This window comes from Blennius ocellaris (assembly GCF_963422515.1).
Source record: "Blennius ocellaris genome assembly, chromosome: 2".
Classification (NCBI taxonomy): Eukaryota; Metazoa; Chordata; class Actinopteri; order Blenniiformes; family Blenniidae; genus Blennius; species Blennius ocellaris.
The window spans coordinates 6,599,283-6,671,371 of record NC_137651.1 but is presented as its reverse complement, the minus strand read 5'-3'; the positions used below and the strand labels follow the sequence as shown (position 1 = coordinate 6,671,371).

Sequence of the window (72,089 nt, the reverse complement as noted above, 5' to 3'; positions counted from 1 at the left end):
GAAAGTAGAGAATTAAAGATTCCCACATTACTGTAATTTTGTTATATATAGGATAGTTGCAATTTCTTTAGACATATGGACAGCAGATGGATGAAACTAATTTGCTACTGAATGCACTCACAATTTGAATGCATATTCCAAAATTTTCATCTTTATTTTTGTATCCAGTAAGTTTTGTAAAAATTTGCTGGCAACAAAATTGATATATTGCCATTTTCATATACCTTTTTTTTTTTTATATTTCAGGTAAATAAAATATTATAATCCAATAAATCCAAACTACTTTGTAATTGTATTTTTCAACAATGATACCTTTACTTGTACTTGAATTTGCCAGTTAATAGTAGTAGTACTTGAGTACTAAATTTCATAATTATTTTCACCTGAATTCACCTCATACACATGTTTTTGGTCTGTGGCTTTGAAGAAATCAGACTGCAGAGAGAGAAAATGCAAGCAACCGATCATATTTGCACTTTCATTTCAAAGTACTAACTACTACACCACCATACCATGATTAATAAGTGGGGCAGAGTTGCTCATGCACTGAACTGCATTGATGAGAGTAAACCCCACAGAGAATACTCTGTGTGCTGATGAACCTTCTGAAAAGTTATAGCATGTGGCAGATAGAAGTGCATTACATGAAAAGTGTACCAACCTTTTGACTTAAACACCTTATGTCAATCACGTTTTGTTTTGTTTTTTTAATCACAAAATATTGTCGCTAAAAACATTTAGAACATTTTAAAAACCGTCCAAGAGAGTGAAGAGAACAACCTCATGATGATGCTTCTGGACAAGATTAAATGAAGTGAATTTTATGGCAAAGAGCAAAAGATATTGTGTGTTTTTGATCATTCTGATCTGATATAAAAGAAAACTCCTCCGACTTCACCACCTTACTTTGCTTCTCCTTCTCTCCCCAGATTCAGATGTGACTGACTCGTCTCTGCCCAACAGTGTCCATTCATCCATTTCCACCCTCTTGGATCTCCTCGGGCACAAACACGGCTCCTCTTTGGTGGAACGTGCCGTCTCCGTCCTCACGCTGTCTCGTGCCGGGCTCACCGATTCCGAGTTAACAGATCTGTTGTGCGGACAGAGCGGGAGTGAGGAGGCCCAAGTCGACGTGGAGCGACTCCTGTTAGATTTGAGAAGCTTCCTGGTGATGCGAACAGCTGCAGGTTCTCAGGTTCTCCAGTGGGTGAGCCGGCATTTCAAGCTGGTCGTGGCTAAAAGGTTTCTAGGCAGCGAGGAGGTGCGGAGAGAGATTCACACGGAGATGGCGGATTATTTCAGCGGGCGCCAGGTTCATGGAGGCAATGAATCCAACAGAAGTGATGCCTTTACCTCACAGGTAAACAAAGCATCCAGCCAAACGTTTGTGCTCACTGCTTTCAGTGATGCTGGCCAGGTGAGCTTGAGGAGAGTCGTAGAACTTCCTCATCACTTGAAACAAAGTGGGAAGTGGGAGGATCTGGAGAGCGGGCTGCTCATGTCGTTCAACTATCACCAGGCAATGGTTCAGGCTGGGCTTCTGGCAGAGCTGGCGGCCATGTTGGAGTCCTGCGAGGACCCGGCCCGGTCTGAGTTTGTAAGAGAACGACTCCTCCTGGCAAGCATTTTAAAATCCTCTGCTTGTTTCCTGCAGAGTTCACCTTTGCAGCTGTGTGCAGTGATGGAGTCGGGACTCCTCCCCTATCTGGAGGTCTTTCCCGCCCTAAAGGCTTACGTCAGAGACGTCAGACTGGACAGGAGGCGGAGAGGAAGTGGGTTAGGAATATCCCTTTGTCCCACTCCTTCCTCTGTTCTCCCCATCCAGTATTTAAAACTCAACAATAAAACCAAGGATCTTTGTGTGACTGAAACTGCTGTTGCAGGGCGCGGGGTCGTGGTACAGGTTTTAAGTGACGGTTCAGCTTGGATTTGGAAAGGCTGCAGTCGCGAACTAGCTAAACTGTCGCTGGCGTGGGAGGAGAGCGAGCTGAAGTTCGCAGGAGTGAAGAGCAGCGGAGATCTTCTTCTGCTGGCGACGCAATGCCACAAACTTTATGTGTGCGATGCAGTGGGTCCGGAGAGGTTTCAGAAGATTAAAATCCCTCTGAGGCCAGTGTCTGAATCAAACCATGAGTTGAATAAAATCCAAGGTTTTGTTGCTGGTCAGAAAAAGTTGCTCATGTGGTGGAAAGACGAGAGTTTTGTGAGTGTGTTTGACATTCACAGTGAGGCCACGACTTATCTCCAGTGTCAGAGCTCTGTGACCTGCGTGGTCGTCTCCTCTGATTGCCGCTGTGCGTACTGTGGGCAGGACGAAGGCACAGTGTCCATATTTGACTTGGAAAGCAACACTCTGATTGGCACCTGTTCAAACTCCAACCAAAGTGCGGTTGCATCAATAATCCTCAGGGAAGAAGATCACTTCGAGATGGCGTGTGTTGACAGGAGCGGGAGTGTAGCCCTGTGGGACGTGGCAGCCAAAACACAACCACCAAGACTTGTTAAGGAAATATGCAATCGAAAATCCAACGAAATCCTCGGTACAGATTATTCTCTGGAGACTGACACTCTTCTGTTGTGTCAAGCTGAACAGGTTACTCTGTATGATACTTGTAACTGGGAGCTATGGGACCAGTTCTTGGCTCCACAGAGCAGAGCCTTCAGTCAAGCCCTGCTCTCTCAGGATGGCCATCTTTTGCTGGCTCTTGTAGAAACCTGCACTCCCGTCCTGGTGTGGAGGATCACCTCCGGGGAGTGTGTCCTCTCCTTGGAAATGAACAAGTGGCCACACTCGCTCCTCAAGACGGCCACAGATTTCATCTCTGTCGCCCGTGACGGCTGTCTGACGGCGTGGGATTCTGAGATGATCGCCGCCGCGGGAACGAGTCCAAAAATGATGTGCGGCGTTAAAGCGGTGGCGGTCGAACCAAAAGGGAAGTGGTTCTACACTGCTGATGGGTCAGAGAGAGTGTGGCGATGGCGTTTAGACTCGAAACTTCCACACGGTCACTTCCTGCACGACGGTCCGGTGGAAAAACTGCTGCTTTCGCCAAACGGCGTCCACCTCGTGTCACTCTCTGCGGGAGAGATTTATGTTTGGCAGATAGAGGGCGGCAACAACGTTGTGCGTATCAGTGGCAGCAGGGCGACGAACATCCTCATCACACCAAACAGTCATTTTGGGGTGAGCATTTCTGAGCGAGGGCTCTCGCGGGTTTGGCGGTTGGCGCACGGGAGTATCGTGTGCAGCATCCACCTGTACCTGTCCGACGCTCAGGTGTCGCCCGAAGGCACCTTCCTCATTGGCCGCCGCTCCGGAGACCTGGTGGCTGCCAATCTGTGGTCGGGTTCCATCAGCAAGCGTTTCTCCTGCGTGGAAAGCTCGGAGCGCGTCGTTGCCTTCCACACAATCTCACAGCACCCAGATTACGTGCTGGTGATGGCTGCCTCGGGGGCGGTGTACACCTGGAATGTAGCCGAGGAAACGGCGTGCAGGCACTTCCAGCTGCCGGAAACATTTCTGTGTCAACCACAAGACTTCCAGATGTCCTCCGATAGCAGTTACGCTCTGCTGTCCATGGATAACGACACCATCAACCTCCTAGACCTTTCTCAGGTCAGACTGTGCAAGTTCAGAAGTGACGGGCGCATCATTAAAGCCTGTTTGGACAAAAATGGCCGCTTCGCTGTGTACATATCGCAACCACCCAGCCTGGAGGATAGCTGTACCTGTTTCCTGCACACAAGGCCCGTCCTGACTGTCGTCCGACTGTCTGATGGAGAAACAATCGGCAGCGTGAGTCTGTCAAAGAGCCCACTCACTGTGGTCGTCCGCGGACAGCATGTGTTTGTAGGTTTGGAAGACGGGTCTCTAGCTGTTTACTCCGTTTTCAACGTCAATGAGAAGGAGTTGTTCAGGAGCCAGGGAGATTCAAACGGTCAAGGCAAACAGTGTCTTTTTGATAAAGACTTAACCTGCTGGTTTCCTCGAGCCGCCGCCACTGTTATATGGAGTTAAGATTAGTGGAAAGGGACACATTGATGTATAAATAATGTTGGAATTCGTACCTGTGTTCCCCTGAATTCCTGCGTGTTCGTTTGATCCGGGAGAGGCAGAAAGAGAGTTAATTTCTTCAATAATGAATTTAATAATCACACAAACTAGAGATTACAAAAATGCATATCAGATTATACAATGCTACAAAATTCCATATATCAGAGTTTGCATTATACGAGCTCGGACCGTTCTTCCTTGCAGACCCAAGTATATAGGCCGGGTTTACAATGAAGAAGGGCCCCGTTGCAACGCGTGGTCCCTATTTATACATTTGCATATGACACCTCAACCTCACATTGGTCAGTTCCTCGTAATGTATGCGTTGCTATGGTGAAGTTGCCATTCCTTTGTCTCTAAAACTGCTTAAAACTGGTTCTTCTCAGAGCTTGACGTTCTGTGGGACCAAAGTGACCTCTGACCTCTCATCTGTTCCAATCTTACCTTAACCATGAATTGTGCAGAGTGGAGCACTGAGGAGACATCGCCAACCAACTTGGGATGTCCCTGAACATTAATTTATAGTTTTGTTTTTCCCAACTTTAGCAGTGGGAGAAATCCCAGCTGTGTAGGAAGATAACAATACAATGTGTTCAGTTGTCCCACAGAAATCAAATGTTTAACTTGTATATTCCTTCAATAGTATTGTTAGAAATAAATCTTTAAAAAAATGATTTGTCATTGAGTTTTTTTGTAACTTAAGGATGCTTTTTCAGTACGAAACTTGATAATATTAATATATTCAAGATTGATATTCTCGTTTCAGCTGATCTCACTCAGTCAAATATTATGATGTGTTTCACAATAACAACATAATAAGTGGGTCAGAAAGTGAGGGAAGAAAGTAGGTACAGAAGTGGCATATTTTGCTATCGGCGAAGTGCTACTGTCCAGAGCGCAAAACTCAACATGGGCACTCAGATACATCTTATGAGTCCGCCCTCTCATCTCCTTTATCTTTGATTACAGAAACAGTTCAGAGGAATTTATTTCTGTCAACAAATAGGCTGTTCGTTTAAAAGTGAAAAACCTTCATCACTCCTTGTTGCCAACTTACAACTAATAAACTAAACTAAACTATATTAACTCACTGCCGTATTTACATGAACTAAGCAACGAAAACACAACACAACACAATCCTGTTGTGAGATCGGGAAAACATAACAAGTCCTCCACTGGGTACAGAGATAAGTAAATAAGCTTATCTGCTCTAAGTTTCATTTCTGTGAAAACAAAACCTCTGCCTGGTTGCTCTGTGCCTCACTCGGAGTAGATCCAAGTATGGTTGTTTATGCTGTAAATCATGTTTTCTTGTACATAACAGATATTGTTTTCTTTTGAAATACATTGTTGTTGTTTGTGTTTGTAAACAACGTTGTGTTGGTGTATTTACATCATGTCTTTTGTTCTTGGGTTAATTGTTTTAAAATAGTTTACCTCTCAGAAAAGAGAATATTTTGTCTGTACATCATTTAATAAAACTTGTGCTTTTAAATATATTGACATGGTGCGATTTAAAAAAAAAGTATTATTATTATTATTATGTGGCGGCGATTGTCATGCTGCATTTCGGTCCACTTATGGAGCTCGGAAATGTGAACGTCTAAGGATTTTGCGTTGTTTTAAAAAATAAAAGTGTCACATTATTTTTAAAACATAATAGTATGGTCTTTTTAAGATAATCGGATTTTGTTTAAGTGATATTTCATGTATTAATATCACAAAATGAAGAGTTTTAATAAGTGCTTGAAAGGAACGACGTAATAATATCCGACAGCCCATGAAGGCAGCACTGGTTGATAAAACTTTCCTGAATCCTGATCTCGCCTCAGTCAGTGTGAAGCTCTGAAACATGCAGCTGTATTGTTGGGGAGACAGTTCCAGTGGACAGTTCGGTCCCCGGGGGGGTCTCAGCCCGGCGTCCTGGACTGTCCCCGGCATCATCACCAGCATCTCCTGCGGGGAGAGTCACACTTTATTCCTCAATGCCAATAGAGACGTCTTGTCATGTGGACATAACTCACAGGGTCAGCTGGGGAGGAGGAATACTGACGGAAAGAAACTGGGTGAGTAATTAAACATAATAATAATAATAGTCCTTCAGTTATTGTTGGAATTGCACATGTATGTATAGTTTATTGCCTCTTAAGTGTTTGATTTGACTGAAAATCAACCCATTTCACCTGTTTTGCTGCTCTGATGCCTGATGGGTTTGTTGCATCCTTCTAACATTGCGCAGTCTTATTTGTGGGCAGAGTTTCGGTTTCGTTTCATCCTCGGTGCCGGAATGAAAACTACCAGAGTCAGCCAGGAAAGAAACTTACACCGAGTTTGATCGTGGTTATTTGCAAATCAAATCAAATCTTTATTTTATATAATATTGGTAAATAGTCTTTGGAAGTACAACACTATATAGACATATAGTGAACAAATATATGAACGTTAATTATTCCATTAATCGAAGGTTATAAAAGATGAAAGACTTGATCTTAACCAAAAAGATCTAAACAGTTACTGATTTTATTCTACAACTTTATACTTTACTCTATTTTACACACACACGCTGAAGACTATTAAATCATTAGATCATTTTTAATCTACACTTAAACAGTTTCAATCTTATTTGGATTCTAATTGTGATGACTAGTGCCTCCATTTGAAAAAATACAAGAAAAATCGTCCAATCTTATAAAATAAAAATGTTCAAGATGATGTGTTTCTGATTTTTGTGACATAGAACATAAAGATAAAAATTTCAAAAAGGTGTTCATACATGGGGCTATAGCTACTGTCTTAACTGTTAATTAAGGCTGTCCCTCTTGTTTAAAAGAGTTTTCTCTCAGTCTGAAACTCTCTGGCGTTCCCCAAGGAAGTGACACAGGCCCACCCTTCATGACATCATCCAGAAAGCTCCTGTAGTGTTTTATTTATCTGACAATAGGGGCGTTTCCTTATTGAAAAAAATCCTGCAAGCCACTAACCAACACTTCCTGCTTCATGAATAACACACCTGCAAGTTCTCAGTGTCTGATCGTCCCAGTGGACCTTCTGATGTTCTCCGTCCGTCTTCTCCTGTAAGGTCATGTGGAAGGTCTGGGCAACGTGGTGGCGATCGCTTGCGGTCAGGACCATTGTCTGGCTGTGTGTGGATCTGGACAGGTTTTCTCCTGGGGGGCAGAAGGGGACGGACAGCGGGGGCTGCTGCCCAATGACCCAGCAGTCAGTTACAGACCATGGTAACAGCTCAGCTTCCGCTAGTTTCTCTACAAGTGCACTTCTGCAATCTATTTTTACAGCCGTGATCCATGTCCCACTGAGGTAACAACATGAACCTGTGTCATAAAAGCTTCAATTAAGCTGTGTGCTAATAATTTAGTATCTATTTAATTGAACCCAGTTACAATAATACAATAGGTAATTACTCTCAAGTTGAATACATTTTAGAGCAAAACTATTTTTAAAGTATTTTAACCATTTTTTTATCTCACCGTTATACAGTCAGGTCCCCATACAACTGCCCATTCCCATCATTCAGGTTGCCTGTGGAAACTCACACTCCTTGGCATTGACCAAAGGTAAGACTTCGATGGCGGGACATCTTTGAGACATGGACATACTGTATGTGCATGAGCTGGGAGCAAATATTGGAGTTACACCACCTCACCCCACCGCTTGTACAAATATGAGTCAACTTCATTGAACGCAGCAGTCGCTGTATACCATACAAAATGTATCAAATATTTTTTATTATTGTCATGACAAATAGGATACACAAGGAAAGGACATAAAAAAAACACCATATTACCTTGAATTTTATTAGTGAACATAGGCATCAATTGACCAACTTTGACAGATTATTCACTTTTCTCTGATTTTTTTCAGTCTTTTTTTCTCCTTTTTCTTGCTTTTTCTCATTTAAAACATTTTTTGGTCTTTTTTAATCTTGTTTTTTTTATGATGCTGATTATTCTCTTATGTCTATAATCAGCTGATAAAATTGCCCAATTAATCGGTCGGGCCCTAGTTTGCAGGTTCGAATCCCACAGCCGACGTGTCACCACTGTGAGTCCTCAGTGAGACTGATCCTAGAAAAACTTGGTCAAAATTGATCAGTGTAGAAAAAAATTGAATTTCCCCAACAGTATTAATAATGTATGATTATTGTAGTTTAGAATAGATGGCCTGAAATTACATACGTATGCGGTTTGAAAACTACTTTTATGAATGAATTACTGTAGAGTAAGACAAAGCATTACCTGAGTTTTCTGAGAGTTCATGTTGTTATTGTCCAGGAGGAGACGTCTTCTCGTGGGGTCTGAACAGTCACGGTCAGCTGGGCCTGGGGAAGGAGGTGACGTTGCAGTACATACCCGACCTGGTGTGCGCTCTGACCGGCGTGGCGGTGACACAGATCGCCGCCGGAGGGACCCACTCTCTGTTCCTCACTCTGCCGGGCCTGGTTTACTGCTGCGGGGCCAATAAGTCGGGCCAGCTGGGCCTCAACAGGGTGGATGAGAAAGGTAGACGTCGGTACTAAAAATTTAGTTTGCGTGTAAAGCCTTTTTTTATCCATCTGTTTCTGTGTTTGTGTTTGTCTTCAACAGGCAGGTTCAACGTCTGCATGGTTCCTGCTCTCAGACCTCTGGGCGTCTCCTTCGTAAGCTGTGGAGAGTCACACTCGGCCGTGTTGACAAAGGTTCAAGCAAATCTAAAACATTCAATGACATTCATTCCTGCCATTTCCAGAAAATGGATAATTATGTTGTACTCGGGGCCGTCCACACCAGGAAGCTGGTTAACCTAAATAAACTGTTTTTGCCCTGTCATCCACATGAGGGGGTGTTTTAGGAGTGTGAAAACAGGTTGTTTTTTTTTTTACACGGGTCCCAGAGTGGAGAAATTGTAAAACCCCAGCTCGTGCTGTTGGCAAAGACGATCATCTGTAGAAAAAAGATTACGCAATTGCCCCCCTCTCCCCCCACCGTGGTCCGCAATGTCATCAAATACCCACAACAATCAGGGACTACAAGCTAAGAGTTTTTGGTGTTTTTGGTAAGTCACAGCGCCTCTAAAGGCCTGGCATGTGTACTACATGCCCTTAAGCCTCGTGTTGAGCCGAGTTCATAGTCACGTGTGGACGAAGGTTTTTTTGGAGAAGGCTGGGGAGAAAAAAATATCTTTTTTTTTTGTCGTGTGGCTGTCTGAGGTTTTTAAAAAAAAAATTTTTTTAATGGTGCTTTGTGATTTCCAGGTGGGCAGAGTTTTCACGTTTGGAGAGGGCGGCCATGGTCAGCTCGGTCACAACTCCTCTGCGGATGAAGTGAGACCCAGACTGGTGGAAGGTCTGGACGGACCCGCCTGCCAGGTTGCATGTGGAAGGTGAGTGACGCTTTAGTGGAGACAGGGTTATTTGTTTCAGTTCAAAATCATTCAATCATATTTATCGTCACTTCAAGGAATCATATTATCCACCTTTTCAACACTTTGACGTGGGTCTTGTTGGTCCAAAAACATTGCATTCTCAGGTTATCGCCCCCAAATCCAGCTTTTCCTTGTTTTCTCCATTTGAATATTGGATCATAGGAGCTGCATTCAGAATCTGCTGTGTCTGTGTGAGCTGGACTGGCTCCGCCCACACATGCCCATCTTGGGAAGATGAGGAAGCACTTCCTCTCCTGGTGCCATGTGCCAGAGCAGAGCTGCCTGATTGTGAGAGGGTCAAAGGGAGGGTCTACCTTGATTGGGATTGATTAAACCCCCGATGACACTATATAGGGTTTGATTTCTGATTGGCTCGTTGAAGCAACACACTTTTTAAAAAATAAAAGGGAGAGAGATGACAGACTTTCTTCACATCTCGGGCATCACTCCAGGCTTGATGCATGTTACTGTTGGAGAACCATTAGGAAGTGAATTCAGTGAGTAAGACAGGATGTAAACAGATCTTTTTTTACTTAATTCACACATTTGTTGCCTCCCAGGCGTCACACGCTGGTTTTAGGCACCTCTGGCCAGCTGTGGGCTTTCGGCAACGCGTCCAAACGTCAACTTGGAAGCGGAACGACAGATTGCAGTCTGAGTCCTGTTCTGGTTCAGCTTCCCTGGACCGCCGACAGCTCAGCAGCCGTACCCACTGGTGCGTACGTGCTGAACACTGAGATGTTGGATTGTAATGAATCTAAATGGACACGACTTAACAGGCTTCATTCAAATTCACCAGACATGAAAATATCAGCTGGGTGGAACACAAACTTCACCTACTCTTCACCTGCACAGGTACAACACTTCATAGATTTTTACAGTGAATGATTATTAAAAGAAAAATATATATATATTTTTTTATTTATTAATTTTTTTCTTTCTTTCAAGGAAATAAATCACGAACAGATAATTGGTCGACTCGATCCAGCAAAACTGCAGAAATGGCTGACACTGAAACATGGCAACAACGAAGCAAAGAGGTGACCATTTCGTCTCGGCCTGCATTAAATATCTCCCACAACTGCCGGGTGTTCACAACATTTTGCTCATATTTTATGTGGCAGAGAAATCGCAGCAATGTTCTTCACAAGTTCAAGTCTGGTTGCAAGTTTCACAAAGGCTGAGTGAGTTTTTTTAACTGACTCCCAAGTTTTAGCTGAATGAAACAAGTTTCAGCCTGAGATTATTGACGCTCACTTGTCTGTATCGATGTGTTCGATGTCAGTGGGCCGCCGCTGGAAGCAGGAGCCTTGACCGTAGACCTCGAGGCCGCCGGTCACACTTTTGACCGGCTGCTGGAAATACCGTGGATCAAACAATCAGTGAGGAGCAGATGGAAATATTTGGATTGAAATTGACAATGATAAAATGAAATTTAAAGCTAATGCTCCATGAGATATCATCTAACTTCTGTCCATGCAGGTGAACGTGAAGGTCCTGATTGACTTGCTGGTGGCTTCAAGAACTGACCTGAAGTGTCCAGAGATCCTCCTGCTGCTGCTGAACTGCCCCCTGCTGCTGGAGGACTCCAGCGCCATGACCATGGTTTTACCTCTGGCTGCTGTCATTGAAGACCTCAACGAGAAAACTCTCTCCACGCTAAGTAAACGCCTCAGAAATAAGCTGTGAGAATGTCGGCGGAGATGGTTGCTACACATTTTTCACATCTAATCCTGCAGGAAGCTTGTGGTCCTCGCTGCCTGGCGACATGCTGATGATGCACATCATGGTCTTCAAGAAGGCGCTGGTCTTCATGCTCCTGAACGGCCTCCTGATGACTCACAACCCGGGAATCAGATTCCTGCTCAACGCCCTCAAGCTCCTCCACAAAGTCAGTATTCAACAGCCACCATCAGCGGGTTTAGCAAAGTGCTTGTGGACTTTAAAAGTCTTACTTTGACCTTTTATGGGGGTTTTGTTGTTGTTGGTTTTTTTGTTTTGTTTCTAAAAGATCAATCATTGGTCCCATATTGTTATAAAATCCCCAATAATTGTGTGGAAAGCTCATATTGTTGCTACATAACCACGCTTCAGTCATGCCAATATTGTTTCTGAAATACCAAATGGTAGTATTTCTTTAATTAAAGTTCCTTTTTATTGTGATGAATATTAATTTACAGGCAAACAAAGTTGGAAAGTCCTACAAAGTCCCACTGAGCACCTTTTATGTGGAGGAACTAAATAGAACAGTGGTGCCACTTGAGGACTTCAGCCTTTGGAAAATGTACGCGTCGGTGGAGGTAAAAACAAACAAACAACCGAAACATTCTCGGTCATACTGTGTCTTGAATATTCACTTTGAATGATTCTCCTGGAATGACGGTGTTTTCTTTCTTCTCTTCAAGGATCATGAACAAACTCCTGCCATCTTCTGCCGCTACCCGTTCGTTTTCACTCTGATTTGCAAGGTGGCGATGTTTAACATCAGCGCGTTTTTTCTGAAGGTATTGCTTCTTGAAATGACATCAGGGTTGGAGGAGATCAGCGGACACTTTAGAGTGAAATATGGCAAATTAATCAGAATTTGGCAAAAAAAAAAGAAAACCCACATTTGAAGTCCAAACTTGAACACAGAAGTAATTTAAGAATAAAATCTGCTAATAAAATTCACGATGGTCCAGCTGAGGGAATGCGTCCTACGACAACGACGGTTGATATTTTAGGTGCATTAGTACATTACAATGTTTTATATTTGTCTGAATATAAGATCATCTTTTTATCAGGGTCTAAGAAAAAGAACTGCTTTTCTTCATTTTATCTTTTGAATCTCAATAAACACAATTTGATCCAGTAAATGTTTCCCTAACTTTGAGAACTGTAATCAGGAGCGTTAGTGTTGTTTACTCTGAGATGTTCACGTTCATTTCTTCACACTCATTCAATTCAATGTGTCAGTTATCTTTTGTCTTTCTTTCCCTCAAACATTTGTTCCCGGGTTTCCTCTCTGAGCTCTGACTCTTCATACATTTTCAATTTTCCCCTCATGTTTTTTTTTTCTTTTCTTCTCCATTAAATTTCAGAAGGTGCATCATATCATTCACAACATGGCTCTGGCCTGGCCTGAGTTCGCGCTGAAAAACCCGACCGACTCCGCCCCGGCGCCGGTCTTCCAGCTCACCCTGAGGCGAACCCACCTGTTGGAGGACACCTTCCGACAGCTCAACGCCGCCGAGGACTGCGCCTACCAGAGACAGCTTCTGGTACTCCCAACATCTCAACCTGCCTCCTGTGGTGGAATGTGGCTTCCAGATCTTCTTGTCATATGTTGCCTGACATAGTTTTTAGTGTGAAGCTTGAAGAAATGAACTAGTGCATTAAAAAAAGATTTGGAATACAATTTAGGGAAAATACCAATCTAGTAATCATGTAAGATGTAAAAAAAAAAAAAAAGTGTAAAAAATGTTAATAGAAATGTTGATATTTATGATTGCAATGATGATATTCAGGACACTTGGATTTATTTCAATTTATCTGCCGTGAGGGAAAGTTTCAGGCTGTTTTTCCACAACAACGTTAGTATTCTTCTGTGTTTCAATATGTTTTTGACAATGTTTGTTAAAATGTGTGATCTACTATTGATTGTCATCATCGTGTCCATTATAATGAATAAGATCTTGGCATTATTCTCCATTCCTTTTTATTCTGGTAGCCCTTTAATTTATATAAATGTTCCTGAGTGTACGGGATGTGATTATAAGTGTTGCTTAACTTTTTAATCCCAGGTGCAGTTTGTGGACGACAGGAAGTTAATGAACGTGAACAAAAAGGACCTTTTCCTTCACATTTTTGACGAGCTGATGGCTCCTGAATCGGGGATGTTCATGCACAACGACACCATGACTCTGCTTTGGTTTCCTCCCCGGGTAAGACCAGGAGGATTTCTGAACTAAGGAACACTGTTCATCAACTTATTTTCAGTGTTATTACTGCGTCTAAACCTGCTCAGTGATGCGAAATTACATTTTCTTTTTTCTGTCCCTCAACCAAAGCTGCCAAAAGTGAAGGAGAAGCGGTACTTCCTGTTTGGGATCCTGTGCGGCTTGGCTCTTTATAACCACAACATCATCCACCTGCCCTTCCCTCTGGCTCTCTTCAAAAAGCTGCTCGATGTGCAGCCCACGCTGGACGACATGAAGGAGTTTCAACCCGTAGTGGCAGAGTAAGAAGAATTTTGAAATCATTGTTTGATTCATTTTGAATAGTTCAAGTTAACCTACAGTGATGAAGTGTACTGGTTATTTAACTGTACATATCTTCAGTTTTTCTTATAATGTTATCAAATCTTTATATTCTGCTGTGTGTGTTTGTAAAGTAATATAATATTGTGGGAATTTTGTACTAATGCCATGATTTCTTTTGAGATGTGTTTTTTCATCCTCAGTTTGGACTTGCAGGCTGACTTTTGTGAAGTCCATTTCATGTGTTTGACATGACTGGATGCCACTGCAGTGCAGCTTTAGACAGTGATTCACAGTTTGTTTGTTTTTTTTTCTGTCTTCAGGTCTTGCAGGTGCATTTTGGAGGAGTACAGTACTGATGAGGTGCAGTCTCTGGAGACTACGTTCACTGTATGTTTCCTGACTCAGCTTTTTGTGAAGCTTTTTTTTTGTTTTCGTTTGTTTACATGTTATCTGTCAGTGGCATGATGCCATCCTCTGCAATATTAATATCTGCAGTATGTATTACAGGTGTCCTGGGGCGGTGAGGAGGTGGAGCTCGACCCCAAAGAAGCAGGGAAACTGGTGACCGGGTCAAACAGGTGCGTGAGTCTCACATCCCGCATAGACATGACAATCCTTATGTTGTACGTTTTCTGCACGTGCTGCCCTCTTGTGTTTGAAACTCTGGACTAATGTATGACTAACATGAAGCCTCCCGATAGAATTATGCACATCATTTGCATCAAGTTCTCTGTTTTTGTTCGCCGTAGGAAGGAATTTGTGGCCGCCTATGTGGACTATGCCTTCAACAAGTCGGTGGACGGCGTGTTCGAGGCGTTCAAGCGAGGGTTTTTTAAAGTGTGCGACATCAACGTGGTGGAGTTCTTCCAGCCGGAGGAGCTGCAGTCAGTGATGGTGGGACAAGAAAACCCCGACTGGGAGGTGTTGAAGCAGGTGTGCAGGAAACTCCAGGATGTACAACTGCTGATACCAGATTGCAACGATTCCATTTGTTCTTATGTTGGATTGTTATCTAGATACCTGTCGAATGTAAGCAGATATTACAAGAAAACGTAACAATTAAAACTAATTTCTTTTATTTCATATCAATACAATATCGGTGCGCTCATATCTCCAGTCCGGCGAGCTATACGTTGTGACGAATGCAAGAGTTTTTTACATTTTAGTTTTTTCCCTCCCAGTTTATTACAGCAAATCTGATATTAAACACCAGTCCTCATTATTTTACAGTGGATGTTAAAATATTAAAAAGCAACCACAATCTAAAGTTAAAAAATCAATTCTTATCAGTATTTAATACCTGTACAGCTTCTTATAATAAAAAATAACCACATACCTTTTACTCTTCTGTGCATCCTGTATGGTGATGTGTGCATTACCATACATTAATGACGCACAGGTTTCCTTTAACCTTTATTAACCTTATATATTTGTCATCTGTACTGTGAGGGCGATGTGGAGAGAATTACAATAACAGTATCACACATGAGCTCCCATTATTAGTTTTATTATTATGCTTCCTGTCCAATTGATTTAATCTGCTTCATACATTTAGTAAAAACAAACAAGCAGCATTTGACGTAACGTTTTTTATATATATATTATGTTTCCTGCCCAGAACACTGTTTATGAAGGAGGCTACCACGCAGAGCATCCAAACATCATCATCTTCTGGGACGTGTTTGAGAGCCTGACCGAGGAGCAGAAGAAAAAATTCCTCTGTATGTAACATAACTTTTTTTTCTTCTTAAATTTCCCCGTGAACCATTCCTCTATAACAGTGTTTTTCAACCACTGTGCCACTTTGATGAGAATGACTTTATATCGTTAATATAGGCTACAGTGTTTCAAATGTTAACATTTTCGGGTGGTGGTGTGCCTCCAGATTTTTTCCAAACAAAAAAGTGTGCCTTGGCTCAAAAAAGGTTGAAAAACACTGCTCTATAATACCGAACCAATGGCGGAGCTCTGTTGTGTTGCCGTTGTCTGCAGTGTTCCTGACTGGCTGCGACCGCGTCCCTTTCCTGGGGATGGAGAGCATCGAGATGAGAGTGGCGCCGCTGCTCGACGCCACCGAGCTTCACCTGCCGGAGTCTCTCACCTGCCACTGCCTGCTGCTGCTGCCCATGTACGGCAGATACCCCGTCGACAGGACCATGAGGAGCAGGCTCCTCGAGGCCGTGAATCACAACAGAGGCTTCTGGAAGTGACGAGACGCGGCGGCGCCTTGAGTCCGTCCTGTGTCACTTTGGTTTTTAATGCAGACGCGTCGACGGTAATTCTAACCGAGAATAGGAATTCAAGCATTTTACACAAGTAAACCAACAGTGTGTGTGTGTGTGTGTGTGTGTGTGTGTGTGTGTGTGTGTGTGTGTGTGTGTGTGTGTGTGTGTGTGTGTGTGTGTGTGTGTGTGTGTGTGTGTGTTTCTACAAATTTAGTAGTGTTAAGTACAATGAGGATATTTTAAAGGATCAGGTCACAGCCCTCATTGTCATTCTCTTTCTACATTAAGCTCTATAATCAGTAACTCAAGTTATTCTTCTCATTTGCATTTTACCAATAAAATAAATGTTTATCTCCAGCATATATCTTGCATTTTATTATATTAAGTACGAAATTAAGCAATTTTAGACACGCTTTATCGTTTCATAAAACAGACTAAAAGATGAGTTTATGTTTTAAGTTCATTTGAGAGATTTATTCTTTTTATTTTAACAACTGTATTGATCCCATCTGAGCACTTTTTGACCGAATGACCAGATTGTCTTTGGGGGTGCAAAATTACGATGTGATTAATAAAACAACTTTATTTCTGTTTGACTTTAGGTTTTATTAACAAAACCTCTTTTCCCATTCAGGGATTCAGACCTGCTGGTCTCAAGTTTACATGTTCAGTGTAAATTTAACTGAAAATGTTATTTTTAAACACAAACTTTAATAATCAGTCACATTTTATTTATCAGTTCACTTCAACACCTCAGATCAAGTCTGAATCATTCCAGAGTTCCACCAGAGTTGGAATCCACCAGAGTTCCACCTGCTACAGCATCTGAAAAAAACTGAACTGACAAGTTTGTTTCATCCCTTCTACAAATAACTACTTTGGAACATTTAAAACATTTTATTTTAATTGTGGTAATTATGGATTTTAGTTTAAAAAAAACAAATGAAACAAATACCAAAATATTCAAATATTTTAATCAAATAAAGAATAAAACAAAAAAGTGGCTTAAATTATCTTAGTTATTGTGTAAAAAAGAAATGTAAAGTTATTCTAAATCAAAAAACTTTTATCTCAGATTTTTTCGAAATGCGCCTGTATGTAAAAAGCACAGACTGTCGCAGTGACATTAGAAGACTCGCCAGCACATTAAAGCATTTCTGATCATAAATTCAAGTATCTTAAACAGACGAGAAGACTTTAGGCAGAAACAAACCATCTCATTTTTCCCTTTCTTTATTCCATCATCTTTTCAGTACGAAACACAGCTAATAATTTCCTTACTTCTTAAAAAAAAGATATCAAATACTTGCCATTGTATCATGAAGTGTACACCTTAACGACATTGTTCCTCAGAGCTGATCGTTCTGTCCAGGCAGCGAAGCTCATACATGTAAAAATGCCCAAACATCCGCTGTCACAGACCAGTTAAGTAAACCTCATTTCCAGTGACAAAACAGGTACTCCCCCCCCCCCCCCCCAACATTTTCATGTATAATACCACAAAAAAGTCCTTCTTGCCAAAACGTCTAATCAGAGCCTGAAGATCACGTACAACCCTGAATTTTAGTTCTTTAATCCAGACGGACGGTCCGTTGTGAGGTTAGTGTGCTTTCGTTTGGTCGGCTCAGAAACATCAGACCAGAGTGACGTCCACAGTAATACTACACGCAAACATTCATACTTAAATAGTCTTTACAAAACACAATTAACAATTAATTACACAGTATAGAAAAAAAAAAGAAATCTTAAAGCTGCGTGCTTCTGCTACAAATTTATGAAGACATTAAAAAAAAAAGGCAAATCTAATGACGTGTGAGAGAAAGAGAGACGTCTCCTCACGTCTTCCGACTGTTTTGTTCGACTCCGTGTGCACGAGAAGAGTGTCGTTTTTTTTATTTTAAGGAGGTCCGGGGGAGAGGGGGGGGTGAGATGGCGTTGAGACGGCAAAGTTCATCTTGTGAAAGTGCGTCTGTGTGTGGCGGGTTCTATCTGACCAGGTGGTACGTGAGCCAGTACATGAAGACGGGCTGTGCCGCCGCGATGGTCATGGTCAGGTACATCCTCAGCTGGTTCCTGGCTCCTCGGACCAGCTGGCCCTCCGCCGCCGCCTCCGACAGCAGCTTCAGACGCAACGTGCGGATCTACACGAGGAAATATGGTTTTACTTTGTGCAGATGACGCTAAAACCCTAAATCCCTGTGTCGGCTGACGGGACTGATGACGTCCTCAATTTATCAGAATTTTTTTTGATGGGGTGAACTTTGGGCCGTTTCTTGTGTGAATGCTGCCAACTGGGAAATGGAGCTTAATCCACTGGTAACTTCTGAGTTCCCAGCTGTAGGAACATAAAAAGTAGCACTATATTTGCCACATTAACTGTGTTGAATGAGCAGAAGTATGTGGTGAACGGCGGCCTTTCTAATTGGGGGGGGGACTTTGATGTGGTGCTTAAAGGCATTTTAAGGGTACTGTGATATCAGCTACAAATGTGAAACAAAAAATAAATAAATATCAATCTGACTTCCTAAAAATATGCTTTAAATTGAGTTTTGAAAAACCTGGTAAGTGTTCAATTTCAAAATCCATATTTTAATCCCAAGACACTCACCATAAAGACATAGATGGCAGCACAACACCACAGTAGAGAGAGATAATATGCCGATTTCCCAAACAAAAGTCCTGCCACGACACCGACGATCATTCTGAAGAAACAGAGAGACGACAGACGGGTTTGGTACGACAGGACCAGAACAACGACAACGACAACAACAAGATGCAGGCGTGACGCAGAGAGTTCCATACCCGACATATTTGTAGCCGGAGAAAGCCAACAGGTCGATGGTGGTGAGATCTGTGTTGATGGTGACGAGGTAGAGCGACAGCAGGACCGCCAGGACTTCCATGATCAACCATACGAACGCCGAGCTGGCCTGAACTCCCAGCAGCTCCGGAGAGAACCTACACACACGCACACGCACACGCACACGCCATTTATAAACCTTTGCTTTAAGAAATTCCATGTTTTTAAGCTGTTTTCAGTTTTTCTTCATTTCTTATGGTTTTAGTTATTTTTCCAGTTTTAGTCTTTGTGCCTTTATTCTAGCCCTTTGATGTACAGTATCCTCATTTTGGACGAGTCTTGCGCCACATGTGCAAGTTTTGAACCAAACTTTCAGGCTCGTTTGATGTTTGTTTTAGACTGGGGCCGATGGTAGTATGATACTACTTACCTAAGAGATACGGGTTCCTTTGATATAGAATGACTGATATAGAAATAAAGAAAATAGGATTAAATGTTTTCTTTTTACTTTTCATTTTGGGAAAGCTTCAGGGAGCCACTACACGCAACCTGACACCACAGCAAGAGGCTCGGTTTCACACCACCAGAACTAAAATTCCAAGGTTATTAGCCTTTGATTGTTTACAGAAGAGATTTTCTTCACAGTTAATTTTATAAGAGGTGTGTTTTACGTCAGTCAGTCAGTTGCTGCAACGACTTCACATGGATATTCATGGATAGAGCACAGTGAATCATGAGCTTCGTGAATCGTTCCACCCCTACCAAATGGTCTTAAGAGAAAAATCCATATTTCTGAGTACCTGTTCTGTGTGCCGAGGGCCAGGCCGGCCACCAGGACGTATGTGATGAAGCCCATGGTGGGGATGTAGAGATCGGGAGCGTTGACGTCAAAGCGTGGAGCCACAGGAGTGTCCTGCTGGTAGCTCACCTCCCAGTCCTGCAACGCACACACACACAGTGACACACTAACCACTGCTTGACACTCAGACTTATTCATGTTGCACTTCATGCGACACACAATACATAACCACTTGACTTGACCCTGCGTCTGCTTTATGAGTTTATATATAACACGCAGACGGGACAGTACTGTATATCTAAAAGCTATAAAAAGAGATACCGTGTGACCTGGATTACTTTTTTAAGCAGCAGTGGAAACGGCAGCGGTCCACAGGGACTCTTGTCTCGTCTCAGCCACAGAACTGCCTGCAGCTCTGCCTCACAGACCTGAAGTCAGCCGGTGGAAGCAGACTCACCTTGTGCATATAAGGAAAAACAAGGAGGCCCAGCTTCTTCCCCACGTACACCGTGTCCACCGCAAAGTAGTACTTCATCTTGGAAATTGGGATGAACCTGTCCAGCTGCAACAGGCAGGAACACACACGTGATTAAAGCGCTTCCTGTTTGGAAGAAACAATTCAGAAAAAAATAAATAAACACAAACTGAAAATGTGTTTACATTTTTGTCCACCATTTCCCTTCCCTGCGTTGCCAGCGAGCTTCCATAAGCCATGGCCAGGTTGGACATGGGGCTTGACAGGATGGACTCGCCAGAAAACCCCTGAGGATCGACCGGCTGGTTCCTGCACAGGTGATGCCAGACAGACCGTGACTCAGCTGAATGAATATTTGAATATAGAAGCCAAGAAGAGACTAAACCTAGTGTTAAGCATTTTCACGCAACACGCAACAAATGTAAACCGTGCTGATCTGAATTGTGCTCGGCCGACAACCGAACAGATCTCGCTTGAGTTTTGACGGCGCTCAGCTCTGGCCAGGCTGGCACTGCTCCCACCTGATGCCCGCCTGTGATCTCTGTCCAACTCCGCTGGTATCCTCAAACAGCTGGCTCTTATCTGAGCCGTCTGCGGGCCGATTCCTGGGACGCATATTAGGTTCTGCAGTAAAAAGAAAAAAAAAAAAAAAGACAAACATGTCAAACAGAGCAGTAAATTTTAAACCAAATGATTTGACTTTACAATTCAAGGTGATGCATTAAGTCGGCTGAATGAGTAAAGCCAGCAAATAAAGCAAGCCAGAGAAATGAGAAAAGCAGCAGGCATTCACTTTCCTCTGCATGGCAAGAGATACTCAAATTTAGAGACACTTGAATCAGTGTGTTTCTTCTATAAAGGTACTTCAGTATTTATTAAGCTAAGCTGAGACTGATGCAACACGGCAGCCGTCAACCCATCAGAAATGTGTGTGCCTGGAGGTTTGCTTCCTAATTACAACTATTACTAGCTAATCTTGTGAAATGTGCAGTGAAATCCAGAGCAGAAACTTGTTTTTTGTTTTTTTTTTAAACACTGGTTAAGTGAATTAGAAAGACTATTAGATAACTTTTGCTTGTATTCAATGTGCTCCGATTTCCGATTTCACAGCTCTGAGGAGAGGACAAAGCTTCTTTTTAACTTCATTAGCAGAGGGCGTGATCACATCATCACATACTTATCACAAGACTGCACTGTCTCCTCAACAGCCACACAAAAGCTTTCACTTTGGTTTGATGCAATCTGAGCAGATCTGGCTGCTCCGAGTGGGTTTTTTCTTTACTCTGAATCTCGCCTTATACCAGTAATCTTTTCTTCACACAGATTTCAAAATGTTTTTTTTAGTGGAAATGAACAGGACTCTACAAACTGTCAGCTATTCACTTAATGAGCTGAAAATACAGTCCATGAGGACGAGTTTATGTTTTTAAACAGTTACTGCAATGCTGTCTAATACCTGAAAAGTCAGGACAGGTCACGCCAGGGAAAAATACATCCAAACAATTTATCACAAGCGATATGGGAAGTTTCTTAAAACTCACAGAAACTCATCTGACATAACTCAATTCAACAGCCTTTGTACATTCACACGAGAAATGGCTATTCCTCCCTGATGTACAACATTAATAACACATATTATTCGTAATAAACGCAGTTCAAGTCGGAAACAGACTTGAACTGACCTCGTTATACTTGCATGTGTAACTCTCTAACTAGTTTGTTAGGAGCGACAAGAATGGATGAACCTACAATTATCACTTGGTTCATATGTTTGATAATGACAATGTTGTGGAAGAGAATATCCCAAACGGTGAATTTACGAGTTACCAGCACAAATAACTATCGATAACTTAACCCGAAACACTGGTGGAACCAAAACACTCGTCATCCACTCGTTTATAGTGAAAGCGTGAAGAATATCATACATAGAAGTAGGTCACTCTCACTTGTGTTGTAATACCGACAAAGTTTGATGCATTCGTTACAAGTACAGTTGTCAGAAATATAGAGGAGTCTGCTCCTCTATATTTCATGGTGAGTTAACGGTTTTTCACCATGCTCCGTTCAACATTCGCCTGTTAGCACTGTGCGCTAATGTGACACCATATAAAGAAGCTACACGCTCAGAACTGTAACTTATTTCCAGTAAAGTCATCTCCCGTGATGGCTAACGCTGTACACTGGTAGCCACGCCGATCTCTGTGGTTCTAAGTCATTCATGTCAGTGGTTAGCCTCAGCCGGCCGACAGCGGCTAACCGGTGTTGCGGGTAATGTAGTTTCCCTGTTAACTGGTGACGGATTTGCTTCGCGTCTCTCGTTACTGCTACTAAAATCAGACGTTAAAAACTCGGCATATCTCCGTATCTGTGCAGGGAAACACCATTCGACCCCATTCAGAATAATGCACTAACATCCGTAGTAACGAGGAGTAAGAAAGTACGCAGAAATTATTCGATCACCAGTTAACGTGGAAACAGATTAATCCGAAACATCGGCTCCCTCTCTGCAAATAGCAAGCGACTCGAAACATTACAAAACAGAGGTGATCGCTGAAAACACGTACGTAACTTACGCTGTCTGAAGCCACTCTGATTTGCAGTGTAATCCATTTGGACAAACAGCAGCCCTCACACAACCAGCTGTATTCTGCACCTCTTGTGTGAATGTATGTATGAAAGTGTGTGTAGCGCCGAGCGGCCGCTTTAGTCTTTGGAAGCCGCTGTCATTCATAGATTGAACCGGAAATGACCGAGGTCTACTTCCGCTCTGCTGCAGCGCCGAGGAAATCCCCGTCTCCACCGCACACAAGTGCCGGGACGGAGCGGAGCGGTTCGGAGCAGTTCGGAAGCACTAAACCCGACCGAAATTTTGGGTCGCGTCCCCACTGCAGAGAGGAGCATGAAAAGTGGGCGGGGCTTATGAGCTCGCAGAAATGTGACATTATAACAGAAAAGAATGTCGTCAGATGTAGATCTTATGAATCCTCTGTTGTTTAAATTCTTTGCACTGTTATTTTTTGCAGCGGAAAAAAAAAAAGTTACTTTTTGCAGCAGTCATTTTTTGCAGTGGAGAGCTGCAGCCGCAACTTCCGTGTTTGTTTTGAGAGAGCGAGTCGCTCGGCCACTTGCCGGGCGACGTGCCCCGCACTGAGCGCTCGGGTGCGGGGCAAGTGGCCGGAGCGTTCCCCCCGGTTGGCTGAGGCACAGACACGGGAGTCTGAGCTTTCTGCAGGAGGTTCTCCACTCCGGCGCCTCCGTGTTCCGGCAGCACAGCGCCGGAACTGAGGCGCCGAGCTCCGAGCTCCGAGCTCCGAGCTCCGAGCTCCGAGCTCCTTTTCATCGCTTCCGCGGTCTGTCCCCGCGATAAAGCGCCACTGACCGCGGCTGAACAGAACGCTGACCGCCTCTGGAAAGCGGAGCTGCCGGAGCGCGGTCACCGCCGGAGACGAGAGCTCCAGACTCCGGTGTCACGGACGCGCATCAGCGCCACGGCCAGCGCTATGCTGCAAACAGAAAACTCCACCGCGATGCAAAGTCCCTCCCCCCGGTCTCCCCCTGCCTCAAGTCCGCTCTTTCACAACAAACACTAAAGTTGAGCAGCAAAGAAAAGAAAAGGAAAATAAAAACAACCAGTGCGCAGCTGACCACACTGACAGCAGAGGCTTCATCCAGCCAGCACATTAAAATATTGAGGGCGTGTAGTAAATCACTGACCAATCAGCAGACAGCAGCTCAACCTCAGACCCGTTCCATGGTCCCCGGCACCCCAATGGATGGGTAGCGGAAAAGCGGTCGCCTTTGGAGCGGTCTGGAGCGGTTTAGACTGCATTACATGTCGTGAGACGCGAGCCGGAGCGGTTTAAACCCGTCTAGGCTGGTACTTTCTGTGCGGTGGAGACGGGGCTTCAGTGGCGCTTCCTATCGGAGCTGACGTCGCAACGCGAAGCCATATTGGATGGGGCACCTCAAGTCCATTCAGCTCTGCTATTGAAGGTGTAGTCATACTTACTCGCATTTCACACTCAAAAAGTACGTGCTTTCGTGCTGAAATTATTTGTATTAGCCCTCACAAAGACTGACATATGATAAACACAGAAACAAATTCATTGATCTTTTGGAGTTCGCTCTGGCTCTCTCTCATACACGTACAGTATAAACATGACTAACACATGTCTTCATATTTTTTTTTTTTGTTGGCTGAGTATATTTAATTTTTGGTAGTTGGTAGTTATCTATTTCAGGCACACACACACACACACACACACACACACACACGCACACACACACACACATACATTTTCAATAGTACTAATTTTGCATGGTTGTTCTAGGTCTTATTATCGATCTATCGTTCAGCTGCTTTTGTAGTAAATCTCTGAGTTTGTTTAAACTAACAGAATTAATTTTTGTTCCCCCATTTTTCTCTGTCTGATCATGTTCCTCAAAAACAACTAAAGTCTTCACTGAACAAGCTTTTTTTTTTTTTTTTTTTTTGAGGGCAAATTTTCTGGTGTGTTGCTCAATTGATGTGATGTGAATAGTACACACAGGAAATAAATGTAGCCTTTATTTAGTCAGGAGTACATTGAGATTAATAATCTCTTTTATTAGTGTGTCCCGAGGAGCTGGGGGAGTCGAGGGTCTAGCACAGGTATCTGCACTATCCAACGTAATACACCTCATTACATTCTGTGAAATGACTTGTGATTTAAAGTTATGGTCATTAGAGCACACAATGGAGTGTACAGTGATTGTTGAGGGACATACCTGCCTTGGAAACAGAAGCAGTCACATTCCAGTGATCAGCTGTGACTGGAAACCTCTGTAGATCAGAATGTCTTCCAGTAAGCAGATAGGGCCGTGGAAAGTTTTTCACTTTCACTTTTGCCTAAGGTAAAGCCAGCATAATTTCAAAACAACAACAGCTTTACCATCCACATATTCCAGCAACAACTGAAACAGAAGAAATACACCTAAAACCATACAATGTTCAAGGATAACAGTCCAGTCTAAATTCAACATAGCCTGTCATGCAAAATAAAATGGAAGTGTCTTGGGGGGGTTATCATACCAAGGCATATTGATGAAGAACATTAATGAAACATGAAATAAAACGCGATTGGAAATACTGAAGAGATCACTCGATTATTTATTAGGGCAGCTACAAATTGTTGTTTTATTAATGCTTAACCTGGAGTTTTTGCGAGGTGAGGGCCGCTGGAGTCCATCTCTGCTGACTCTGGGTTGTCGTTCACCTTGGACACGTCGTCAGTCCAGGGCAAACACACACACACACGGGCACACACACACACACACACACACACACACACACACACACACACACACACACACACACACACACACACACACACACGCACGCTCACTCACAATTTCTGTCACCAATCAACCTCAATTACATGTTTTTGAATTATCAGTGGAATACCCCACACAGAAAGGCCCAGCCACGTTATGAACTATTTAATAATACCATAAGATGTTCTTCTCATCAAACAAGTCTTTATTGAGTTGCTGCTATTCTTATGCAGAATTTAAAAATAAAGCAAGAATTTCTTTGAAGTGTTTAAAGTATACACAAAGAAATTTGAAAGATGGGCTTCACTTAATGCTGGGGATGGCCCAAACCGCAGATTCGCAGCTTTGTTGACTTTGTATCATACTTTCAGTTTCACATTGGATTACAGTAAGGAGCGATTGAACTGGAAGGGTGACTTCAAGACAAGGTTACCGTAAAGTAGCCAGGTTGCATAAATAGGCAAGGCAGAGCTGCTCTATTGAACCGTGGAACGATGGCGCATACGGATTTGACACATCATCTATACACCACAAGGAACAACTGCACAGGTAATCTGCAATAGATCAGTTATTATTGTTCAATAAGAAAGACCTTATTTGTTATGTTCTTTTTTCTATAAAAATATCATACTTTACATGTCTCAGAAATTCATAACTACAATAGAGAGTTACCTTAAATATTTCCGCTCACACCATGTGAATTTTTTTCATCTATTGCAACAATAAGGAGTGGTTCGGTTTTATCGAGTGGAGGAAAAAGACATTTGAATGTTTAGGTGCACAAACAGCAACAAACTGTGATACAAATGCAACTGTGTTTTTGGCTAATTGTTGAAGTTACAGTTAGTATTCTTATCTGAATGTACAATGTCTTGCACAAAACTACAGAGAATGGATATAACCGAGTTACACAGATGATCAAATCATGCTACTTATACAGTAACAGGATCACTTATCACAAACAGTGCACAGTGTTTTGGTGTGAATGTATTTTACATGAAATTCATATCAGTCTGTCTGAGCACAAATTAAACAAACTTTATGGTTATCACTGCAATATTGTCCAAATGCTACGAATAATCTCACAGTTTTACTACATTAAAAAATCTCAGTAAAGTATATGATGATGGTTTGTTTTTTTTATCATTGCGCTAGACATTTGAAGAAATACATGTATTTTTTCTACTCCTTACATTCTGGCTTGTTATTTGTTTCAACAGATTATATAAAGGATCAAAAATAGTTATCTATCGTGAAGCTTAGACGTGATCAAGTTATATCTATACTGTTTGAATATCACAACTTCCTGTTACCTGAAATGAATGTCATAGTGCTTCATCTACTGTTCGGTCAGGTCTGTATTGTTTTCTCAAAATGTGATCTGTGTCATTGCTCGTGATGAATCTGGTATGTCAATATTGACAAACACAGGAGAAGAATAACAATAGATGTAAGTGGTAAAGTGAACTAAACACATTTGTCATGTTGTTTTATAGATTATGTTTCAGGTGATGAAATCCGATTGGTGCTTCTTGGAAAAACTGGGACTGGAAAGAGTGCGTCCGGAAACACCATCCTCCGCTGCTTTCAACCTGCTTTCAAGTCGGAGCTCTCTCCAGTTTCTGTCACATACGAGTGCAAAAAGGTCACAGGAGAGGTGGATGGCTGCAGGGTGGCCGTCATCGACACACCGGGAATCTATGACACCAAGTACAAAGAAGATGAGGTCATCCAAAATGTGAAAGATTGCGTCTTCCTCTCCGCTCCAGGACCCCATGTGTTCCTGATCGTGGTGAAGCTGGGGAAATTCACCGAAGAAGAGCAGAGAACAGTGGAACTCTTGCAGGAGATGTTTGGATGCCGAGCTGCAGATTACTGCATGGTTCTCTTCACGCAGGGCGATCAGCTGAAAAATAAAACAATTGAAGAGTATTTCAGTCTCTCTAGAAAGCTGAGCTATTTGATTTCAACATGTAAGTGGCGGTATCATGTGTTCAATAATACAATTACTTCTAGCGATCAGGTAACTGAGTTCTTTGTGAAGGTCAAAAGCATCATCAGTGAAAACGAGGGCACATTTTACACAAATGCAATGTACCAAGAAGCTGAGAAGGCAATCCAACAGGAAAAAAGAAAGATTCAGCAAGCAAAGGCAGAGCGGAAACGTAAAGAGGTGGAACAGCTCAGGGCCATGCTTCAGGAGGAAGAACTGCAGGAAAGGCTCAAGGCTCTACATGACAATCATGAAAAGAGTTCAAAGAAAAAGGCTGAGAAGAAAAAGAAATTTCTTCAAGGTGGTTTAATCATGACTACAGCAGAAGTAGGTCTCGCTACCGGTGCGGCTGCTACAATTGCCGGCGGTCCGGTCTGCATTGCGGTAGGAGCCGTGGTGGGCGGACTGGTCGGGGCGGCAGTGGGAGCAGCGGCACCAGTGGCAGCAAAATCTCTGAAGAAAAAGTTCAGTATGATGAAGGGGATTCTACGGGAGATGAAGTACACGCTTAAAAAAAACTAAACATTTTTATAAAATCCAGTTGGACCTGAAATATTTCTTATGTGTTTTATTCTGTGTGCCTGTCTCTTTAAGAGGCAAGGCACAAAGAAGTCTAGCTTGTTTTTTCTTTTTTTTTGTTGTTCTTCATTTTTGTCTTAAGCTGGATTTTGGAGACTGTAAAGAAAAAGCACATCAAAACATGCAGACATTTTAGTAATAGCATGTTGTGACTTTTATTAATGAAATAAAAAATAAAAAATTAAAAAAACCTGCCAAAAATGTGACCAGTCAAAGTGGCTGAGACTTTGGTGATCAAATGCAAAATATAAGGGAAAATAGCCTGCAGCAAGCAGTAGACCCACACAAAAGTCCATCAGAAATTTTCCAGTTCTTTTTATTGCTTTTTTCTTTCTGTTCTGTCCCGTTTTCACTGCCCTGCACTTGTGAGCACTGGATTTTTCTGTGGTCGACATTGTTTGTGACGCTGTAAAAGACACAGTAAAAGAACCGGTTTATCTGCAGCGACACTTCCCATGAGGTCGTTCTATCTTCTGTTGGTTCCTTGTTTGAGTTTCATTTTTCACACTTTACTTTTGGTAATCGCTGTTATGGTGTAACATAACAACACATTCTAAATAATCACAGGATATTATGTAATACTGTCAGTCACTTGTACTTCTGTCAGTATTTTTTCACATGTGCAATTTTCTTCATATGTCCAAAATAAACCATGTCACTTAAATCACTTCCTTTCAAACCGCAGGTTTTTACTGAGTATGCCTCATTAAAAAAAAAAGACTAATATTGAAACTGTTCATCTGCATGATACAGTTAATAACTCAAAGAATTAAAGAACTAAAATTACTGTACCTTTGTTTACAAAACAAATTCAGACCTGTTTTTTAAAGACTTATTCTGAAGTATGTGGTGAAAATTGACATGTTACATGAGTACATGGATTTTAATGCCTTTGAATGACAATGTAATAAAACATTCAACTGTTGAAAATTGCTTTGGAAAACGTTACTTTTTATTTTAAATGAATCAGATTTCTTTATCGTATTTTCAACACCAGTGTGTTTGTTGTAATTGTGTACAGTGAAAGTTCAGAAATAGGAATTGTACTTGAATATGAGATTTTACTAAATACAGACAAGTAATTCCTTTACAAGAGTGTGACCATCAGACCGGTACTAAACACAAACTGAGCACTTATCATTCTTTGTCAGATGAACAAATTCATGTTAACGCTCCTTGACAACTGTCGCCGCACTTACCACCTGCTGCAAGTCGTTCCAGTTCTCCACTGCATTACCAGAGAGACACACAGTGGATCAGCAGGTCGTCAGGCTCTTTACAGCCCAGTGCTCAGCAGGGGACGAGGAAGGCAAGTGTGCTTCAGTGTTCTTCCTAATGGGGGATGTTTGTAGTCCGGATGAAATCAGCATTCAATGTGGAAACCAAAGGATCTAAAGTGCTCCTCCCCCAGTGTCTTCCCTTCATGTGTGATCAACAGACAAACTACTGAGCATTTTAGAGCAGCACTCTTTGAGCAGTCCAATAAACTGCTAAACGCCCTGCTGAGTATTTGGTCAATTATCAAGTGATATTTGTTTGTTATCGTGTGCAATTTATGTGATATTTATTTGATGCAGCAAACAAAACCTAATTAATAACAGCTACATTGAAACGTGTAGTTATTTGTAATGTCGGTTTATGCGCACCTTTGTGTTCAAACTACAACCTGTAGGGCAAATAAAGCCCATTGTCAATATTGAACTGCTCCATCAAATATGATTTATCAACATGTGTTTTGTATATTTTGCTCAATATGGCCCATGAGCGCACACTTGGGATCTATGTTGAAGTGATGTTTCAGGCATATTTGAAAAATTTTACTTAATAAATACATATACAATGTTGTATTTTTGCATGATAAGCAGGATACGATGCTATAACTAAAACAGGAACTGTATTGGTCTAATTCCAAGTATGTTAAAATCAGGGCCGCCCCTGGCCAAGTGGGGGCCCTAAGCAGGATTTTATTTTGGGGGCCCCCTTCCAATAACATAATAATAAATATTATTATTATTATTACTATTATTATTGTATTGACGTTTGGAAGCCATCTCTCTCTCTCTACTCTCTACCTGTAAACAACTGCCTGCCGGCCCATCTGACCGCTGATTGGTCAGATGGTGATGCTTCGCGCTTTCGTCTCTCTTTTTTCTCTCTCTCTCCTGCCTCGGGCTGACTTGGTGGCGGTGCTCTACGCACGCCTCTCGGCAAAATGCACGCGCATCTTTTGCGCATTTGCAGAGTATGATGATACTTTATTGATCCCGAGGGAAATTCAATTCACTTGCGCAAAATGGGGCCCCCCATGAATCGCGGGGCCCTACGCACAGCGCGTGTTCTGCGTGTAGGGCCTGGTTAAAATTATGAGGTTGAAAAACAGTATTTCCTCTAGGGGAGTCCTCAGTTTGCCTTCTTGTGTCCCCATTGTTCAGAATGACTGTATTTTTGTCTTGCTCTCCTGACAGCTGTACTCAGCAGCCCTCGGGGGTGGGGGGTGGGGGGCAAATGACCAACTCTGTTCAAATAGGCTGTAGTGTGTATAACTACACATTGCTCTGAAACCACCCTGACACACATATACACGCCTATACTCACATGCTCCCGTGCACATGCGTGTGTGCAGTCCTAATGAGGTAATCATTGCACAGTCTGAATGTAAAGGGCATTTTCTGACTCCCACTTCTAACACATAAACCAGGGCCGGAACGGGGACTATTTTAAGGTGTTTTCTCATGCGGTAGTAATTGTTCTAAAGGCCACAGACTACAATACAAAACTACAGCAAACAGCGAGGTTTGCTATGACATTGCTGACAAGCAGTTTGGGAAGAATATGTCTGGAGAAATGGATTTTGACAGCCCTGTCACATTCTAGAATGGGCAAAAATGGGGGGGGGGGGGGGGGGGGGGGGAGCAATTGTTACATGTTGTGGTGAAGCATCCTTCTCTCTAAATCTTCTAGGGCTATTGTATTAACATGAAAATGCACTTTGAACTCACTGGAATATCTCAATATGCCTTATTCTGGATACTTACAGTTTAAAAAATGCATGACAAAGGCACACACGACTACGCTTGCTGCTGATTGTGAATAATGTGAATAGTATGGTATAGTATGCTAATTTTGTCATGGTTGAAAAAGTCTGATATAAGTGAGAGCGGCTGTGCAGGCCTCTCAGATTATATAGTCATTTTTCTTATTTGCTGTTATTTAGTTGTGGGATATAAAGGGGCAAATTATATGAGCTCATATTCCCTTCTGCTCCTTGTTTGTATTGAATTGTTTAGTTGGTTTTTTTTGCTTTTTCATTTGTCAATGAATGAAATAAGCTAAACTAAACAAAACTAAGACACCGTAAAATGCAATAAATGCACTTCAGTGTGCAAAAACTTTTACAGCTACTTTCTTTTTCAAAGAATAATTTTATAAACAGTACATATAATATAACATATTTCGAGCAAATATTGAAAAGTGAGTCAGTCGGCCTGCAGCTCTTCAGGATTAATTTATCAAAAGATTTGTGGTTGCCAGGTCGATGTCTGCATATCCCTCCTCTTATCGACTCTTGAGTTGAATATAACGACCCAATGCAACACATAAAATTAAAGCAGGGCTGTCGTCTCTTGCATATGAACTAACTCACACGAAAACGTTTGGATAAATCTATGTGGAGTTTGCATTCTCTCCCCGTGTGTGCGAGGGTTTCGTCTGGGTACCCTGGCTCCCTCCAAACCTGAATAAAGCAGTGAAGTAAATGGAAGGATAGATGACTTCATTACATTCATTTTTAATGAAATATGAAGTACAGCCACTCCTTCATTGTCTAAACAGCCCCGTTCTGCTTTTATCACAAATTGTTCCCTGCATGGAATTGTTTATTGTTGATATGTTATGAGCATGGCACAAGCACGACTGCATTCGTAGCGGTCCTTGAAGCCTTCAACGGGAATGAAAGTTTTTAAAGCATTGAAATATGCAAGTTTTGCCCTCTCAAGGCAACATTTTAACAAAGTAAACATTGATAAAGGGTGACTCTGATAATAAATCGATCTTCCTGCACATGTAAATATTTCTTCAATGTTATTACCACATACTGTTCATAAAGAATACACTCACTGGATTTCCACCGACTCCCAAACCAAGTTAGAACAAGGCATTAGATCATACAATTTGCAGCTTTTTCAGCAAGGAAACAATAAAGAACATATGGTTAACTCCAGTGTTTGTGCAAGTTACTGAAAACTAGTACTTGATTACAGATATTTAAAAAGAAAAATCATTGGACAGGTCAGACACAGGGCAAATATAGAGGGATTGAAAATGAACGTCATCAGACACTTGACGAGGGCTCTTGTGCGTCACTTTAAATGAGCTCACTTATTTATAATGAGCACATAGTTTTATTACTGTAGTGTAACTGTGGCACATTAGCTGAGCTGTCGGAACTGTGTAGATCAAGAGTGTGGCTCATTTGGTAGAGCCGATTGTCTTTCAATCAAAAATGTTGCAGATACATTCTCCTATATTCCCCTGCCTTTATGTGGACGAGACTGAGCGCTGAATGGCTGCAAGATGACCATGGGTGTATGAACGGGACAAACAATACAAAGTGCTTTAGGAATAATAAATAAAATCTGATTACTATTTAGCTGAAGTCACTTCATTTAGCTGGAAGTCAGATGGTGGTGCTCAATCTTAACTGGACCTCTCAAGTGGGGGGGGGGGGGGGGGGGGGGATAACACCTTTCCTTTGAAAGTAATGATTAGAAAAAACTACAAGAAGATACATCAACAAAACAGTAGAAATAAACTGTGAACATATTCCAGCTACTGAGGAGAAACAAGCCACCACAGTGAACTTTTTTTTTAAATGTGAGACTCAGTAACAACTAATGAACTAATGGAAAAATGTGTAAATGTTCATACTTTTCAAATAGGAATAAAATCTATTATTACATCTGCCAAGAATGTAATAAAATCCTCATTGTACATCTGTATGTTCGATAGCGAGATATCATCAAAATGACTGCACAGATTTTGTCATGGAAGATTCCATTAGATTTTGGAGGTGATCCAGAGTCCAGGTCAACCTTTAGAGCGCATTTGGCAGTGATAGTTTCAGTTCAGAAAAAGTTGTTTGGGAAAGTACATATTTTAAATATGTAATTTTACATAATAGTACAATATATTAAATATGAATGAAGTGATGTAATATTCCCTGAAGGGATTTTGCCCATCTTTATGGTCACAGTAACCACGAGAGGCTGCAATGGACTTAAAAAAGAATGCATTTGTGGAGTTGGCAATTTGGATAATTACCAGTTGGAAAGGTCTCATTTCCCAGTTTTCTGCATTGATATGACAATAATAAACAAGCATTATGGCTACTTGACATAAAAAGTGACAGCAGCAGCAGATGCAAAATAAAAAAATGGTTTCTTAAAAATGCAACAAATAAAATGTTATTTTAAAAGGCATTGGCAGTCAACAATTTCAGCCATTAATGAATTATATGATCATATTTTATTCAACATTACACAGTAAGGATCTATGAGCCCATTATGACTTAGTGTGGGTGTGAAGAACATACATACATAAATTCCATGTGCATTTTCTCAAATTGAATAATTTAAGGGTCAGTCAGTCTTTGGAATCATGACTTTCATCTCAAAAAAAGAAAGAGCGAGTGCCAAAAGCACTTTGATGCAAAACGAAACAATAGCATCAATAATTTTGCACCGCTAGCCTGGCATGCTTCACATGCATTTAGAGAGAGAGAGCGAGAGCGAGAGAGATCAAGAGAGAGAGAGGGAGCGGGAGAGAGATCAAGAGAGAGAGAGGGAGGGAGAGAGAGAGAGAGAGAGAGAGAGAGAGAGAGAGATGTACTGAGTGAATAAACTCTTACATGAAGCATGAAAAGCATTCATTGTGTCATTATGAAGCACATCCTCGGCTCCACTCACAGTTGCACAGCGTCTTAAAGAGCTTCCTCATCCATTTCTTCATCTCTGCGGTGAAATCTTCTTTTTCTTCAAACGCAGCCAGGCTGGCATCCGCTGATCCAGGGATTATGGAGTTATCACTGATGTCAGCACAGGTAAGGAAGCGGAACCACACTTGCTGCCTGCAGGTTCTGTTGATTTTGATTTGGGAGTTTCGTTCTTCACTCAGGTGAAGTCAAGTGTTACATGAGAAACATATGATATATTTGGAAGGAGGATTGTGTGCAGGCTCTATTTAGGTAGAGGAAATTAATGCTGGAATCTTGTGTTTAGTTATGTGTATCATTATCAAAATTGACCAACATAGGAAGAGTCCACAGTTTTACCCAGCAGGTGACACCACATCCATCATTACCTTTTAGATCAAGTCATCAGACTTTGCAGGTGCTGCAGGATTTATCAGTCTTTGTCACTTGTGAACAGGAAGCAGTTGCCAAACACTGAGTCACAGTTGGAAAAAGTTCCTTGAGCATTCGTGTCGTCCTAACGAGGTTTGTTCGACGGACAGTTTTGGACAGTGCAGACACACAAAGAGCGATGACTCAGGAGCAGTTGAGTCTCCAAAAGAAGACACGCGAGCTTGAAATCACTTTTAGTTTTTCACAGCTGAGTCACTACAAGCCTGTCTAGACTGTCCTGCTGTCAATTTTTAATCAGTGAGATTATGTTGTGTACTGTGAATGTAATTGTAATAATATTATTGTTTGCATGACTAAAGCTCAACACTTTAAAGGGTTAACTAATGAGACAACCTGTGAATTTCAAATTGCAAGTTGTTGAGGGATGTTTTAGGATTTATTTACTTAGCTTGTTGTCGGGTACGTACACATATATTCATATATGTAGAAAAAGTGTAAAACTGATCAAACTGATCAAAAGACACAATTTCTAGACTAAAAAAAACCCAAAGGGACATTTCTCTTACTGAAAGTCTGTGACAGCTTCAACAATCTTGTTTGTGTCAAATATGTCACATTGTTTTGTTTTATCTTCCTCATTTTACTTCTTTTTTTCCTAGAAATGAGAACGACAGAAACCATAGTGCCACGTATCTCAGTGTTTAGCATGCCAATTGTAATACGCCACTCCACTTTCTTTAACACACCATCCTCACTTTGGCCGAAACTGGAAGTTATGCTGAAGTGATCTAATATGATACTTTCCCCAATAAACACATATTCAGCTTCTGGCCTGTGTAATTTGAATGTGCCGCTTGCTTTTGTCACCGTTGTGCGAAATGAAAAAGCTTGTGTTAATAAAATCTAGTAGAATGAGGGTTCAACATCGTAGCAAAAAGAAATAAAGAAAGACCATCTTAAACTCTTGTGTGGTGCTTTTCAACACAGCGGTTCATCCTCAAACTGTGGATAACAGCCTGCCCCATTTTATGCCTCTTTCTCTCTCTCTCTCTGTCTCTCTCTCACTCTCTCTCTCTCTCTCTCGCTCTCTCTATCTGACCTATGACGCTGAGCATTAGCTATGACCCGAGGGCGATGCTTTATGTTACATCAAGGGCCCTCAGTGACTTGTAGGTCTCTGGAAATGTTTTGAAAATAATTACTATACAAAAGCTTTTAAGCTTTCTCAGCACAATAGAAGTCCTACTTTGCCTGGATGCGCTTTTCGCTGCACTCAATCTTTGTGACTTTATTGCTCTATTCACTGGTAGAAGACTTACAATAATGCCCCAAAGTTATTTTTTCCCATTTCCAGAATAAAAATGTGGGTAATTGAGGATGTCCTCTTTAATGTCCAAGCCACTTTTTTATCAATATTATTTAGTGCCTAACTGTGAAAACTTGTTCATAATATTTGTTTATGGGGCGATGGAGAATAATTGGTGACCCCAAACTGAGCCATAAAACAATATGAATGAGGTTTTCTGGCAAGATTCTAAATAATTTGTTCCGCCAATCCCCCCAAAATAGTCGAGTGAAATATTTCTCTAATATTTCTGTTCTTTGACAACAACATAGATTTTTCCCCCCTCTGGGCTCTTTCAGCCATAGAAGTGAGGATTTATCAGACTCAGATAGCCTGCTCACATTCAGTTAGCCAATGAGCTGCCACCTTAAATGCAAAATGACGCCATCTGTTGGTTTGGGCTGGGAACAAAAAAAAAAAAAAAAAGAGGCGATCTTTCCCCACTGGGGAACAGCTTGGGATACATCAAGCAGTAAAATGTGGAGGAATACAAATAGGAGGTAGAGAGATATTTTATGTCATTACACCTGCAGAGTTACTGAAGAGGAGGAGGTTTCTCTCTGAAGCCAGCTGTGCCGATTTGATGGGAAAAAATCACACATAAATATCTTGAAATAACTCTCCTTCAAAGAAAGGGCCATTTTGATCCTTTTTCACACAAATGCTTTGGAATGAGTTTTTAACTTGAAGGTTTAAATTGTGCTCCTAACTTAAAGCATTGCTCCACAGACAGTGGACGAGGTGTCCCATGTTCTGGCCTGAATTTAATATTTTTCCCTCAGTTTTCTGACTGTTGTCACTAAACTCCGGCGCTCCAGACGTGAACCCTGTCCCACTGACGGTGTTTGATGGAAAGCCTCATCTGATAGCCATCTGCTCTCCGATAGTTAATCAGACGTGCTCAAAGCGTGGTCCTTAATCACTCCAACACTAACCGTCTCTCAACTCTACCTGAAATCGTGCATCCTTCACGCACAAGCAGGAAAACACAAATATGATGAGGATGAATGGGAATGTAGCGTAAATGCGAATGCACTTAAAAGGCATTGAGAAAGCGGAAATGAACTCCTCTGACATTGCGTGACACTCACTGCACTGCACGGAGTGAAAATGTGTGAGTGTTGGTGTCGGTTGTTCTCTTGCTGTCACCGATGAGGTGACTTTGGGCTGCACAAGCCTCCAGGACCGACCTTGTGTTGATAACGTCTTCTGTCCCAACTTTTTTTTTTTTTTTTCTGAGGGTGAATGTTAGATCGGTCCTAATTAACTACTGTCAGTCAAAGTGTGTGTGATGGAGATTTAGGTCAGATTACCATCTGCTGAAGAGTTTATCAGGTACTTCAGGGGGACATCTGCCTGACACAGATTGCAAATCTGATCCATCACCAGCTGCACTTTCTCTGAGTTCATATATAGACGCTTGCATTGGATTTTAGAATACGATAACAACTTCAAAGTTCAGCTTTTCATAGATGAATTCAGTATATTTCTTGATACTAACTACGAGGTAAACTCACGTATTCATCTTGAAAACCTTGTGTTTACTTTCATTGAGTTGTATTATTCAAGGTGTATCGGTTCACAACGGTTCAACTCTCAAATTTTGGAAAAACTATTTCCAAATTACTGAAATGATTGTTGCATTTGAATATCAATATATCATATAGAAGATGACTATCACTTGAATTATTTTCACTTAAGTGCAACATAATTTCATCTGTTAAATTTATGTTTAAGGTTTGGTTTCTCTTGCTATGTGTGGTGTTTTGTCAGACATTGGTAAATGGCCTTCATTTATATTCCACCTTTCAGCTGCGTGAGCAGCCCCAAAGTGCTTTACATAGTTCATCACATTCACCCATTCACACTCACACACTATTGGAGACATCATGACTTGGGATTTTTATGAGCGACAAGACAGCTGTTACCAATACTTTATGATGGTTAAAGAGAACTTTCACAAGCCGGGTATTCAACTGCAAATTGAATGGCAACGTTAGCAAACTGAGGTTCTCCCCATCTGTGCATAATGTGCCTTCATATTGAAAATGTTCATTTTCTGTTTCAGCACACAGCTGACCTTCACAGAATGGAGAAAACAACATCAACACATATACGCTAAGCATAGCAGAGCCTGAGTCAGCATTGGCACGCATATTATAAGCTTTGTTGTGATTTATTCATCCATTCAGGATAGCATGACAGATTAAATGCAAACAAACAAGTCAGACATGCAAGTGGAGGGACGCAACTGCACTTTTGTGATGTAAAAACAGGCCACATTTCACTTCAGAGATTATACACTTCCTTTTTGATGACATAACTTGGAAGTTTCTTTACTGGCTCAAATGTATGTTTGTTTTATCTTATGGGAGCGGAGAGCTCATTATTAGGTTTTTATCAGAGCATTAGGCTTACTTCATGAGCTATGATGTTCAGAAATTTCCAATTCTCTTCCAGCACGGAACACAATATCAGATTTTTAATCAAAATATCATACAATCCCTTCAAGTGTCACGTCGAGGCTGTGACCAATCACATTACGGTAAAGTAGGTTGTGTGAGTAAAAGCTACATTAGAATTGTTGCCAATGTGAAATATTTATGAGAGGATTGGGGTCATCTCTTTCTGACAGTATTCAATATATATTATTAATATTACATTACATTACCCCAGAAACATTCCTGATATGGATTTAAACTGGCCACATAAGATGAAGGAAGCTATTATTTTCCCCACAAAACATTGTGTCCCATTATCACTCCTCAAAGCCAAACATTGGCCAACATTCATAAACATAAGCCCTCGAAATACTTCAATTCTATTAAAAGTCTTGTTCTGGCTTCCTTGAAAATCTCCTCAAGAGTTCACCTACGAGAACGTAGTGCATCGCCTCTATTTTCACTAATTTAACAAAAGATGGCAGTGAAGTTAAAGTCTGGCATAAAAATGTGACTCTCCCCCACAAAAGCCTTCAAAAATAAAAAGTTTGTCTGGTGTTACTTGTACAAGATGTGAGAACTGTGGTCGATGTGCAAATATAATTTAGAGAATCTCAGAACAAGCAAAGCATTTTGACTGCTGCTCCTGGACCACAGGTTTTGAACCTCTGGTCAATGAGTTTAACCACGTACACAACACATTTCTTTTCAGGCCCACGCAAATCCCCTCATACCTCTGGATAAAGTATTATTGCAGGAGTTGTAATAAGTCATGGATAGTGCTGGATATCTGCGAGATACAATTAAAATGCATCATCAGACCATTTCCTCTGAAGCACAAGCAACTAGATGAGGAAATCGATTGTGGTTTGAGAGCTGCAGGTCCTTACCATTAAAAGTATAAAAACGCTTTGTTTTTTAAACTTTTTAAACGGAACTAGGTCTGGAGTGTCTATTAATACAAGCACAACATCATTCATTCATTCCTTCATTCATTCCTTCATTCATTCCTTCATTCATTCAGCACAGGCCCGTTGTGTGACTACTTGTATGAAACTGCACTTGTGTTGCATTTGTTTCTTGCTTCGTCACCAAATTTTGTCATTTATTATATATTGATGAGCTATAAATACCAAGAGACTGTGAGTGTGGGAGAGCAACACAGACACAGTTGATGTGACCATGTTTGCTCAGGTTTGAACAGATTTACTGAACAGAAATGATGACATATATACAGGATGCCAGCAGCTGTCTTCAGCTTTACTAACCCACCCATCCACCCGACCTCTTCTCCATGCCGGTGTTGTCATGTTTCAGCTGCTTCTCATGTCTTTGGTCGTAAAGGGGCCACGATATAAAAGAGTGTGCAGCCATATTCATCTTGGGGGCATTTCAAACACATCGCAATGGTTAAGCCAAAAACCTGAAGTCACTCAGGACCAGATGGAGGGACTCAAAACTTAAAAGAAATGACGTGCACCACTCAATTGTGTCTTTTAAAGTAACAATCACATTTGTCATTCATGTTTGATGACTAGTTTATGGCTCAGCACTCTGCTCTGAGAGTTCCATACAAGAGAAACACATCAGTGACAATACAAATACATGATGTGCTCAAATTCTTGGTGGTGACGTCTTGTGCACAACGTTCCTGTAAAGGCATAAATACATTTTCATTTGTCTGTTTCATAAATTGTCCTCAAGAGCTGCCAAACAATGTTAAATTTCATAATGAAATATGTATGTACCATATTTTACAGTTCACAACTTTACAGTCAGACTTTAATTCATCATTTGGCTGGTCATGTGACCACTAGTAGTCACTGCATGACAACAGAATACTGTTACTGTGCCAGAGAATCTTGCATACCTAAAAATTAAAATCTTTAGGTATGCAACAATTGTTCCAATGGCTGTTGCAGTGTTTCATTAAAGGTAAAAGGCAATGCAATTAATGCATCATTGATTTGAATATCCAATGGCAACACCACTCACAGGTGACCCAACGCTGCTTCCTTGCCTTATTTTAAATAGAGGCCCTTTAAATGTGAACATTTTAAGGATATACTTGTATTTTTCTGCACAACATGCAAAGAAAAATTGTGCTTTAATTTTCACTGCTTCAGCCCATTTAGGTATGTGTGGCACTGAGGGAAAAGGAGTTTGACATGTGTGTTCAACGTGTGTATGTGATTAAGTTTGAAGAGTGAAAGAATTCAAATTACTTGGAAATTCCTCCAATTGATATGTGTGAATGATAAATATATGTTTGTTTGTTTTAATTCATCTGTCAGGGTTTGAATCCTCCAGCGAAAGAAAGCAAAGAATCAACCAGCCATGAAAGAAAGCCATCCTCTTTTTTTTCTCCCTCACCATAACAAGGCCTCCTCCTCCTCCTCCTCCTCCTCCTCCTCCTCCTCCTCCTCCTCCTCCTTGTCTGTCAGATCCTCATCAGACAAAATCCAGGGACAGTATTTTCCTTTCATCACACAACTCAACATCTGGGAAATTATTTTCAGTGGATGCAGTGACAATGTCCATTACATCAGGGCAAATAATCGTCTCTTGAGAGTCATTTTAAAGGAGCAAATAAAATGAGCTTTTATCAACATAGGGAGCAATTACATCGTATCTGCACACCTTCAAAAATATTAGTATATCAAAAATATACTAATAATTATTTTGGTTAATATAATGTTTTGTTTTTTTTTGTTTTTATTTGAAAGAAACCAAAATGATCAAATATTTGGAAGTCAATGTTTTTAAATAAAACAAACATGGGTGCAATTTGCTGTTTGTATCTTCCCCTCTCTGGTGTGTACGGTATAACCCCACTTCTTGCCCATGACAGGAGGGGGTATAATTCCATCACATTCAGAGCTAAATGTAAGCCTTTTCAGTACAATTGAATCCGTGACTCATGCTGCACATACTTTTCCTGATGTTCAGTAGTAAACTAAATACATTGTGAACAGCTGTGGAGATCCTAAAAGAAGAAATGTGAGCAGTTTCGTGATCATTACATTTACATTCCGCTCTAAATATTTTGAACTTAATTTATTCCTTCTTTTTAAACCATGATTTCTTTTACAAATGACTTTGGTCATTAAGTAGCAGTAATTTGTAATAAAACACAATTTGTATACATTGAATACTTGAGCATGAGCTCACATTTTAAATTCATCAAGTTTCCCACACTTCACAGGTTATTTTTCCACTGAAGAAAACTGATGGGAGTTCTGTATTAATTCACAATAAAACCATCCGCATGTTGAAAGTCAATGGCCTTTCTTTTTTTTTTTTCGGAGTTAAATTTCTGGTTGATGGCTGTGGGGGGGGTGGTTTGGCCTGGTGCTGCTGAAGCTGCTTTTAGATGCTTGTCACAAGGCATAATCTGTCTGACCAGATCTCAATGTGGACTTGAAAGAAGCTTTAGCTGGAGATGTATTCTGGTGGGTGGCAAAGCGGAGGGATTTTTATGGTTGACCCCTTTTGCTACTAACCGAATATCTCAGCGAACCCTGGAGGGGACTGCGATGAAATCATGAACAAATCTTTATGGATCCCGGAGAATTCCGTCTTCTATTACATCACAGGGAGGTAAAAAAAGATGCTTTCTGGAAGCTCATTAGGCTGCATGACCGGAGGAATGTATTTGTCAAACCCGATTAGAGCCAGCAGAAAATGTGATACAGGAAGTTAAAATAATACCTCTGTTTTCACCCTTTTGTTTTCTGTCATCACATATGTATTATCTTTCCCTTATTCTCTGCTTCCCCTTTGTGTTTCTAACTTAATGACAGATGTTTCACAAAGAGGAGGAACAGCTGGCTGCTGCAGGGCTGTTTATCTTCCCCCTTTTTAAAATTCTTTTCTGCTTTGCCCTCCCTCTCTTTTTCTCTCTTCTGTGTTTTTCTGTTAAAGTGATTACAGATGAAAGCTAATTTCCAACTCCATAGACACATATATTTCACTTGATGATCAAATATGACAAGACAAAGTCGTTCTTCACTTTTTTTGGTCAAATACTTGGTGCACACATGGGTGAAACATCCCCGCCCGGGAGCACACTCCTCATCACTAACAGCTCATGAAACAAATAGCTTGTAAGACAAATGTCTCATAAATGATCAGTGAGTTTCCCCTCCTCTTGTATTTGCCCTTCACATCCTTGGTCAATCATGAGAGTTACTTTTCCCGCCACTCAAATTCCCTCATTGGGTTCAAAGTTTTGCCCATTTTAAATAACCCACAGCTTCCTGTCTGTGGCTGTGTGTCCGACCGGGCTTGCACTTCCAGTGATTGATGATTGTGTGTTCCTGCAGCATATGTGCACACATTAATTTGTGCCTTGTGTGTGTGTGTGTGTGTGTGGGGGGGGGGGGATTACCAGAGGCAGTTTTTCTGTCTCCCTTCAACTTGGAAGAACATTATATAACCTTAAAAGCCATCACTGTCCTGGACACAGAGAGAGAGAGAGAGAGAGAGAGAGAGAGAGAGAGAGAGAGAGAGAGAGAGAGAGAGAGAGAGAGAGGGAGAGGGGGAGAGAGAGAGAGAGAGAGGGGGGGGGGGAGTGGGGGAGAGAGAGAGAGAGAGAGCACATGAATGCATGGAGACTATGGATGCACCTGAGCATATAGAATGGAGACAGACAAATAAATGCCAACACATATGCACACACAGATACACAAACAAAGACCACACACATGCTGCCTCCCTCTGAGCCCCCACAGGACACACAGTCACAGATGGGAAACAGACTCATGTGCACATTCATTATACACTAAATTTATGTCATACACTCTGTACGTCACGGTGCAAGGATTCCTCATTTGAAGAGACTGAGATATTTGAGTCTATGCATGTTAGTGTCTAATTGCACATGCCCTGCACTGGTGCACGCTAGACGAGTCACTGGGGAGAGATGATCTTCTGGATGGAGGGATGGAATAATGCATGATAAAAACAAGGAGGAGTGGAAAGATTCGAAGATGGACATAAACGATAGTGGAGGGAGGAGTGAGAAAATGTAAGATGAGTGACTTCAGGGGTGACACATGCAGATTCGAAATAAGGAGGATCTAAAGAGGATTGTGAAAGAATTACCGGTAAGTGAGTATTAAGATGGTTGGATAGTACAGAATAGAAAAAGTGAAGAAATATACATCAAGAGTCTGCTTGGTCCCTCACAAATCAAACAATGCTGCCTTGTACGATTCACTGATCAGGAAAGCTGTATATAACAGAAAAAAATCAATTCTGAGCCTCTCACACCACAGAAAATGTGGTTTGACCAACTTTGCACTTACACGTAAAAAAAAAAAAAAAGTGTTCTTCTTTGCCCCAAGATGTTGAATCACCATAAACACAGACAAGTTAGAAATGTCATCATCAGTGGGCAACATGTGCGTGCTCAATGAAATAGGAAGCTACATATAATTTTTGCACAAACAGTAACCTGTGATTCTTACCACTTTTTTACTTGGGGCTCAACAGATTGCCTCCAAGAACAGCTTTTGATAAACTCTTGGATTCTTGATTTGTCAAAAACATTACAGTGAAGCTCACCACTAATGGACACACATCCAGTCTCAATAGAAAAAAAGCAGGAACCTTCAAAATTAAGCTTCACATGTTTCTTTGTTTTTCTGAGAAAGTGTGACTTTTTCCCTGCATGTGATCTCTGGCATCTCCCCCACGGGGGATCCTGATCCTGACCCCGGGTTGGGAAGTCCTGACTTACATTACCTGGTGCACCCAGCCATGGTGATGGTGCAGGAATGAAGGATGTGGTGGGAGATTCAGTTTCAATCCCCCTGTCCATCTAAACCTGATGTGATTCACCTCATGGGTTTGTGGGAGATTAACAAGGGACGGGCGAGCTGCCCTGTGTATCCTGACCTCCTAGGAAATACAAGGACGGGCTGGAAAATCGACTGCTGCAGTGGCTGTCGCGGGTGTGTTGACCTGCTACGAGATTTTCGCGTAACCCATGCGGGACGATCAGCCATCTGTTTTTGACCAGCACAAAATGTTGAAAATCCCAAAACGATGAAACCTATGTTGCTGTACCTTGACAGTGATGAAAAACAGATATCAGGTGTCATGAATCTTTTGGTTCTTTATGCTAATTCCGTTTATTTTGGTATCTGATATTGGGAGAGCATGCTATTGTGTTGTTGTTTTCATCCCAGGAAATATCTGCAAACCATTTTTGGCTGCAGTGGTTGTAGCAGGTGTGTTAACGTGCAATGAACTGGACATCCATTGATGTATGAATGCTGCTTGCTTATATACCAGGTGAATCAGACGATGACATGTAGGTCATCTCACAGTCTGACACGAACTTCTTTTCTAAATTATCCTTGTGTATCTTTGTTATAATTATTATAAACTTCTGAAAAATCACAATATTTTTAACCAAATTTGAAGAATATTTTATTGAACATAAATAATGTATGTCCATAATAAGTGGCTATGAGTACAACAAGGGTGCAGTTCACTTGGTTGCCCATTAGACAGTACTCTATCTATCTATCTATCTATCTATCTATCTATCTATCTATCTATCTATCTATCTATTTATCTATCTATCTATCTATCTATAAGTTGAGAGAATGAAATAGAAACTAATTTATTGCACATACTTTGATAGTCATACAGGCGTTAAATCAAAATAAATCAGTGTTTTAAATACGACATGAGCAATAAACAATTAGCATCCAGCAATTTCAATCAATTTAATATTTACATGCACTGCTTTATGTCTGGAATGCAACACAGATGGCTCCAGATCCCAGTTTCAGTTCGGGAGGCTGAAACAGTCTCTAGACTCAAGACTTTTCTGTTTACTAAAGTTTACAGTTAGGGCTGTTTTAAAACACTGCCAGGCCCCCCAAACCCCCTGCCTCTCTCTCTACCTCCCCCTACCTGAACCAGGGCCTGTATTCCTCTCCTCTATCCTCTCACCCCAACCGGCGAGCAGAAAAGCCGCCACCTCTGAGTCTGGTTTCCTCAAAGGTGTCTTCCTGTTAGAGGGAGTTTTTATCTCCGTTAAAAGTACCTAGAAATAACTGTGTTATATTTGGTGCTATATGAATAAAGTTGAATTGAATAGATGGCAACTTTCTTTAAAGGTGCAGTTATTCTGCTGAAGTGATGGTGTCCGTCACAGGAGCATTTACAACTCCACACTTTAGCTCTGATATGTGTCAATTACATCGCTCAATAAAGCAACATTGGCATCCGCTGTGGGATGTGTTGAAGAAGATTTCCGAGGGAATACAATGCTAAAGAAGTCTTACTTGGCGTAGTCTATGCTTGGAATTCACAGGAAATCAACACACTTGAACTGATTCAGAGCGAGCTCGAGGAGTTCCCTCATGTCTCTTGAAAGTTGATTGCTGACTTTAAAAATGTAGATTCCAAATATCACCGTGACCTTCACCTTTTAGCACTAAATCCAAGTCAGCCCAGCTTAATGAGCAAGGAAAAAGGTGTACTAATTTCCAAAAAGATATTGCCTTAACCAACATTAGATACAGGCATGTATTTCCTTCCTTGAGACAGGAGAACGAATATCATTAGAAAAAATGCCTGCAGGTGATGACAAAGTAATAGAGGAGGAAAGGAAAAGTGGACAAGGAGGAACAAAGGATGCATGAGAAGAGTAAATATTATGAGAGGAAGTGAAGATAAAAAACATGTTATATTTACACATTAATCTGTAATGGCCATTTCGTTTTCAAGCATTTTAGTCAGTCTGGTGTCTGAAACACAAAGGCACTGATCTCCAAACGGTCAGTGTAATTATTTGCCCTCTTTTCGTGGCGTTGAAATATTCTCAATTACTGAGTGTGAGGCAAAATATGTTTTGAGAAACATGTTTTCTACATCACAACATAATGAAGACAAGCCTCTGGGCACATCGTCTCTGTTCGCCCATTCATACAGAAGCATATTGATAGCGGTGGGGGTGCATGCACGCACACAAACACATCACACTTACATTTAACACACCATACACACAGGTACACAGGTGCATGTACATGCATAAACATGGAAATACAGTTATAAATGCGAGTTTAACCTGGCTCACTCGCAGTTACTTGTGTATCAATAACATCCTGTAAACGAATGCAGGAATGTAGATCTTTAAAAAAAAAAAATCTAATTGTCTGTTGTTGGGAACCTGTTTTCCTTGAGGCGCGCAAATAACCAATAAGAAAGGTTGAGGATCTCCTCTCCAGTGAAGCAAAGGACTGACAGACATGTCGATTAAAATCAGAGTGAAGGAACAGGTTTACGTGCACACACCTTATTTTAAATACCAAAGTGGTATTTTTACATTATTAGTCAGGAATTACTGCAATCCCATATAGATCTGAACCACCACTCTGTTGTCGAATATTCATATGAATGGCTTTCCTTCCATCTACACAATGGAGTAACAGGAGACAAATCTGACACTGGTTTATAGGAAGTATGCATGCAGAATTGCCACTTCACATAAATTAAAATGTCACTGAAATTAGTTTCAGTGTTAATGCTTAAAAAAAAAAGACTTGATAGCTTGAAAATCTTTTCACAAAAATCACTTTTGGTGTCACTGCCCATCCACCTCACAACACACAAACATCCTGCTGGATGTCTGACTCCGTCTTCCAGAGTGTAGGTTTATCCCTGGGAAGGATCTTCCACTCCATCAGCCCTCCCTCTCTCACTCACTCCCTCCCTCCCTCCCTCCCTCCCTCCCTCTCTCTCTCTCTCAACATTAGAGTCAGGTCTCTCGCTCCCATGAAGCGCTGCTCCTGTACATTTCTCCCAGCACTCAGTCTAAGTCAGAGTGTGGGACGGGACAGACTGCTTCATCAGAGCTCTACTCTTTCGTCACACAGCCGGTACAGGTACAACTCTTTTTCGTTCTCACTCCTTTTTTTAAATCAGTAATCTGTTTAATTCTTTGTAACTGGAGTTATATTAAAGCCCATCTCTATTTTGTTTACAGGACAAGAGAGCCTATAATGTGTCAGGTTATGGACATTTCGTTGCTCTATTTTATGGATAACAAAGATTAGATAAGATAAGAAGGGGTAGATTTGTTGTGCTACATCTGAAGACACATTGGTTTTACAGAAACGTCAATAAATAAATTAAAAGATCATAAACACTGTACAAAGGCAGAGAGTGTTTTTAAATATACATTTAATTATTACAGTAGAAACAAATATTTGTTATGAGTTTGGATGGCATTGCACTTGGGTTTTGTAAAAAACTGACTAAAGTTGTGAACTAAACTAAAAAGTAAACACTCGGTTCAAGGAATGACGTTTCTATGTCTCATCAGCTCACTGCTTAAGATGCAAAATGATTGAAAAGAGAGTAAGGTTGAAGCTCTTCCTATGCTTTATTACAGTTTATTTCCACCTGCTGTCAGTCAAACATCACCATTAGGATAAAATGCAGTGTTTAGTCCCAGTACCAGCCTTATTATACAACCTTGTTTATTATTATTAAAACCTTCCAGTTTTTTCCTAACAAATCAACAAATATTCAATTCAGCCTCCTGTCATCTCAGAAATCCTTCAGTGTGATTTTGTTTGTTAGTCGACTGGGGTTTCTGGTCATTCTAAATCTCACTGAATCATTTTCTCCCTTCGAGTGTCAAGAGCTGACGTGATCAAATTTGAGTCATGCATCTTCAGTCAGGGGTATAGTTTATTTTTTCGGCAGCTCAGAGTTCAGTGTGACAAAAAACCAAAACAATTAACAGCAACGAGTTATTAAATGCAACTCAGGTATTGTTATGTTCGCTGTATCAGAGCAAATCTTTAATGAAGTTACTCTTGGAGGTAAACCATAGGCAGACTGACCGTAACAATAATAAAGTGTAAAGTGCTGTAGTATTTTCTTGTGGGACATGATGAAATATTTGTCTTTGCATTTGGATATTTCTTTATCAAGTAGTGTTTTTGTGATTGAGTTTGGACTAAACTTGTCCAATATCAGAATTTGCCCTTTTGTTGAGGACACTATATGAAGACTGTTTCTCTGTGAAGCTGTCACATCATTGAAAGAGGGCAGTTACTTACATAACTGTGGTCTGAAAGACTGAACTGCTGCTCCTTTACACAGCTACAAAGTGTGTATGTGTGCATGCATGTGTGAAGCATGTACAGAAAACCTTCTTTTGAAAGGAGTCGACATCTGGCGACTGTGATTGTTGCAGTTAATTCATTCACTTTTTCAAGTTTGTTTTTACTTTGTAGGATACCTGTAAAAACCCAAAGGGGAGAAAAAAAACCCTCCAACGTTCACTTTCAAACTATCGGATATGAAAGTGGGAACATTTCAGACAGCTGGCCACAGTTGGTTCTGGATTCAGTACAATCCCTATAAAAAGACTCAATATGCTTCCTTGCAACCCGTCTTAAACCAGCATGCGCTGCAACACTACTTGTTCATGCTCACTGCTGTTTTCGTCGATGACCTTTTTTGTGTCGTTTCGCTGTCAGACCGAGACGCCGCCTGCAGGCAGAGACTTTCTAATGAGAGGGTGAACAAGCTCAGTGCTCTCCTTATTAGAACATGCATTGTCTTCTGGTTTGCTGCTTTACATTTTCATCTGGGATGTTTGGACTTGACCCCCCCACCCCCCCCCCCCCCCCCCCCCACACACACACACACACACACACACACACACACACACACACACACATAAAAGAGCCTGGGAGGGAGTTTTAATTAAATATACATATTAAGTGGCTGATGTGAGAGCATATACCTTTCTTATAAATTATGCTGCTTTATCTCAGTGAGTGCACTATGTTTTTTTTTCCTTCACTTCTTACAGCGAACAAGGATATTATAACCATCCTACAGTACGCGGACGTAATTGATGCATAGCGTAACATGCAAGGTTTGGATTCCTTGTGGCTGCAGCAGTCACTTCCTGTTTTGTGTTTTGGTGTGTTTAACACGTTACTTCTACAGTAGTATATTCATCTCGTGTTTTCGTCTCTGTCATCCCTGATGCTTGAGGCTGTTTTCTCTATATGTTCAGGTCGTCCACTCTGTAGGAACTCATCATCTTTCAGCTTTTTTTAATTTTATTTTATTTTTTTAGCTCAGTGAGGCAAACGCTAAGTTTAGCTCGTGCTGGTTTGTCGTCACATTCATAAGAATCTTTGAAGAAAATGTTAACTGGAGCTAGTGTGAAGTCAGTCAGTCTGAAGAAGCAGATGTTTGCAACATGCATAAGCCTTCCATCACTTCCACTCAGCCGTGAGGTGTCAGGTGACGTCACATTACGCTCCATATGACTTCTTGTTGAAGCTTCCCTCAAAGTAGGTCACAACAAGGTTAATGGCTTCTTTATTTTGAATTTTTAATCATTCTTCGATTCTAAAGTGATCAAAGGCTGATTCGCCCCCTGCCTGTGTAGAGACGATATTATATGAGGGAACTAAGCTTTGGCACCACGAACGTTATAATGGTTTTCCCTTGTAATATTCAGTGAATCAGAGTAAAACAGTTTTCCTTTTACTCCCCTCACTGTGAGAGGTTTCTGAGTGAGAATTTGTCCTGAAGGCACATCTGCAACTTGGGTGTGGAGACGGGGGAAGACGAGGACACTAAAAGAGCATGAGAGACAGTTGGACGTAAACTTGATGTCTGAAGGAGCCTTGAGCCACGAGGAGGGAAAAAAAACAAAGTCGCTGTCCGAAAAGTCTGAGAAGGTTTTGTCCTGTTGTCTCACAAAAGTTAAGACCATTTATTGAATTTTGCACCTCCATGCGCTTGGTTACATGGACCAAATGGAATCTGATTAAATGCCGACTGGATTAAAGTTCCACTATATATAGACTTCAATGTGACTATATTTGTACCATGTGCTTGAAATTACCAAGGGATCATAGTTATGTAGTCCAGTTTTTCTGTTGGGTTTCTCTCTGTAAAAAACACCTGGAAATGACTGTGTTGTATTTGGTGCTATATAAATACGGTTGAATTTTAATCTTTGACCTGATCATAGTCCGTGTAAATGGCACATCGAGTTATTTCCTACTGTCGAAGGTCAGTTGACTTAACATCATGACGTGACCGCGTTCACGAGGTGGTGTTGAGAGAAAGATGTTGGGAGCGAAGCAAAACTGGTCGGTGCAGGAAACAACAATTCTTTTAAACATTTAAACACTTGAAAATAGTTGAAAGTCATGACGGATATAAAGTTAACTGGATCCTGCACGCATGTCACAAACTGCAGACGTCACAGTGCAAAGCATTATGGGATTGATCCACTGAAATGAAATGTGTCACATCTTGTTGCATAAACTGGCAAAACCTTCCCATTAGTTTATTGAATCAGTGTTCATGTAAACGGGACAATCCTAGAATCGTAAAGAATTCAATCAGATTGACAAAAAGTGACCATAATAATCTCAGCTGGTGAAATCTGTATGGCTTGATAATAATAATAAATGTAAAAAAGGAAATTAGTGGGTTTTTATATCTGTGGGAACCTTTATCGTATGATTTACCGTTATAGTCCTATCCTGCTGATGCATACAGGATTTGGCATGTGCATAGTTCTCGATGCACATGCATTCTCTCGTACATCTCCTAGGCTATTTATGACATCTATAATTTCTTAATTAAAAAACATATTACCTGACAGAGGAGTGCACCAGTATTTTTGAGCTTCTGATTTTTTTTTGCCCATTAAGGCTAAAATTGACGCTGTTCAGTAAACCATGGAGCTAAAACACCCTCTAGTCAAAGGGTCAGACTCACTTGAACCTTTCAGCTGTCAGGGTGAAAGCTGGAATTATTAATGGCCACTGAGCTGTCTGTTTGTATCACAGTGCAGTCTGTGGTTTGTGTGAGTGCAGAAGACAGCTTGCGAGCTCGGTCTTTTCTGTTGCGGTGCGTCGTGAGCTTGTGTGAAAAGTTACATTAAATTAAGTTTCATCACTTTTGTTTGAAACCTACGCTTTTGCTCCTGCAGTGCAGGTGTCACACCTCCAGAGGAGAGAGCCCAGCAGCTAAAAATAAATATGGCCGCACTGGATTTTTTAATGTACAATTAACACATATAGCTCAGGGTATTATGGACGCATTGTGAGGATAAACACCTGAGACAAAACGTGGGATTCATTATCTGCCTCATTTGTTTTTTTTTTCTTCTCTTCTATGTGTCTCTGTATTCTTTTTCTTTTTTTTTAAAGTGAAGCATGTGACAGATTTTGCTAATCCATCTGAGAATTAATCCCTTTGAGAGGAAGCTCTCTCCTGACGTACAGCTGTCCTGAGACCAGGCACAGCTGTGGGATTAATGTCCTGAGCACAGCATGTTATTGTCCAGCCATGCCTTCTTCATTGTTCTAGTCAACAAAGGTTGAGCACATCTCAGCTCTGGCCTTGTGAGACCACACACGTCTTAAAAGATATAAATGATCATGCTGATCACCTTTCTATGTGTCAGTAATTTGCCTTTTATCCTCCAGCAGGTAAATCAGGCTGCTTACGCGCATTGTTTGTAAATATAAAAACCTTTTGTGGATATATTCACAGGCATAATAAGTGAGAAAATGTTCTGTCACATAATGAATTGGTGTGCAGAAAATGACAAAGGTTTTTGCATAAAAAGTCAATTACGTTCATAGAAAATGTAATTGCTTTTTTTTAAATGAACATTCTAGTCCAGGGGTCGGCAACCCGCAGCTCTGGAGCTGCATGCGGCTCTTTTGTCCCTCCACTGCGGCTCCTTGAGCCTCTGTCCCACTGCAGTTCATCCCGGAACGGGACGTAAGGAGGCAAAGCCACCCAGAGCGCAGTCCCGCTACAAAGAGTGGGGTAAAATGTAGGCGGGTTGTGAACGACGCGGCGATGTAACGTCATTACACAACAATAATGGCATGAAGAACGTAGAATTGCTGCTGCAGGTCATGACAGCGGCTCAACTGGTATCTGAAGCCGGGAGCTTCCTGTACCTTTCACAGTAAAACTGCTGCGCTGTGGAGCGCCAACAATTCCGGGAGGTTCATTGCGGACTTGTTGAGAGTGACAGCAAATAATAGTGAATTATACAACAACTAAAGGACATTGAAAGCCACACCACTCACACTCATGGTTCTAACAATCCCAGATCTCCCACATAAATCTTCCATTTTAATAATGTGTAGCAATAAAGGAGCTGAGAGCTGCAATGCATTATGGGAGTTTCTGTTTGTCGTGTTTTAAATGTAATTATTGGGGGTTATGTTAGGTTTGTAGTGTTGGTAATAATTGTGTTGTGTTGTGTTTTTGTTGGTTAGTTCATGTAATTTAGTTTATTAGTTGTAAGTTGGCAACCAGCAGTGAAGAAGGTTTTGTGTGTCGTCTCCTCCTGGCATGGTCTGCCTGTGGGACTGTCAAAATAAAATGTGTGTTCAGTGGAAAACAGGACCAAATGGCACTTTGAGCATTGAAGGTTGCTGACCCCTGTTCTAGTCTAACCTCTGACCCCATGTTGTTATTTTTCCTTTAAAAGTGAAGCTTTTAATTATTTTAATGGGGTGGGGGGGGGCACTCTGCTTTATTCTAACAGTCCAAATACATGTGTTGTTGTCAATGCATATCTGTTTGTTTGTCCTGGTGAGCAGTTCAGGTTATACTCACCCAAATAGACTAGATTGGTATGTAATCTACAGCAGCATAGAAGAGGAATGGATAGAAAAACCATCATGGGAAAATAGTTCATTGATGCAGTTAGCGTCAGTTAGCGTCGGCCCCATCCTCCACTTACCGGCTTTGAATAGATGGTAAAGTGAATCTATACCAGTCTTTTAAGTTTAAAAACAAAAAAAAAACAACCTCTGAAAACTCACCACTGTAGCTGAGTGCATTAAAATACATTTACATAAATCTTAAATACTGTCACTTTAAGAAAATCTAAAATGAGTATATATTAACACTCCCTCATTCTTGCAGTGGTTACTTTCCATATTGTTGTTGTCGATCAATGTTGTCTTTTCCTTTAATACAGAAAAAAGTTCAGCTCAGAGGATAATGTTGTTTTATCTAATGTTGTTTTACCTTTAAAAAAGGCCTGAAGTGAATCTTCTCTAACTCTAGATTCTCGTTTGGTTCTCCTCCCAACAGCATTTTCCGGCTGTAAGCGGGGCCTTCATGGATTCGCCATACAACGGCAACACGTCCCTGCAGACGTCCACGTCCAACCTCAACGCCGGCTATTCTCGACCCTCGGAAGCAGAGGATGATGGGAAGGTGTCCAGCGACACCATTTGGTTGTGGATTGCTGTGCTGGCGACCATCGGCAACATCGTGGTGGTGGCCGTGGTCTGTGCCTGTGCCTTCTGACCGGATGGAGGAGCGGAGCAACACGCACTGCCGCTGCTGGACGGACATCTTATGTAAAATAGCCTTACGTTTAGACTGACCAAATGGATTTTTGAAGAAACTCTGGCTCGAGTTTGCTGGGGGATTTTGCATGGGAATTCTTCATTTGGACACTTTTTTGGCGAATCTGCAATAAACTGTACATAAGATTGAGAAAATAAAACCAGCTCTTTATCTGAAGCAGACATGAGTCACTAAAATGTACATATCGAGGACTTCATTTATGGCGACTGAGTGTGAATTAAAGCTCTGACACTGGGAAATGTCACAACAAACACAAACAGATGCCAATGCATGTATATAGTTTCATCAAAGATAAGCTGCCCAGCACTTTATCCATGTGAAACCTGCTTAACGCAGTAAACAACCTACCTGTGTTCCTTTCTTCTTCGTACACATCCTGTATATATCCTTGTGCCGGTTTTACCAGAAAGCTCAGTTTGACTTTAAATACATTTCATGAGGTTCATCTGAAGTTACAAGAGTTACTTGGGGGTGCAAGAACATTATTTTGATCGTTTGAATTCTCAAAGTTTGGTATTTTCAATTGCACATGCTCCTGTGTGGGGAATACAAGTTAGACGCTGTCAGAAGGGGCCATACGTTACAGTGCCTGTGTGGATACAGGCTCAAATTAATGTTCCAGTTGGACGCCTCACAGTGGGATTCAGCTAAAGTAACAAGCTCAAAAACATTTCTTTAAATGTTACTATGTTAATGTCATTGTATTGATCAGGTAATAATGTGTTACAGGCCAAACCTCTGGCTTCATAGTTAAATAGTTCATACACAAGCCCTGGTAGCCACAAGACGTTTTAAATGACTTCATGTAGAGAAGTGTCATGATTCAGCTTTTAGACATTGGTTTATGTGTGTATAATCTGTTCAGGATGCATTAAAATACATGTCTATGACTTGATATAAGCTTTCATTGTTCTTTGTAAACGGCTTTCCTAAGTTATTAAGTTCAATTCCACCAAAATTAAACCCTTAGATAAACCTGTGTCTGGTTTTGACTTTTAATTCTGGAAAACCAAACAGCTCCGTGTGTATTTTTCCTCAGCAAATTGCCCATTTTATTCATTTTGGATTCCGGGCTAAAAAAAAAGGAAAAACAAACAAAAAGAGATGTAACCTCCCAATAGTAGTACTGCACTCGCCATTGGTCGGCTGATTACACAAGCGCAGCTGTTACATAAACTCATTGAGTTCTGCTTCGACCACAGGATCAGTGGAGTCTGTGTCCAAACCAGCGAGGATTAAACCGGATCAGAGCTTGATCCAGTTGTAGAATCAGAAACAGATCCAGTGTTCATACGGCACACAGCTGGATGCAGAGGTTTGTACTTTGTGACAGTCAGTCTGACGATTCTCGATTCAAGCACTTAACTCTGAAATGCTCCTTCACCACTATTCTGAGCATTTCTCGTGGTTTTGTTCTCATATTTCAAGCTCACAGTGAACTTTTTACCTGAATAACTCTGCCAAGTGAAAGGACCTGACTTATAGTTAAGGTTTTGATGCTCTTCCATGTAAATTTTACGTTATCCTGTTGTGTTAATGTGCAAGATTATTGGTGACTGTTCCTATATTATTGTTTTGAATTCATACTTTTACACACACACACACACACACACACACACACACACACACACACACACACACACACACACACACACACACACACACACACACACACACACACACACACACACACACACACACACACACACACAACACACACATATATATAATTGCTATAATCATGGTTAGGCGGTTAAAGAGAAAATAACATACTGATCAGCATATTTGAACCTGTTGCTCAATGAACGTGTTATTACAAAATGAACCTTTTATAAAATTAGTAACTTTTTTCATCATATATACTAGTGGCTTTGTCAAATTCTTACGGTCCTGAAAATAAGGAATTCAGTAAATTCTCGGTTATCCTTTCTTTTTAAAGCAAGAATAAACTGCATCTGCATTCTTCCTCAGAGCATAATCTGACGTGTTGTTTTATCAGACACAGTCCAAACATATCTGGCAAAAAGCATCTTTCGCTACGAATTTCTTGCTTGAAGAGAAATGATATCCAAAAGCAAGGAATGATAAAATGAAGATAATGAAACTATTTACCATAGTGGAAACTCGAAACTCGAAACTGGATATTAATCGAGACATTTGCTCATATTAATGAGAATCCAATGAGTTGTAGTGTTTGACTGAAAATTGGCGTATTTATCCATTTCTACAATGACGGACAAAATTGTCTTTAACGTGCTTACTTTGAGGTGAAAACAGCCATACAGGAGGGTGAAAAATGCTTCAGTTATTGAACAATCATAATTTCTCCTAATTTTGGAAAGTATAAATCCAGGGGAGGACTGCTTTTTAAATACGACTATAGACCTCTTTCATATAGACACAGGGGAAGGAAACACAACACTGGAGAAGATAAACTAATTTCATTACGTTCGCTTAGGAGAAGAGTAAATATAATGACAATTAACAAATGAGAAAAGTTTCTGTCTGTACAGAACAACATTGATTTAAAAATACTGGTTAATCTAACAGGCATAACCATGAATAGAGATGTGGCAGCCACAGAAAGCCCAGAGGAAAATAACTCCTTTAACTAAGTACTCAGTGATTAAGTGGCAGTGATTTTCCAAGTAAGAGGTCACATGGGGGCATTTGTTTCAGTCAGGGCAGTTTTCCCCACAATATACAGAAAAACACATCATTAAAAAGGGCAGTGGCATTTCCTTTCAGCTCCCGTCCGATCAGGGAGACTGTTAGTGGGGAAATTAGCTGTCCGTAATGCTGAAAGGGGAGAAATGAAGAGGACAGTAACGGGAGACGAGCTTTGAAAGAGATGACGCAAGAGCAAGTCACAGGGGGTCAACCAGCGACGGGAAGGAAATAAAACTTCAATCATAACTTTGTCTGGCTAAGAAACGATTGGTCAATAAAACTGCAGAATGGAAGGATGATTTATCAACAATGAGTTTCCGTTAGTACACATCAATGTTTTGGTAATAAGCAGCAATGACAGGAACTTTAATCAAGTCACATTCATTTTAACACAGACCACAACGTTTCCTGAGCCATAACAAACCACATCAACACAGGTTAAATCTGTATTCTACTGATTACTATTCAACTATAATTATAATGCCCGAAATATTGTTGCATTGCCAAAATTTCACTGAATTACTTATAAAAGTACAGCTATTACAAACATAGCAGAGAGTATCAACAACTTTATAGTTTAATGTTTCATTCCATAAACAGTAAGTGTATTTTAGCTGCATAAACATGTTTCTCAAATAAACATAGAAACACGTGAAAATGTCCACTATGGTCAATACATGTAGATATAAAAGCAGGACTTTCTCTGGTTCATGGTATAAAGTTATAGTCTACAAATGGAAGATCAAAAGATTTGAATTGAAATTCACAAAATGGCAGGACTTTGGCAACCTATGATTTAAAAGTACGATCAATTACACAATGATGCTGCCTGATAACTGTACTGTGAAGGGGAATCGTCACTTCCCATGTGGCATATTAACTTCCACTCAATCAAATCATCATTCGTCCTATTATTCCGCAGAGACACGGCGCCTTACAGGACAGAGGATGCCGTCCAGCACACCTGTGAGCTCCTGCAGTTAATATGAGATCAACATCGAGGCTCGGACACAAACTTTCTCTTTTATTACTGAAACAGTTTGGAGAAATGTATTTCCGAAAACAATTGAAGTGAGCAGTGAAAACGCTGCTTCACAAATGTGTGCCTGCTGTGTGGGGGCGTGGCCTGGGAGTTTGACAGCTTCTTCTCAAACTATGAACTCTCCAGTGAACGGACAACTCGTCCACTAAACTGCAACCCCGGACAACTCGTCCATAACTATCTTTTTCAGCATGATTGATTTGAAAGATTGGATTTCAAAGTGTATTTAACACATTTGGAAAGATTATTAAGTATATTTGCCACAAAAAACACGCGATATTAAGAATATTTGACACAAAAACATAAGCAGTGGCTGATTTTGTAATGGGCGAAGTGTGCAGCTGCCGCAAACTCAACAGGGACATAAATGTATTTCTGAAAACAAATAGGCTGTGCTGTTGAAAAATTAAAACCCCACTTCGTAGCTGACAGCTTTGAGTGATGCGTTCAGGTGATCACGTAAATCTGCCCTCCGACATATTAACGAGCCGCGGGGCTCATACAGTAGTGGTGTTACATGATAAACATAATTAAAAATGGTGGATGCAGCCATTTGCGAGCTGGAACGTGCAGCAACATGACAGTGCTGAACTTACGGTTGGGAGGAGGGGGGCGTCATATGCGCAAAGACCACCATTCTTCGCGAGAAATGAAGCCATATCATGCTATTATAAATATATATGGAGCTATACTAGATATATGAAAAATATATTAAATGTCAATTAGAAATAATATGTAAAAGTACATTGTACAGGATTTATTTTCTCCCAAAACTTCTGAAATCTCATCCGTGGACCTCTGAGGGTGCTTACAAACATTTTTTTTTGGGCAGCAGGCTGACGTCACACACAAACTTTTCTTCTTGCTCCCATTTCTCCTGGGAGTATTCAGCGGCCTAAACTGTGCACCGGGCTATTCAGCGGATGTGACGTAGAAGTTTCAACACAATCCGACCTCAAGCAGTTAGTGAGAATGACACAGTCAAGTTTAAACAGTCACGACTCACCACGTGAGATCGGATTATCCAAGCACATATTAACGACCAGTCTGAACGGGCGCACATTGGTGTTTGGGCAAAACATTAAAATTACGTTGTTTATAAATTAAAACAACTTTTGGATGCTACCTCAGACTTCTAGAGACTTCTTGTGAATTTCTCTTGGAGATCATTAAAGTATTTATCTATCTATCTATCTGGAGGTTTTTCCTCTTGCCACTGTTGTGGGACTTGACCCATATGGAGCTTTTACAATGAAAACAGTCTGCAGTGATGCATCGTTGGTCTGTGGCGATTCCTCCTGACTCATCAACATGTTTTCCTGTGTTATGCAGCTCTAACCGACTCTAGTCAGAACAGATTATCAGCTTGTGTGATCTGCAGCACATGTATATGTGTGTGTGTGTGTGTGTGTGTGTGTGTCTGTGTTTTTACATATGTATGTGTTTTCACATGCATCTCGCCATCCCTCAGTTGAGATTCGGCCTCAGTGAACTGCGTTACCGCACTGTCAGTCCTCGGTCGAGTAATGAGCTGTAATGTGCCTCTCGAGCTTCCTCTATGGCTTTCCCTCTTTTTTTCCCTGCTCTTCCTCGCTTGATATCCCAGAAGGAAGTGTGTCCTCCCCAGAGGATTGTTTTTTTTCAATCAAGACAATGGGATCTCTGTGGTGAACTTTATTAAACGATTATATTTTAGAGCGATATTATCCATGTCTGTCTGCCTGTGTGCTGGACTGGTGGCCTGTCCCGAATGCACCCTGCTATAGTCAGCTGGGACCAGTTCTAGGATTAAGACTATAGATTAATGATAGTTAGATACATCAGTATTATCAACAGCTGTCAAAAACAGAGAAGTATTCTTCAACTGGAGCAATTGTGACACCTCGACCATCTGAAGTGGAAAATGCATTTGACATACGAGGATGATGTGCAAAAGAAGTGAAATATAGATAAATCGTCCTGATTTTACTTACTTAACACAGCGGACGATGAAAGAGACATGGTCTTAAAAGTGAAGGCGAGGAAATGAGTGGGAAACTGAGATGACGGATAAGAGGAGACAGAGAGAGAATGGAAGGATAAAGGAAAGAGAAGTATGAGCTTCTTACGTCAGGTTGAGTGGAGACGTCTCGGACTTCAGTGACTATGTGACCGAACGATATCATTAACCTTGTGGAAAACTGGGCTGATGTAACCAGTGCCGGTGTTGGCACTGATTAAGCTGATGATTATTAACCATTGGTAGTAATGTTGCCGTTCATGAACAGTTTGCTCATCGTCATGCGTGTAGTTTCCCTTCTTATACTCACAAAAACACCATGAGCAACATCAGAGCAATAGAGAGAACATATTTGTTGGGAGAGTATTAATATTGAGCCACTTCAACAAATAGTTCATGGTTTATGGCCTATGTTTTTGATTTAGTTATAAAGTGCTATGTATAATGAGTTATTCTCACACCTAATGTATCATAATGAATGAGCATTTGTTGAGTCATTCATGAGGCTCCGGGAAAGAAAACATTAGTTTACTGTACGTTATCACTGCAACCAGCAACCAGAGAACATCCAATCCATTTATTCACCCATCTTTGCATGCAAGGCAGAAATCCCAATAGATATCATTTGAGGAAACTCAGGCCCCGTTTTTACGACAATGAAAATTAGTGTTTCCACAAAGCTTTTGGGGTCCATTTATATGACATCAGTGTCCTGATCCACTGCATCTGTGACCTTTTTATACAAGGTGGAGTTTTTCTTTCATGGGTGCAGTTCCCCTAATTGTAGGACATCTCGTCTACAAAACTGCAACCCCGGACAACTCATCCACGGACGGCACCCTCAGAGGACTCGTCCATGGGTGAGCTTTCAGAATTCTTTGTATATACATACATACATCAAATCAAAATTTATAGAGCGCTTTTCATACAATGAAACATGTAACATAAAGTGCTTCACAATCTACGTCTCAGTTTAAAATAGTTACTTATAGAGTCATATTGAAATTGAATATAACCCGAGTCCGACTTCAACATCTTTTGCTTGGTGAAAGTTCACCTCATCCCAAAGTAAAAATGAAGCAGATAAAATAAAATAAGTTCAGACATGTTGAACACACAGCGAAAACAGACATATGCACATATTGATGTCAGTGCACAAGTTGACATCAAACATGCTTGTCGTGACATGGCTCTGCCAGCCTGACAGTACAAATTGTCCTCACTCGACGCTTCTTTGACTTTCTATGTCCTCCAAAAGCAGCTTGTTAGCTGTATTAGTGTTTACACCACTCAGTGAAGGACCTGAGCCAGTCTGCAGTAAATGTTACTCACCAAATAATCATTTTTTCCCCTCGGAGGGAAGATATTTTCTGAACATGAGTCACTCTGAATGAAGCAAAGTTGACGCTTTAGTTTTGTGGCATAAACTATAGTGTATGGAATTAAAACTGTCTTTTGTGTAGGGAATCTAAAGGAATCATCTCCATTATATCATTGGCTATGAACCCAAGGTGGCAGCATAGCAAGCTAAATGAACCAGAAAAGTGAGGAGCAGAGCAGCCGGGGTGCATCGCTGAGCCTGTATACCTCAACTCCGTGTTGGTTCAACAGCTTAGTGAGGGTCAGCATGTTGGGTTAACTGCGGTCATTTTCGTCTGCAGGACTTCCTCGCCTCGCCTCCATTCATGAATAACATGTATGTAGTTCTGTTCAACGTCAACAACTCCTTGTAAGCAGAAAGGCTCAATTGATGTGGTGTCAGGATGTTCCCTTCTCTCATCATCTCACTCTCTGTCATCTCTCACATCCCTCCTTTCATGCATGTGAGGCACCAGACCATGAAGTCCACATTGTGAAAGCCTTGGTCTATATATAAATAGAACCAAACACATGCACACACGCATGCTACTAAACAGACCATTGAACTTGTATGTATCTCTTCTGCTCTTATTTCTGCATGCATTATGCTATGATGTGATGTTTGTTAAATGGAAATGGAGAAACATAATACATCAGCACGAAAAAAATCAAAACTAGAATCTCAAAATGTTTTAGTTTTGATTCACAAGAGGTACAAAACAGTTTCTGAAGATTTTTTTTCTGCTTGTTCATCTCCAGCTGATCATCAGTGATCGATGCAAGCTGGATAAAAAGTTAGAAGAGATGACAGAAGCTGCTTGATTTTCTAATTCTGTTTGCCTGCGTCTTATAGAGGGAAAGCGCAAAGATTACTGTAATAGGCGTCGGCATCTTTGTGTTTTTTCATCTTTTTCTTCCGACAGATTTTCGGTGCATAACGAGTCCTGCATTGTTGAGAGCACATACATAAAAAACACATTACGTGCAAAATTTGTAAGTAGTGTGCTGTGACCTTTGCAGACGATTTGGCAAACCATTTTTGGAAAAATCTCAAGAAACTGCAAAAAAATCTTGCCAAAGTCAAAGTGAGAGGAATTTTGGTGAGAATGTGAGCACGGACACAAAAAGTACATCAAAATGTGCTTTGGCTTTTGTTAATAATTCAGCAAATTGTTTCCACCACAATTGCAAAGAAATTGGTGAGTGAAAGTGGATTTGAAATTCGAACATTTTTCTAGTAACTAATTACTGTTTCTTTATTAAGTGTTTGTTGGAATGGTTGTGGCTCCTCGTTGTGAGGGTGTTTAGAGGCTTCACTGTGAAAGAAATTCATGGGAAATTGTCATACTTGCTAAATATTTGCAGAAAAACAACTGGTGAAAATATCATGCAGACTTTGAGTGAAAAGACGTTGGAAACTAAGGAAGAGATAGTAATGCAATTTGGTAATGACTATGAAATGTATGTAAAACCCTTTAACTCTCTAATTTTATTTTCTTGTTTGTATTGTGTTCCGTGCTGCAGTGAGATCTTCTCTCTGTTTGGATCTTTGGGTGATGTTTCAGGGGAAGAGTGTTCACCAAACCAATAGCAGATCCCATGTAGCTTATTTTGTTCTTTTTTTGGTTTTGCCTTTAGGTATTCGCATTTTCATCACAATTGCTCTTGTTGTCAATTGTGAATTAACCACTGTATATTTTATCAGGGTAACTGGGTTCACTTGTGTGGTCTGGGGACCGGGGCTCAAAATTTTTATGTTGTGCAACTCCCCTCCAAGACGGGTGCATAACACTGGAAATTGTTGGACAGTTGCTGTTACTTCATTTTACCACTGTACTCTGTAATATAGCTTCATTAAATCAGAAAAATGTAAGTGTCTTTTACATCACATTTGTTCATGGACGGAAGCCAATTTCAACCTATGTTAAAGTCATGTTTTTAAAATAACATAAAAGCACATGAATAAGTAAATATACCTCCCAGTGTTATGTACTTGTGCAGTTATGCACGTAGACATGCAAGATTCACAACATTACTGCAAATGGAAAGCTCTCGTATAACCTTATGCATTACACTGATGCCCTTTCAGCTGATTACAGTCAAATGGTGACTGCAGGCGAACTAAACGCACCGCTCACATGGTAATACCGACAAGGCAATGCCTCTCACTACAAAGTAAATGTTTACACTACTGCTTCCTTGGAGGGGAGCCAAAGGGAACTACATGAGCGAACTCAACTGGAGAAGACAGAATGGTGAATTATTAGTCCTAAAAACTGTCACGTTGGATGAGATACATTTGTTTAATTCCTCCTTTGCTTTGTATGAATGTAATGATGGAATGAAAGTGGTTGGCCTTCATGTCTACCAGTGAATGTGGGACGACAGGGCTTCACCCTGGCGATGACTGAATGTGAATTAATGGTAATGTGGCCTCATTTTGCGTCATCCATTATGCATTCATCATTCTCCTGCACAAATATGGCATTAATATGAAGTCGTCTTTTGTTTTTACACCTCAATACCTTTGAGGTTTTCATAATGCTTTTTGTATTAGGATCACTAATGTGCCAACTGATAAGCAATAACTCTGAATACAAATGAAAATACTCCGCATTTGGAATAATATGATCGTCCCTTGTTGAGCATAAAACTTTAATTTTTGTCTCAATGGACTACCGGCTGTGTTTGAAGTACCTCCACATATTCATTTAATGTCGCCATCACGTACAGTATATCATGTGCTTCAATACATTTACAAGAGAACTTGAGGAATAAATTATTTGTTTTCTGGCTTTTAAATGACATAAAGGATCAGAGTTGGAGTGGAGAAGAAAGAAGAATCTCTTTACTTTAGTCAGTTTGGGACATCTCCTCTTCTGTCTTTCTGTGTGTGTGTGTGTGTGTGTGTGTGTGTGTGTGTGTGTGTGTGTGTGTGTGTGTGTGTGTGTGTGTGTGTGTGTGTGTGTGTGTGTGTGTGTGTGTGCGCGCGCTTCAGGCTATCTCCGTGGCACTCCATCTGTAGTCTTGCCACACATGGATGTCTTTAGAGCTTCTCTAACACACACACACACACACACACACACACACACACACACACACACACACACACACACACACACACACACACACACACACACACACACACACATGCACACACACACACACACACACACACACACACACACACACATTAATTAATTAATTCATCTACATGAACGGAAAACTGTTCCATACACACATTCACAGAAAAGCAATCCACTACCTCATACTGACTGATTATGTTGAAATAATATTAGAAATCAGACAGCAAAGAATGCAAACAATGTGAAGTGATCATGTGGCCCAATTCATAGACGGCAGTAGTGTCATAATAATCAAATACGACACCCCCTGGATGATGTCACGAGGTTAAGGAAAGGTGATAGGAGGCTTCTTAAAGTCATTAGAAAAGGAGATCACGTTGGTGTGGCAGTCGAACCACACTTTCACTTAGTGACATCATAGTAATGCGACGGCGATGCAAATTAGTGACATCTGGTGAAGGAAAGAACTACAAGTTTCCGAAAGTGGACTACAAAAAGCGCATTTGGCTTTTAAGGGCACTCCACTTCGGGAATTGAGTCTGGTCTGCCTGTGGGGGGACGTCGTCCTGGGGACCGTTGTCTCCACGGCGGTGGAGCTCAGCACTGTGGTTCACTGACCATGGTGTGGGCTCTTGACCGGGTGGGTCGGGGCGATCCCTGTGGCGGGCCCCCCCATAGCTGTAGGCTGTGGCTCCTCTCAGTGTGGACGACACCCTAAGATGGTGTTTTCTCTCCTGAATCATCAGGGCCCAGACATTCTTAAACAGAAGAAAGAGAAGGAGCAGTCGGAGAAAGAGAGGAGGAAGGTTGGTGACACAGGAATGGAGGGAGATGTATTGCTCCATCACCTCGTGAACATCTCTGCTAACGAACATCTTCCTCCTTCACAAGGAACTTTGCAGCGGCAACCGGGTGACGTCCTCACGACCCACAGGACTTTCCTGGACGAGCTACATGGAGTCTCAGTCTCCGTCCCCCATGGACAACCACAGAGTGACCACCTTTATCTGCCTGCCGCCCCGCAGACTGACCACAGCAACCCTCCTCATATCGCCCACACACCTGCTCTGACCGCAGCACGACCCGAAGGTCCAGCAGCTCACTGCATGGAAAAGCAAAGCACGTGATGCTGAGGCGCGGCACATCTGGACCAGATGACACTGAAACGTGCCAAAAAAACAATGACTTTTATTTGTAAATATCTGTAGTTTGCTGTGTATATGGCGAGGTTTATTTCTTTATTGATTTATTGTTTTATTGCTTTATTGATTTTGATTTATTGATGTTTAATTTTTTTTGATTCATTTGTTGCCCTGACTATACTCCTGTCAAAAATGTTGCTCCATGCTTTTTCATTTTGTGTTTTTCTCAGACATATACTTCAAAGGTAAAAATATTATTTAAAAAAATGCTGACAATCTTACAGAAATTACATTCATTAGCCCATTATGTTATAAAAATATATATTTTGCCATTATTTGGAATATATATTTTGCTCCCAGTTTCCGTTAGAGAGGAAAAAGTACATCATGTTTGCTTCTGTTAGAATCTAAACTGATATTAATTTAAGAACAAAAGCTCTAAATGTGTTAATGCAACCTCTGATCATTCCTAACTTTTATTTTAAGGCGTCTCTGAAATACAACACTGCAGGAAAAACTGCAGAGGAGTATATCCCCATACTGACGTACACCCAGCAAATTGTACTCTTATGTACTTTATATATAATCACAGTTGAGCCTGACTTTGGCTTGACCTTAGAAATGTCTTAAAGGTGGAACACGAACTCTCAACCCAAAAAGCAGTTCGTAAATCACAAGTAAAAAGGTGAAAAATGGAAGATGTGGAAGTTCGAGTGGGACTCGGCTTTCGTGCTGGAGACAGCAGTCTAGAGTTTAGTGTTTAGTGTGTGTGGTTCAGGTATTGGACTGAGGGATACAGTTAGGAAAGTGGTAGTTGTAGTTGTGTTTGTCTCCTGCAGGTCTGTGTATGTATGAGTAAAACTATGATAGAGACAGTCTGGCAGTCAGGCGTGTGCATGTGTTTTACCATTTTCCAGTAAACGATGACTCATTCAGTCACTTATTCATCCGAGTCATTGTAAAGATTTGCACATTTTACAAGCCGAGCAAACTCTGCTGAAAGTGCTTTTGTTTCGTGGCTCAGGTTTCAGCAAGTCCTCACAGATGTGATAAGACTTGCAGTGGAGGCGCTTTGCATAACCTTCATTTCCATAAACAAGTACTCATCTGACAACAGACTCTTATCATTAACTGAGTTTCATTTACTTCGGATCGTTTGGGGTGAACTGGCTATTGGAGAAAACCAACCTGAATCTTTATTCTCATGAGCACCGTTTTGCTTTTTGTTGATCGAGTGGAATTGTGATGAATCATGAAATTGCATAACATGATAAAGTGGCCACTGATCTACTTAATGCCGAACGTGTGGGGCTGTAGATTATTTTTCTGTGTGCGAGTACAGAGTGATAAAGTGTCTGACAGCCGGCTAGCCAGATGGGAGGCCCTCTCTGATCTGAAAGGTGGCTCCATGATAATGAGAGCCATATGGTAGTGATAAGTCTGTGCGCACACGCACACACAAGCACACACACACTCGAAAGTCCTGATTGTCCATTGTACTTAGCTTCCCTGAGTATGAGCAGTACAAATGGATCGCATCACTATTGGTTGTATGAAAAATGTGACCCGACCTGGCCTATACAAAAGAAGTCCTGATCAGAATTTCTGGTTCTGACCACAATCTAATATATTAAAATGGAGTTTTCCCATTGTGGTACACACCTCCAGTGTGCAGTGAGGCTCGATCGTGACAATGGGAAAATGTCGGAACTATCCAGATGTATGTAGTAGAACTGACAGTGATCACTTCTTCTTTTAAATAATCCAGTAAGGCAGTCTCTGCAATAAAAGGTCGAAACAGGAGGACGTACTACAGATTAAGAAGATTTGAATCGCGACAGAGCAGAGACTTTTTTTTTTTTTTTTGCCTTGATGCAGATTGCTATACGGAGCAATTAAAGCCTCTCTCCACTAACCATTACTGACTACGGCAATCAAATATCTGTGACTATGCGAGTCCCCGCAGCCTTTCAGCAGAGCAGGATGTCTATTGCAAAGACACATCATCAGGAGGGTCAAACAATAATCCAGTCTCAATTCACGTTCTCTGTTAGTGGGTGACTCTGAGCAGAAGCTCGCTTGATCTTGATTTTCAGTATGAATACAGACCGTGAAAGCGAGGACTTACGGTCTTCCTGACTTTTTGAGTTTTAAACAGGAGGTGTCAGAAATGTTGACACAGGGATACCTGGATTGTGGCGGCCAAGCGTTCATATCCATGTCGCTTCTTGATTCTTTGATGTCGAAGCAGAATTCACCAAGCGTTGGATTTTCACCCACTAACAGGGAACGTGAGACGGGATCAGAGCGTCGTGAGGCAGGTTAGTTTGACCCTGCTGATGATGTGTTGTTGAAATGGTAAATTCTGGAGTGGAGCCCCGAAGGCGGTCGGTTGAACACTGTGACACCTTCCAACAACTCCTTCAGCTGCTCTGAGACCAACTGTATCGACTCGTCCTGACTCTGACTCCCTGGAAATGGAGGGAAACGCAACTTTTCGGAAACGCTGATACTGCGCAACACGGCTGTCGCAAACAGTTCTGCAGGTGGAGGTCAACAATAAAACATCACTGATTTCTGTGTTTTGTTCATTCATACGCATACTCTATAAATGATCAGTTTTACATCAACTGTACTCCTCTCAATCTTAAAATCTTTTTATATGTCAAATATGACATTTGGACATATGGAAGGACAGAACGCAAAACAATCAAGGGTGTATGAACAACAATACTCGCATAAACAAAACAAGACAGGAAACAAAACACTAAAATTGTGCAAGTCGGGACTTGGAGTAACTTAGTTACTACCACTAAAATAAAGGAGAGAACACAACAACAGGAGAAAAAAAAAACGTTTAAGGTAAAATATGCAAGTTGTAAGTGATGTATGTGTGACACAGGAATTAGGTATTTGTGTTGAATCACTGCTCCAACCAATCTGTTTACAGAAGCACCAGCTGTTGTCTTTACTTGTTGGAGAGAGAACCTACAATAAACGACACACAGTAACTTAGCAATCCTTTGGCAAAAAATGGTATTATGGGACTGGACTATCTTACTAATAGATTTGCTTTCTAAGTTCAGTGGATATCGACGTAGCTCAATACAAGCAGGTCAGAGTTTATGGTGCAAGTTGCACTGACCCTCTGATAATGAGAGCAGCCGAATACACACCATTTAGTGTTTATTTCTTAAGGGCACTACTTTTGAGATGAATAACATTCCACTTTGTATCTCAGGTGATAGTGTTTAGTTGTTTTTCTTAAGCAGTTTCTTGTGCTATGTACGATGAAGCTTCGAGTTGGGATCGCCTCATGTGAAACTGGGACATTTTTCAATCCTGGCCTGTGCTCATGTGGCATTGATAGTTTATCTTTGTTTGAAAATTGCCTTCTGACAGTCACGTTCTAACCACGTTCATAATTTAATTGAGCACAACTGTCTGGTTTGGCAAGACCGTGCGACATGGTTACTCCGAGTAAATCAGGACAGTATAGTCGTGACACTCAAAGCCAAATAATAAGCAACAGATACATTATTTTTCCATGCTGGAGGGATGTGTAAAGTCATGGTGTGGCTATTTCAGTAAGTCAAAGCAGGAGAGCTATCATGTCTGGGTCTAATGTAGTTGTGCTGCCTTGTGCAATGTGAGATTGGTTTCTTCTCTGGGGAACATAAAGTAGCCGAGAATATTTGAAATAACCTAATTTGATGTAAATGTTGGCCAGTCCTGCTCTTTGCCATAAGACTCTGGGTTGGAACTACGCCTGGGGAATCCATTTGTGTCTACTTCCAGCACACGTCCCAACTCTTCTCACCACACACACACACACACACACACACACACACACACACACACACACACACACACACACACACACACACACACACACACACACACACACACACACACACACACACACACACACACACACACACACGCACACACAGTGAGTGAGTGAGTGAGTGAGTCTGTCTGGTAGAGACAGAGACGAGGTCTGGGAATGCTGAAGGCGGGGGTAGCTGGGGGGAGGGAACAGAGGTAAAAAGTTGCAACTTCAGGGCAATATGGACCGCATGCTATGAGAAGGAATGCACGTGTCTTTGTAGGAGAGTGAAAAAAGCAAATGAAAAGAAGAGAAGAGAAGAGGAGGAGGAGAGAAGTGAGGAGGGTGGAATCTGAGCTGGGGCTGCAGCGTGGCTCTGTGTGAATGAAAGAGCCTCTCTCTCTCTCTCGCTCTCTCTCTCACTCACTTTCTCTCCCTCACTTTCTCTCTGCTCTCTGTCTGTATATATGGCTGACGGCCGCTGCAGCAAATGAGTGCGTCCAGAACAAACACAAGCAAGACTTTCCAAGAGACTTCAAGCTGGAAGTAAATATTTTTCAGAAACCTTGCCGAAAGACGCGACTTTTCATCATGTGCTGCCTCCTTTGAGGTTTTCCAGAGGCTTGTTTGGGTTTTTAAATGCTCCGTTTAGCATGCCGATTGTTTAGGAGACTACGCCGTGAAGTTAATCTGAACATGTCTTTCCTCCAGGTATGTCCACTGGGCTTTTGTTCAGAGAATATAAACTAAGAGAAAGAAGTGGACCTCTTCCCTTCAGAGGACCTGAGGACACTGATCACAACAACCACGTGGACTGAATCTTCAAATCACCCCCAGAGGATAAAGAAACTCATCGGATCTGGACCTATTTCATCGTATTTTATCTTATCTGCACACATCTCGGGGTCCACTTGCCTTTTGAATGTGATGTGTGGGTTTATAATTTAGTGGAGCGATCCTGAGCACTTTGTGGGTTTCTGGCCAACTTGCAGGCAGGTGTGATGCTGAGTCAGTGCGTTTGATGCACTCACACACACAACTCACACATGGTCGCATGAAACTGGACGGACCTGGACATCAAATGAAAGCATCAAATCCAAGTCCAACAGCTTACAGCTTACAGCACCTTTGACTTTGAGTCCTCCAATTGTGCCCCATAGATGCATGTCACAGACAAGCTGCTTTCACTTTCAGAATTATTGGATGAAGAGCCAAACAATCCTGAACTGAAAGACTGTATCTCAACATCATGAGCCTGCAAACCTTTAACCCGGTGCCTCGGTGCATCTTGCAGAACCCCGTCTCCCCTCGCTTGCTTGTCCCAGTCCTGCTGTTGCTCCTCCAGGCCTGGTGGGGGAGCTGCCACCCTCAGTGTTTGGATTACAAGCCTCCTTTTGAGCCCAGGCAGCCACTGGTCTTCTGCAAAGAGTCTTCCAAGTTTGGCTGCTGCGACCTGGAAAAAGATGAGGACATTTCACGCAGGTTTTACCACATCATGGAGAACTTTGACCAGATTGGTTACGTTGCATGTGGCAAATACATACGAAGCATCCTTTGCCAGGTAAGACATTTATATTCAAAGCTCTTATTGGCCAACATCTGTGTGATTGCATCGTCCCGTGCATCCAGAGGTGATAAATACAGAAGGATGATATTTCACTCTGTGCTGTATTCAGTATAAATTCCCAAGTTTTTAGTGCCATAAAATAAGGAAAGTGTGTCCATTAGACTGAAATAATTGCATCTCCATCCGATGCACTACTTCTTATGTTAAATATATTCAACTCACAGAACTACAGCGTGATTTTCTTGAACAGTTAGTCAAATCCAAGGCATTTATCTTTAGTGTCGTCTGTCAGGTGAAGTTGTCCTCTAACATGGAGAATTAACGATCACAACAATGTCCCCAAATCATCCTTTGTATTTACTAATGCGTAAGTATACACCTGTAGTATACTTACGCAGTATACATCAGTTGGATCTGTTGATTTTAATTTATAATTGGTACATTTAAGTAATTATGACAGACATTTTATTCTTTGACGTCACTTTTCACAAGTATGGACCACATTTCTGTTTCTTCTGTGTTTATGAAAAAAAATGACTCATTCAGCATCTTCCTCTGGACACAGCTCAAAAAGAAAGACAATTAGAAAAAGCATTGTGATTCAACATGAGTAAGACTGTAATCTGAACAAAAGCACACAGACCAATAAAATGTGGCTTAGGGACCACATGGAAAAATATCCAACAGCTGTTATGCATGGTTGAAGCGTTGAACTGCAGTTTTACCAAACTGGTGTTTTACTTCTGATTTGCCGGCGTGGAGCCGAGCTTCGATAGTTCCTGTGGTCCAGAAGAAAGAACTTATAAAAGAACTTTTGAAAGTGAAATGGCCAAAATGTGAAATTCGTTCAAGCACTGAGTTGAATGAAGACTCTGGTTCTCTTTACAGGAGGCTTTCAAAGGGAAAACTTTCATTGCGTTTTGGGTGTTTGTTCACCTGCCATCGATGCGCTGAGCCACTGAAAACAAAACTTTTTGAAAACAAACTTTTCTGAATCATTGCTATAATTCATGTACAACGATGAATGTGATGTGTGCTGTTCACCATTGAAGTGAACAGCGCTTTTCTAATAAAGTGAACATTCACTCCACCAACATGTGGAGAAACATTTCATTTTTCACAAACAACAGATACTTTTGCCAAAACAACTCAGAAATACAGCTTAAAGAAGATTTGAAGTTTATGGCGTACGGTTTTCTACGTGCATACATAGGTACGTTTTATTACTATACATAAAAACAACACTTACTAGTGGCCTAACCTGAAAACTACATCGTTTTTTAAAGATTTCTGCTGTTTCTGTGTCAATGACCATTTCAAAATGTTACTGTGTAAACACAAAACCTTTCTGAAATGAAATTGCAAAAAATTAAAAATGATGCCGTTTCACTTTAAACATTATTTACTACTCCATAAGTTTATCACTCCTTCATAGTGGTTAATAATACTTCATCAGCACAAAGACTAGAAAATATAATTCTTTTAAAAACTTAGTAAATCATGGCTGCCAACTATGATTTAATTAATTGTGAAACTCATGTGTGCCATGCCCCATATCAAGCTGTACTTGTCTGAATGCAGGACTTCAGCCTTTTCACAATAACAAAAACATCTAGTAGTTGTTGAAATGCATAAAGAATGAAAAGGACTGTCGGAAAACTTGTGAAGGAATTTACTGTGATAAATCAGATATTGTTCTGGACACAAGAAAATCTATTTTAAGCTCCACTTAATCCCTTAATTGTCATAATTCTCTCTCTGGTTTTTCCACAAATCCCAAATTCTCTCAGGTTTACCGGCATATTTAAGGAATCTTCACACCCTGACATTATGTGTTTAATTTGACTGTTATCGGAAAAGCAGCACGGTGGTGAAGTGGTTAGCACTCTCACTTTGTCGCAAGTTTGTTGTGGATCTGAGACCAA

The 72,089-nt window shown here is 41.1% G+C and overlaps 5 protein-coding genes across 6 annotated transcripts in view; 4 read left to right on the top strand and 1 right to left on the bottom strand.

Moving 5' to 3' along the window:
* The window catches only part of LOC308137132 (NACHT and WD repeat domain-containing protein 2), a gene marked incomplete at both ends in the record, with an annotated part of 10,350 nt that extends 6,332 nt beyond the window's left edge, over positions 1-4,018 (top strand). Inside the window, one exon of the mRNA XM_080505706.1 lies at positions 930-4,018. Coding sequence (XP_080361832.1) covers positions 930-4,018 — 3,089 coding nt within the window. The remainder of the gene's footprint in view (positions 1-929) is intronic.
* A 1,885-nt stretch (positions 4,019-5,903) lies between these two features.
* LOC308143255 (putative E3 ubiquitin-protein ligase HERC4) lies at positions 5,904-16,484 on the top strand. The gene is made up of 23 exons (XM_080513994.1): positions 5,904-6,120; positions 7,134-7,290; positions 7,553-7,629; positions 8,347-8,574; positions 8,659-8,750; positions 9,306-9,433; positions 10,036-10,190; positions 10,275-10,330; positions 10,424-10,515; positions 10,600-10,659; positions 10,761-10,857; positions 10,958-11,138; positions 11,215-11,366; positions 11,656-11,775; positions 11,881-11,979; positions 12,556-12,735; positions 13,258-13,398; positions 13,525-13,694; positions 14,037-14,103; positions 14,224-14,294; positions 14,466-14,649; positions 15,335-15,437; positions 15,709-16,484. The coding sequence occupies exons 1-23, from the start codon at positions 5,907-5,909 to the stop codon at positions 15,924-15,926; spliced, it is 3,042 nt and encodes a 1,013-aa protein (XP_080370120.1). The 5' UTR covers positions 5,904-5,906; the 3' UTR covers positions 15,927-16,484.
* A 538-nt stretch (positions 16,485-17,022) lies between these two features.
* yif1b (Yip1 interacting factor homolog B) lies at positions 17,023-22,723 on the bottom strand. Of its 2 annotated transcripts, none has more exons than XM_080504663.1 (8): positions 22,589-22,723; positions 20,537-20,639; positions 20,201-20,324; positions 19,998-20,102; positions 19,542-19,678; positions 18,744-18,899; positions 18,550-18,643; positions 17,023-18,082 (listed from the first exon to the last, which is right to left on the bottom strand). In XM_080504663.1, exons 1-8 carry the CDS (start codon positions 22,623-22,625, stop codon positions 17,927-17,929), a joined length of 912 nt encoding a protein of 303 aa, XP_080360789.1. In that variant the 5' UTR covers positions 22,626-22,723; the 3' UTR covers positions 17,023-17,926. The 2 variants fall into 2 exon arrangements, with proteins under 2 accessions (XP_080360789.1, XP_080360788.1); XM_080504662.1 differs by having other exon boundaries at positions 22,580-22,708.
* Positions 22,724-33,970: 11,247 nt separating this feature from the next.
* Positions 33,971-53,407, top strand: LOC308135305 (uncharacterized protein C14orf132; the record flags this gene model as incomplete). The annotated part of the gene is made up of 2 exons (XM_080503211.1): positions 33,971-33,997; positions 53,189-53,407. 2 exons carry the CDS (start codon positions 33,971-33,973, stop codon positions 53,405-53,407), a joined length of 246 nt encoding a protein of 81 aa, XP_080359337.1.
* Positions 53,408-69,120: 15,713 nt separating this feature from the next.
* LOC308135256 (HHIP-like protein 1) overlaps positions 69,121-72,089 on the top strand; it is a 23,802-nt gene continuing 20,833 nt past the window's right edge. The window contains exons 1-2 of the mRNA XM_080503154.1: positions 69,121-69,143; positions 69,309-70,158. Coding sequence (XP_080359280.1) covers positions 69,847-70,158 — 312 coding nt within the window. The 5' untranslated portion in view covers positions 69,121-69,143; positions 69,309-69,846. The remainder of the gene's footprint in view (positions 69,144-69,308; positions 70,159-72,089) is intronic.

Bases quoted from the DNA above. Each gene is read 5' to 3' on its own strand.
- LOC308143255 (XM_080513994.1), top strand. From the start codon at position 5,907: ATGCAGCTGTATTGTTGGGGAGACAGTTCCAGTGGACAGTTCGGTCCC. The intron at 13,695-14,036 runs GTAAGAAGAATT...TTCTGTCTTCAG, and splicing joins TTTCAACCCGTAGTGGCAGA to GTCTTGCAGGTGCATTTTGG. The intron at 14,104-14,223 runs GTATGTTTCCTG...TATGTATTACAG, and splicing joins CTCTGGAGACTACGTTCACT to GTGTCCTGGGGCGGTGAGGA.
- yif1b (XM_080504662.1), bottom strand. From the start codon at position 22,625: ATGGATTACACTGCAAATCAGAGTGGCTTCAGACAGCGTAAGTTAC. The intron at 19,679-19,997 runs GTGAGTCTGCTT...TGTGCGTTGCAG, and splicing joins TTTTTCCTTATATGCACAAG to GACTGGGAGGTGAGCTACCA. The intron at 18,644-18,743 runs GTATGGAACTCT...CTGTTTCTTCAG, and splicing joins TCCGGCTACAAATATGTCGG to AATGATCGTCGGTGTCGTGG.